Source organism: Vitis riparia, chromosome 17 (genome assembly GCF_004353265.1).
Source record: "Vitis riparia cultivar Riparia Gloire de Montpellier isolate 1030 chromosome 17, EGFV_Vit.rip_1.0, whole genome shotgun sequence".
Classification (NCBI taxonomy): domain Eukaryota; kingdom Viridiplantae; phylum Streptophyta; class Magnoliopsida; order Vitales; family Vitaceae; genus Vitis; species Vitis riparia.
In genome coordinates, this window is record NC_048447.1 from 8977552 (window position 1) to 9049640 (window position 72089).

General features: G+C 33.0%; 6 protein-coding genes across 7 annotated transcripts in view; 5 read left to right on the forward strand and 1 right to left on the reverse strand.

Moving 5' to 3' along the window:
* The first annotated feature begins 282 nt into the window (after window positions 1-282).
* LOC117934428 (DEAD-box ATP-dependent RNA helicase 20) lies at window positions 283-6564 on the forward strand. The gene is made up of 10 exons (XM_034856104.1): window positions 283-488; window positions 575-1422; window positions 1508-1687; window positions 1773-1934; window positions 2022-2176; window positions 4172-4264; window positions 4386-4471; window positions 4543-4769; window positions 5610-5843; window positions 5934-6564. Exons 1-10 carry the CDS (start codon window positions 433-435, stop codon window positions 6038-6040), a joined length of 2148 nt encoding a protein of 715 aa, XP_034711995.1. The 5' UTR covers window positions 283-432; the 3' UTR covers window positions 6041-6564.
* Window positions 6565-7172: 608 nt separating this feature from the next.
* On the forward strand, window positions 7173-7899 carry LOC117934429 (60S ribosomal protein L27a-3). The gene has a single exon (XM_034856105.1). The coding sequence runs from the start codon at window positions 7275-7277 to the stop codon at window positions 7713-7715; it is 441 nt and encodes a 146-aa protein (XP_034711996.1). The 5' UTR covers window positions 7173-7274; the 3' UTR covers window positions 7716-7899.
* An 18887-nt stretch (window positions 7900-26786) lies between these two features.
* LOC117934397 (copper methylamine oxidase-like) lies at window positions 26787-36549 on the forward strand. 2 transcript variants are annotated; one of them, XM_034856053.1, is made up of 12 exons: window positions 26787-27298; window positions 28308-28417; window positions 28527-28832; window positions 29942-30054; window positions 30161-30491; window positions 30588-30803; window positions 30919-31155; window positions 31599-31784; window positions 33332-33472; window positions 35181-35449; window positions 35777-35858; window positions 36165-36549. In XM_034856053.1, exons 1-12 carry the CDS (start codon window positions 27049-27051, stop codon window positions 36297-36299), a joined length of 2376 nt encoding a protein of 791 aa, XP_034711944.1. In that variant the 5' UTR covers window positions 26787-27048; the 3' UTR covers window positions 36300-36549. The 2 variants fall into 2 exon arrangements, with proteins under 2 accessions (XP_034711944.1, XP_034711945.1); XM_034856054.1 differs by lacking the exon at window positions 26787-27298 and adding an exon at window positions 28122-28208.
* A 755-nt stretch (window positions 36550-37304) lies between these two features.
* LOC117934398 (protein CELLULOSE SYNTHASE INTERACTIVE 1-like) lies at window positions 37305-39947 on the forward strand. The gene has a single exon (XM_034856055.1). The coding sequence runs from the start codon at window positions 37805-37807 to the stop codon at window positions 39656-39658; it is 1854 nt and encodes a 617-aa protein (XP_034711946.1). The 5' UTR covers window positions 37305-37804; the 3' UTR covers window positions 39659-39947.
* Window positions 39948-44884: 4937 nt separating this feature from the next.
* On the reverse strand, window positions 44885-46730 carry LOC117904280 (protein ODORANT1-like). The gene is made up of 3 exons (XM_034816807.1): window positions 46215-46730; window positions 46004-46133; window positions 44885-45911 (listed from the first exon to the last, which is right to left on the reverse strand). The coding sequence occupies exons 1-3, from the start codon at window positions 46345-46347 to the stop codon at window positions 45071-45073; spliced, it is 1104 nt and encodes a 367-aa protein (XP_034672698.1). The 5' UTR covers window positions 46348-46730; the 3' UTR covers window positions 44885-45070.
* Window positions 46731-66382: 19652 nt separating this feature from the next.
* LOC117904711 (histone deacetylase 6) overlaps window positions 66383-72089 on the forward strand; it is a 15652-nt gene continuing 9945 nt past the window's right edge. The window contains exons 1-3 of the mRNA XM_034817465.1: window positions 66383-67030; window positions 71148-71588; window positions 71756-71898. Of these exons, the coding sequence (XP_034673356.1) occupies window positions 66491-67030; window positions 71148-71588; window positions 71756-71898 (1124 nt within the window). The 5' untranslated portion in view covers window positions 66383-66490. The remainder of the gene's footprint in view (window positions 67031-71147; window positions 71589-71755; window positions 71899-72089) is intronic.

The window sequence follows — 72089 nt, forward strand, 5'->3', positions numbered from 1 at the left end:
AAGTAAAAACCAAGCGAGGACTTTTAAGTCATTTTACAAATATATTAACGGTCTTGAGTGGGACAATCTGGAGGTCGGTATAATTACAAAATAAGTGGATTTTTTTATGTAATTTTCAAATAATTAGGTGTAAATTACCATTAATTTTGTATTAATCTTCTAGCTTCATGTGGGGACCACGTGGAAGCCACGTGGAGGAGAAGAGTGCAACCACGTGCATGGAAGGCGCTTGGATAAGCCGCAGTGACCATTGGATATTTTCCCCGCAACTAAAATTTCTCAGGAGAATCCAAATACGCGTCTTGTGTGAGAATCTTCTCACCGCTCTGAAAGAAGAGACCTTTGCGCCTTCTGGTTCGGTTTGAAACCCTAATCCTATTCCAAACCCTAGGGGCAGCATTAAAGACCTTACACTTCTTCGTTGCGGCGACGATGAACCATTACGACCTCAGATTCTCCGATCCTCACTCCTACCGCGAACGTAGAAGGTACAGTTCAGTCCAATTCAGATCTAGTTTTTTTCTCTTTTGGAATGTTTTTTCAATTTCATGGGCGGTTTATCGTTGTATTGTAGCGACCTAATGGTGGCACCGCCTCCCGTAGCACCTCCGCCGATGATGGGCGGTGTAGTCGGTGGGCCCAGCCCGACCTACGGACGGGGTGGGCCGGCTTCCTACGGAGGACCTTCAGTTTCTTTCCCTAACGGCGGAAGAGGAGGTGGGGATGTTTCCGGATCTGTGCCTGGCGGAGGGGGTTTCAACGCTATCCCGCCTTTTCAGCCTGGTTCCGGAAGGTTTGAGATTGGCCGGGGTGGCGGTGGCGGAGTAGGAAGGGGGTTTAGTGGAGGGAAAGGTAGTGGTGGAGAGTTCGGTGGAAGAATGGCTAATGGTGATCTTGGAAATAGAAGAGGCGATGGAGATCGAGGTCGTGGTGGTGGTGGTGCTAGGGGCCGAGAAGGTGGGCGAGGTACAGGTGATGGAGGGAGGCGTGCTTATGACTCCGGTCGTGGCGGAGGTAGGACAGGCGGCAGCAGGAGTTCAGATGGTGGCAGAGGTGGTGGCGGCAGTAGGACTTTTGATGGAGGCCATGGTCGCGGCGGTATTAGAAGTTCTGACGCTGGCCGTGGTGGTAGGAGTTTTACCGGAGGCAGGGGTGGTGGAAGGAGTGGTTTTGACGGAGGCCGTGGTGGAAGGGGAGGTAGGCATGGGGGAGCATCGAGAGGGGACTTAGACAACATTGCTCTTCCCAAGCAAGATTTTGGAAGCTTGGTTCCCTTTGAGAAGAATTTTTACATTGAGAGCCCTTCTGTGCAAGCAATGTCGGAGCAAGAAGCAATGCTCTATCGTGCGAGGCGTGAAATCACAGTGGAAGGCTATGATGTCCCGAAGCCTATCCGACACTTTCAAGAGGCAAATTTCCCTGGTATTTCATCGTTAAATGGTATCGCGCTGTGAATCTCAATTTTGTACGTGTAACTTTTAGCTGATTGAGCTTGTTCACTTGACAGGGTATTGCCTTGAGGTGATTGCTAAATTGGGTTTTGTTGAGCCAACACCTATTCAGGCTCAAGGATGGCCAATGGCCTTAAAGGGTAGAGATTTAATTGGCATTGCCGAGACTGGCTCAGGGAAGACCTTGGCTTATTTGCTTCCAGCTTTGGTTCATGTTAGTGCACAGCCTCCATTAGGTTAGTATTGGTTAGCCTTTTTCCTTATAGGTTGCCCCCTTAGTTGTCTGATCTTTTTTTTTTTCGTTCTTTTATAATTATTCAGTTCGAGGTGAAGGTCCTATTGTGCTAGTGTTAGCACCTACAAGAGAATTGGCTGTTCAGATTCAAGAAGAAGCTCTAAAATTTGGATCATTTACAAAGATTAGGAGCACTTGCATTTATGGTGGTGCTCCAAAGGGACCACAGATTCGTGATCTTCAAAGAGGTACTTGTGTTTCTTCTATGGCTATTTGCTAAATCCCTATAAATTTAGGTTGGTGCACGAAAATCTTATCTATTGCCCTTATGCTAGGTGTTGAGATTGTCATTGCTACACCTGGACGATTAATAGATATGCTGGAGGCTCAACATACAAACCTGCGAAGAGTGACTTACCTTGTATTAGATGAGGCTGACCGAATGTTAGACATGGGATTTGAACCTCAGATCAGGAAAATTATTTCCCAAGTATGGTTTCCTTGCTTTGCTTCCTTTCTCATTTACTAGTCAGCTTAATTTGCATCAGGAATAACTTTTTGGAAATTATAAGCACTGTCCACTTCTATAGTCCAAGAGAATTCTAATATAGTTGCCATTAGGATGTACAGTTGATATATGTGTGCCCCTTTGTGTGCTTCCAGTGTATATGGGGTGCACCCCCTTTTTGGCTTGGCACTTGTTAATATATCTGCATTTGCCTATCAATTGTTTTCTGTGTTTTCCTTTGCTCTTTTGGTCTTTGGTGTCTTGTACACATCTTATATGCTTTCATTCACCCTTTTGGTAGGCACGTTTAATGCAAGTGATATTACCTAAATATATATATATATATATATATATATATAATGAAGAGTATGTATTATATTGTTGCAGTGGTTATTGTCTTTGTTATTTTTTTTTTCCCTGCTGGGCAAATAAAAATCTGATTAATAGAGTGCCTAATAAAAGGGGTTGCAACCCAATGTAGAATGCACGCCTCTAGAGAACCAGAAATGGCCAGACTAACACGAGGCCAAACTATCTACAATTTCCATCAAGGGATTTGCCCAAACTATCTACAATTTTCATCAGAGGATTTGCATTAGCTTCCTATGAATCTCAAGCCTATAAAAACAGCAAAGTAAGCAAGGAGCCAGCCCTTCACCATTAACTCTAAATGCTCTGCCCCTTCAAAATTTCTTTATTGTCCGACACAAACAAATGGGTACAGATCCCACACTTGCTTGCTATTGCCCAGGAAACCACATGCCATCCAAGCATAAAAAATCTTTGATCAACCAATGAAGCACCCAATGCTCTCCAAAGGAAAAAGCAAATTAGACTCCTGAAGCTAGGAAATCTATCCCAGTAGATCAAAAACATTATTATTGCGACGTGCCATTCAATCATCAAATCTTTGATTGAGCATGAAAGCACCCAAGACTCCAAATTGAAAGAAAATTAAGCTCCAAAAGCTAGAAGCCCTATGGTAGCGAATCAAACTCTATTACTACTATTGTTGTGGTTGTTGTTATTAATAGTAACAGTAGTAGAGCATCATATCATCATTTCTATTTGAATTATTTTTGGATAGTTTATCCAATTTATTCAAAATATGATGGTTATAATGCATAATGGTTTGCAATCTTGAAATAAATTTTGGTCATTTCAAATCAACTTCGATCTCCCAACTATGGGCTCTAAGGGGCTTCAAGTAACAATTTTTGAATCAAAAAATGCCTACACTTCTATTACTTTATGAGAATCCATGTTTAAAAAAATGTTACTTTCAATCTTGTCATATTCTAAGGAGTTCATATATGCTACCTTGAGGGAGGAATCTGTGAAAATGGTGAAAATTTCCATGTGAATTGGGAATTTGAAAGGCGATCCTCAATGAAACCTTCATACCTTTAGTGCCTAAGGAAGGTGGCAATGTGGATATCTAACACTTTTGTCCTATTAGCTTGAAGTCAATAACATAGTATCTTAATTCCATCCAGAAGAGGGAAAAAAAATTGTATGTAAACCTCTTTGTTAGGCACATTTGACAATGCTTTTGTTTGCCTAAGCTCATGCATACATACATACATATGCATATATGTATACTTTATCCCTTTAGTGCCTAAGGAAGGTGGGAAGATGGAAATCTAACACTTTTGCCCTGTTAGCTTGAAGTCAATAACATCGTATCTTAATTCCATCTAGAAGGGAAAAAAATGTATGCAACTTTTCAGCAGGTGCAGTTGATAATGTTTTTGTTTGCCTATGCCCATTGGCAAAACACCTTAAAGGATTGGATTCATTGGAGATCACTTTTGCAGAATCTTTTTGTTTCATGTTCATTGCATTAAGATTTACCAACATGTGATTCTTCTTTCTGTATCTTCTCAAGAACTGGGTGTACTGATGTTTTTAACATAAACATCCTTAAAAAAATGATGAGCTTTGGAGCTTAATACAGATGAGTTCTGTTAATTACAGATCCGACCAGATAGACAGACATTATACTGGAGTGCCACATGGCCAAGGGAGGTGGAAACTCTAGCGAGGCAGTTCTTACGTAATCCATACAAGGTTCGTGTTGTAGTTCCCTATTCCATATGTTATCCAGATGCAAGCAAAACCGTGTATGCATTAGATGTGCTGTAAAGCTTTAGAAAATGTGATGCTTATTCAGTGCTTTGTAAAATATTAGGTAATCATTGGATCCCAAGAGCTGAAAGCAAATCAATCTATTCAACAAGTTGTTGAGGTTGTGACAGAGACGGAGAAATATAACAGGTATTCATCTAGAAAAAGGTTGATGTCCTGATTTGATGGCTTTGATGTCTTACTGTATTTTGTTCATGCAGGTTGATCAGATTGCTCAAAGAAGTGATGGATGGAAGCCGAATCCTGATATTCATGGAGACAAAGAAGGGATGTGACCAAGTTACTAGGCAGATGAGAATGGATGGATGGCCAGCTCTATCTATCCATGGTGATAAAAACCAGGCTGAAAGGGACTGGGTCCTTGCAGAGTTTAAAAGTGGCAGAAGTCCTATAATGACTGCCACTGATGTAGCTGCCCGTGGTCTTGGTAGGATGACTGTGTGTTAGGAGTTATTAAGTTTCTTCATTTAGGTCTTGAAATTCTGAAGATAGGCGAGTCGGCCGGCTGCTGTCCAGTTTCCTAAGTATATAATTTGTGGTTTGGGTGTGAAAGGAGGGGCATCATGTCTAAAGACTAACTGCTCACTAATATTCACCATGAGCATGATCCTTACATTTGATCAAGGGATTACAAGTTGGATTGAGGGGCAATTTTGGTTTCTCGTATTCACTAGAATGTCCCATTAATGGACTCCACATGGCAACTACCTTAATCTTACAGCTCATGTTACATGGACACGGGGAGCACAGTTTCACAGATATGGATGGAACTTTAGTCTCTAAATTTATGGGGAGGTATGCCATTATCTAATGCAGGTCACAGTATACACTATAGGTTAGGAATGGTATTTTTATTTATTTTTTGTTATACATGGGGGGAAAGGTTATATAGAAAGCTGGCTTTCTATAAGATTGCATTATGCTCTAGAGGTTCCTGAAATGGAGTGGCTCCTGTCAAGTGTCTAAGTAACATGGTTGAAGTAATCGTCGCCCATCCACGGTTATGGAGCTGGTTGTTGTGGCAGCCCGGTTGACTCACACAAGCATATTCATTAATTTCAGTGATGGATTTGAAAGTGATGGTGATGGCGGTGCTCCTTATCCCTGGAAGGTTAGGGTGGGCATATTAATGTGATGAATCTCTTATTTTATATTTTGATCTTTCAGATCTTAGCTGTGCAGGGATAAGGGGGTGTTGCAATTTTCTCCATGCTTCAAACTGCTTTTTTGTTCGTTTTGCCTAATTTTTGCTTTCTGTTGATTGTAGATGTGAAGGACATAAAATGTGTGATCAATTATGATTTCCCATCAAGCCTCGAAGATTATGTCCACAGGATTGGCCGAACAGGTCGTGCAGGGGCCAAGGGAACTGCCATTACCTTTTTTACACATTCAAATGCAAAGTTTGCTAGAGATCTCATCAAGATTCTGCAAGAAGCAGGGCAGGTTGTGAGTCCTGCATTGTCTGCCATGGCCCGCTCAAGTGGTTCTGCATTTGGAGGTCTGTTTGCTTTCTTTTCCAGATCATAAGTGCAGAGTGTGTGATGGGATGGCTGGATCCCTAACATTTTTGGTTTTCATTGTTTTTCAGGTTCCGGAGGCAACTTCCGATCAAGGGGACGGGGAGGCAGCTTTGGCAACCGAGGTTTGATTTCAGGATCTAATATCATTCCTCTTGGTGCAAGGAGGCCTTGGTAGTTGCTGCTGCTGCTTTGGACCTTCTTGGATTTGAAAGAACAAGTTTAGACTGCCATCTATGCAATATAATGGCAGTCATGTTATCGATCACAGCAGCAATGACTTGAGAAGGTAGAAATTGGAAGCTCTGTTAGTTTTGCGACCAAGCCTGTTGCAGATGCTTCTTTAAGTAACGTCCATTTTTTGGATATAACTTTCTGATCTAGAAAATGCTTGCAAAAGCCCTGGCTTTTCATTGTCAGGACGAATATTCTCATTTTTTGGTGGGTTCAGGGAATGGGATAGTGTTGAGGTATAAAAGATAAAATGTTCCCATGGATCATGTATTAATAGAAAAAACAATAGCACATTGTTTCTCCAGTTTGATTTATAACCGAAGGTGTAGTAGGTTGGCTTTGTAAAACTATATTTTGGACTCAGGATACAGCAGACTCGATTCAATTTGATGTTTGAAGTGGGATAGCCAGTTTGTTATGGCTATAATCAAAATTAGCAATTGAATTCGTCCAGTAGCTGTTTGGAAAGTTGGATTTGTTTGGTTTCCAGATACTTACGTGATGTACTTGGCGATGAATCAATCAACCCCATGGAACTGGGTTTTTCTTTAAACCCCTGAAATCACGATGATGGGTAATATTCCGCTTATTCACGTCGTGGAGTGTGGATTAATAGAAAGGTCTATATCAATTAGAGACTTTAATATTTGGCGATAGCTAAGATGTATTTTAAATTTGAAGATTTATATATATTTTTCTTTTTGCCCTTTCAGAGTGTTACAATTTGAGTTTTAAACCACAAAATTGCATGGGAAGGTCACGGGGAAAGAAATTTGTTCAGAAAAATTAGGGTTTTGGGTCAAAATGGTCCTCTAAGCAAAACAAACATTTTTAAAACTTACGTTCGAAGCAGCCTACGAACTAGAGGTAAGGTCTTTTTTTTATAAAAAAGATTTTAAAAAAAGGGTTAAATTCTAGCTTTGGGAGTGTGGATTGAGACTACAGACTACAGAGAATGAAAAGAAAAAGGCCGGTTAAATAAAAGAGATCCCATGATAAATTTTGAGCCCTAATGGATGAATTAGAATGAATCGTAACAAAAGGGGCAAAATGGTCAAATCGGAATCCTCACCCTCCCAATAAATCCCCTCAAACCCTAGCTCCATCCTTCGCCGCATCTCCCATATACGCAGTAGCAGCACAGGAGGGAGAGAGAGGAGAGAGGAGAGAGGAGAGAGATGACGACTCGGTTCAAGAAGAACAGGAAGAAGCGCGGCCACGTCAGCGCCGGCCATGGCCGTATCGGAAAACATAGAAAGCATCCCGGTGGTCGCGGTAACGCCGGAGGTATGCACCATCACCGAATCCTCTTCGACAAGTACCATCCTGGTTACTTCGGCAAGGTCGGTATGCGATACTTCCACAAGCTTCGTAATAAGTTCTACTGCCCGATCGTCAACATCGACAAGCTCTGGTCCCTTATCCCCCAAGATGTCAAGGATAAGGCCTCTCCCGACAACGCCCCCTTGATCGACGTCACTCAGTTTGGCTATTTCAAGGTTTTGGGTAAAGGAGCTTTGCCGGAGTCGAAGCCGATTGTTGTGAAGGCCAAGCTGGTGTCGAAGATCGCCGAGAAGAAGATTAAGGAGGCCGGCGGTGCCGTTGTTCTCACTGCCTAGGTTTGCTTGCTCCTTTTTTTAAAAAATAACTTTTTGAGGATTATTACGGCTTCGTTATTGATTAGGTTTTTGGTGGATTTTGATTGTTTTCTTGTTGACTCTGAGATGTTGAACCTTTTGAGGTGTTATCTTATCCCTTTGTTATCAATCAATATGGAGTTATTTAGTATCTTAGTTTTAAAAATATGTGGATTTATGCTGCCCTATTGGAGCTTTTGAAGTATAGATTCTTGTTTCATCAAGCAATTTGACAGTGTGGCATTCTCGTTTAATAAAAAGAACGTTGTTGGATGCGTCTTCTGCCACTACTTTGATCCGAATCATACTTATGAACTAGCATTGGAGAGTGTTCTGAAACATTAGATGTTAGGTAGGAGACCATTGAACTAAGGAGCTTTCAGCATAAGAGATGCTCAGAGCTCCATGCCCTTTACATTGCCATTGTCTCCAAGTAAATGTATTTCCCACTAAACCGCAAATCCCATAAAGCTATCAGAAGCCTTGCTTCTCATCAATGAGAAACTCATTAGTGCTCTACTCGGTCAGCTGCTTAATCAACTCTGATGTCTTCCTCATTTTTCTTAGGAGCGGTAGTTAATTGGGCATCTGTTAATTGCCAACATGGAGCTCCTAATCTCCCTTGATTGACTGCTGCCTTAATATGTGTTTTGGTGCGCCTTTTGAAGAAATGTTTTGAGCACCTGTTAATTGCCACTATTTAGTTTTTGAACATTGTTTGTTAACCTATTTAGCTTTTACTCAACTAAGATTCAATTACATTTTGTGATTACTTGGACCCAAATTGGAACCTAAAACATACTTACCTAAGCCTTCAACTATAGAGTCTTCAACTCATTCTTGAGCCATATAAGTCTTGTTGAAAATTAATCTGTTTAATATTAGTGATTTTTGAAGCAAAATGATCAACTTAAGGGGTTCAAAGGGCCTTGGTAGCATTGGGGTACATTATTGTTAGATTTTGTTGACTTGTGGATCGTGGCCGGCGGCTTTATTGGGCTCATGAATGGTGTTTTTATTTGGAGAAAGCAGACCATCAGGATAAATGATCTTAGATTTGCCTTGTTCTTTGATACCCATTTCTAGTTTGTCTAAATAATAAACCCTGGCTTTTATACGCAATTGAGCCTGTTTAAGTGTACAAAATAACTGAAATCTTAGGCTTCTTTAAAATAAAATCTATTTTTAAGTTTCATATCTTCTAACTTTTTGTTGTTCATCTAAAAGTGAAGGAAGTCGTCAACAAAAAAAAATGATAGGTTCAAACTTCTTTTATTTTTCCGCTCTTTTATTTGCTTTTTTGCTTTCCTTATCCTGCTCTGCACTTCAAGGGGTTCAAATGGAGCCTCAGACAATTTTTCCAGAGTAATTGTCCTTGAAAACAACTTTGGACTGTGTCGATCTAGAAGAATATGAGAAAAAGAAGAATTGAAGGAAAGAAATTGATAAGAAAATGCAGATCTTTCAAATCTTTCTTTCATTTTGTTATCTTCCAAAAGGAAAGCAGGAAAAACTGTATTCTTTTCCCAATTGATCCTCCTCCATGCATGCATAAAGATGCCATGTGACAGTGATGTTCAGGATGCCATGCAATGGTTACCAGAAAGTTGTCTTGCTGATCAAATATTGTGCCAACCGGAACTTATTATGGGAACTGATCATGATTGATCTCTGGTAGACCATATGTGGATGGTATTGGAGAGGGGAGAGATCTATGTAAAAATTTAGCCTGGTTAGCTCCCTTAGCTTTTCCAATGGAATGATAGATTTAAAATTTGGTGTTTTCCCTCCTTGCATTCTGGGCATTTTCCTCAATTTTTTTCCCCTACCTACCAAATAATGGAACTGAAGATATGGGCTCGTTACAGACTTTACAATTCATGAATGCAACACTTGGATCAACCGTGTTCTCTGTGCACGTCTTTCTTAAATGGAAGCCCGAACTATCATTTGAAATAGCTCCGTAAAGTCTAGTTTTCCTTGCCAAATTCCTCCACCTGACTTGCCACAAAGTCTTACTCCAACTGCCTTAAGCTGAAGTCCTATTTGCAGGATTTTCTTCTTGGGCCAGGCTATCAAGTTCAACTAGATTGGGGCCCATCTAGGCCCATAAATCTCCACATCTCTCCTGATTCAAGACAATGCTTTGGCCCATGAAGCCTGCTGGGCTAATCTCACCTACTGTAACCATTTGGCAGCAACTGCTTAGGTTTCTTGTCTGAAGTTTCCTTCCTCAAGCAGTCTTGCCAACCATCTTTCTCAACACCTTTTACTAACAGATTATGACTGGAGCCATGTTTTCCTTTCTTTTTTTTGTTGTTTTGTCTTGTGTGTGTTGGGACTCTAAATCATTGTCCATTGGATGATTCATCATCACATGGATGTTGATAAAGCCTTGCCCCATGATCCCATAATAATTGCTAAAAAAATTGGCAATATCTATGGATTCTTTGTTGGAGGCTCTTATAACAGTTGCTGCAATTAGCTTTTATTTATGGTGATTTAGTGTCTGCATGAAACTTGAGAGTAGCTTTTAGGTTTGGGCCGCTTACATAACAAATATAAAGACTTAGAAATAGGTTTAGAAAGGAATTTAAGACCCATTTTGGATAATATCTACTTTGACTTAAATTACTAAACTTAAAAACATTTTCACAATTACCTTCCTTAAAAAGTACTGAATTGTACTCCTCCATAGGTTAGTCTATTAGACCTTCCATCTTCAATAAAATGAAAGATAAATAATTTCCAAGCAACGGAAGTGTGCTTTACAATAGGAGAAAATTTTCCCTTGTATTCAATTCCCTCTTTTTGCAAAAATCCTTTTGCTATCAATGGAGAGATAGCTTTCCCTTTTCCTATGGACCCATTTAGTTCCTATGGACCCATTTCATCCTCTTTTGGCATAACACCATACCATTAGTCCCTGTCATCTCTTTCAATTGCGTAGAGATCTCTACTTTTAGTAATAATGCAAAAGAAATCATATTTTCAAAATCATACTTTAGTAGGGCGACTTTCTCTTTGGCTTGCACTTGCTAACTTTCGTTTCTAGTCTTATCTATCATTTCTCTCTCAAATTCCATTTCAACAATTTGTTTTTGTGGTTAATTGATTCATTAATCATTTGGTCTCAATCTTTCTTTTAGCATAAGCTTTTCATTAAATGCCACATCAATACCCACCACTTTTTACCTTATTTATTTGATTCCAACTCATCTATAGCCAAGGATAAAGTTGTGAATATTTTGACTTTGCACATAAACATGGGTAGAATGAACAAATATTTTGCAAATTGAAAAATCAAGTGATTTATTCAACCATTCTTTTATAATCTTGAAATTAATTCTAGAACATGGAGATCCATTAGTCAACTTCATTTTGCAAAAATTCTTAAATAACCCAACATTCCACTTCATACATCTTGTTCCAATAGTGTTCTATTCACCTTTTCAATCACTCCATTTCATGGCGAAGTTTCTTTACATCTAAAGTGACATTATAATTCCTATCGTATTTTGTAAACTTCTTTTTTTATAGGCAAAGATTAATTATACTAACGAGGATTAACATAAGGACTCTCGAAAGTATAGACTATGGATACAAGGGCATCAAAATTCAAAAATTTTAAAATAAAAATAAATAAATAAATAAAATAAAATAAATAAAAAACCACACACACACACTGCTATGCCATATTTTAACTACTCAACAAAATCCATCATAAACTCAATCTAAAAAATTATCTATCAAAGATTGTTTAATTGTTTGGTGTACTTTTCCAGCGCTATCAAACATTGTCCTATTTTACTTTCAAATAGTCTAGAATAAGTGCAAAGGAACAACTCTCCAAGCTTTTTGTTTTTCTTTCTAATAAAAGATTCATGCCAACTCAAAAGGGTATATTTCATTATGGAGTGCACCACTCACACTATTTTAAAAAGAGTGTAAATTAGCTACCACAAAGCAAGTAATTTGAATTTGTGAAGGAGGATGTGGTCAATTGTTTCTTCTTCTTTGCACAAATAACATTTGTTTGGTATCCGTCACCTTCTCCTTTTGGGTTGATCCAATGTCCATAATCCATCAACTTAACTTCCCATGTGAAAAGACTAACTATTGATGGTATCTAAGAATTCCAAATGATATTTTTGCATGATAAAGATGAATAAAGAGACTTAACTGAAAAAATGCAACTCTCTTTGTTGAGTACCATATTATCCTCTATGCTTGCAACCTATTACCTCAAACTCCTAACCATGAGTTTGTATTGTAAACCAAGGGTTCCAACAACTCTCCTTCCCCTCTTATTCCCATACTTTAGCTACCATCTTTGACAGGGCTACTGTCAATACCTATAAAAAGCTTACCTCATAGAAACATCATCACACTACCTATCCTTCTAAAGCTCACCCTATGGTCACTTCTATTGTTAAAGTCTTCCCACTTTCTTCTAATTGTCTTCCATACTCCTCCCCTGTACTTTTCACTCACTCCTTTATAGCATCGAACCCCTCTTCCTTGAAATTATCCATTTCCAAAAGGATTTTCTCTTAATCCTAGATCTCCATGACTATTTTCCTAGAAGGGCCTTATTATGAGTGGACAAATTTCAAATTCTTAGACCTTCACTCCTTTTATGCATGTAAATTATAGACCAATTCACTAAGTGCAACTTCCTCTTTAAAGCCTGCCCCCTCCCTTGCTTTCCCCTCCCTCCACCCAAAATAAAAAAAGAAAGGAAACCTTCATACAAACTATAGATTAATTCACCAAATGTGACTTTCTCTCCAAATTCCTTCTTGTTGTACTCAAGTCCATCATATGACTTAAAATATCTTATTTTCTCTTTTTGTTTGGTTTTGGACTTCTTTTCTTTCATTCTTTAAATATCCCAATCACCTTTGGTTTATGCTTCATGAAACAGGCACATAAGTTTATTTTGAATAGTTGTCACTAAAACAAATAAAATAATATGCACCACTGATAAAAAGAACTAAAATAGGATCTAAAACATTATAATAAGCATAATAAAAAATGTCTAAGCTCATCACTCATGTGAGGTGCTAACTTGAAACCGCCTATACATTATTTCCTAAACACACAAAAATTCCAATGAAGTCTAATTTGCATGATTTCACACCTCTAACAAATTTCTCTTATGTAATTACATCATGCTTCATTCACTTAAATATTTGAGACCAATGTGCCATAACTTCATATCATATGAATTCAATTATGATGTTATGGAGAGTACAAACTCCACTTACAGTAGTGTTGGTTATCAAACTACATAAATTTCCAATTTTCTCACCTTTCATGATCACCAATTCTCCTTTAGTTACTTTCAACTTTCTTTTTCCAATTATGTAGCTACATCCCAATACATCTAATGCTCCAAGGAAATCAATTTTTTTCTTCACTTCAAGAATGTGTCTTACTCTGATGAGAGTTCTAACCTCTATATGACATTTTGAATTTAATCGTTCATATTTGATAAGTCTTACATAATGCGTCATTGCCTATTAAAATAGTCTAACAATAATGTAATTCATGCACTTCTAACTAGTCCCTACGAGGACACATATGGTAAGAGTAAACAAAGTTCATAATTCAAGGATTTTGAAGAAGATTTTTTACTTGTCAAAATTATTAAACATATTTGCTTTATCTTTACAACACTAGTTGCATCAATGACTTTTTATCCTCTCTTTAAATCCTTTTTCAAAATTATGCAATATTTCGTAATAGGTGTCTTGGCACGACTGTGACTATAATTTGGAATTATTTTTATTCGATAATCTTTCTCTCTTACAACATCTTCCTTTTTCTCTTGTGACTTTGTCCCCAAGTGGTCTCCTTGTCATTCTCTATAAGAAGTCTTATTCTTTTTGTCATATGATGGCAATGCTTCAATAACCGGATCAAACTCCTAAGCCTCCTTTCCCATACGATAAGATTGTTATTAAATTATCATATGATGAAAGAAGTGATGCAAACAACAAAATTGCTTAATCCTTTTATTCAAACACTGCCTCAAAGTGCAACAATTACAAAGTTAATCGATTTAAAAAATGCAAACAGTATAGTAGATATGCATTTTCTGCAATATATAGATTATACAACTCCTTCACTTATAACTTCTTTGACAAGTTTTTCAATATGTATAATCATTTCAAACTATTATAGATATATTTTATTATTGCTTTATCAATCAAGTTCAAATTATACATTACCTCGTTAAAAAGATTTAGATGGATTGCACTAGCAACCTTTTCATTCGTCTCTTCAAACATCTTATTTATCATATATTCATGTTTCTTTAACTCACCATGTAACATGTTGTGAACTCCTTGTTGATTGAGTATATCCTTCATTTGTTATTGTCATAGGAAAAAATTATTTCGAGAAAATTTTTACCATCCCATACATGGCCTTACACATTGTATTAGTTTTGATACCACTTGTTATGTAGAAACAAGTGAACAATAAACAATAACATTTAAAAAAAGAGAAAAAAAAGAGATAAAGATAAAACAATCACATGAGAATACAAGATTTAATGTGATTTAACAATGTGCATATACCTATGGGGAGAAAGGAAATCAATTCATTATAATCAAGGGAATAATAGTAATCCCTAAAAAAGGTTTCAAAACCCAAAAACTCTAAGTACATAGTCATTATTTTAATTAAAAAAATCTATCATTACAAAAATCTATTTTGTAACAAATTTTCACTATAAGGCAATTCCTTTCTAATAATAAAAATATATATAAAATATTGTCTAAATAAGAAAATATAAAAACTTAGAAATATATTTTTTAAAAAAATTGAAACACTTTTGACTTTCCTATATAGGGCTTTGGTATAAACTCAATTGAAAGGTATTCATTTCACAAGTGAATTCAAAAATCATTTTGGAAGAAAGTTAGAATGTATCATAATAAGGGAGGAGATTTTTGTTTGGTTATTAGGTGATAAAATCATGGATCACTTGGAACCCTAAATCATGTTCTTGGAGTTAGAAAGTTGAGAAATGGATAATTAGATTCCTGAAATGAAGTTTATAATGTATTTTTAGGTTTTCGATCATTTGGTATAGGAAGACTTATGAGCCTGTTTGGTAAATTTCTTTAATGCAATTCTTGAAAATCAATTTTTAAGAATTATTTTTAAAACTTGTTCTTAATTGTTTTTAAGAACATTAAATGTTTTCAAGAATAAAATTTTGTTGAGAACTCAAATATAAGAGGTAACTTTTTTATCCCACTTTATGTAAAGCTATTATGCACTTACGTATAGTTAAGTGATTCATTAATCCTTTGGTCCCAATCTTTCTTTTAGCATAAGCTTTTCATTAAATACCACATCAATGCTAACCACTTTTTTTCTTTAATTATTTGATTCCAACAAATCTATAGCCAAGGAATATACACTTCTTCAAATTTGGATAAAGTGGTGAATTTTTTCACTTTACACACTAACATAGGTATGACGAACAAATATTTTACAAATGAAAAAATCAATTGATTTATTCAATCATTCTTTCTTTTATAAGCTTGAAATTACTTGTAGAACATGGAGATCAATTAGTCAACCCAAAAATTCTTAGATAACCCAACATTACCCTTCATATCTCTTGTTCCAATAGTGTTCTATTCACCTTTTCAATTACTCCATTTTGCTGTCAAGTTTCTTTAATAATTCTTATCATATTTTGTAAACTCCTTTTTTATAGGCAAAGATTAAGTATACTAACGAGGATTAACATAAGGGCTATAGACTATGGATACAAGGGCATCAAAATTCAAAAAAAAAAAAAAGCAAAACACACACACACTACACTGTCTCATTTTGAGCTAATCTAATGTTCATAATCCATTCATACTTAACTTCCCATGTGAAAAGACTAACTATCGATGGTATCTAAAAATTCCAAACAATATTTTTGCATGATAAAGAGGAATAGAGAAACTTAACCGAAAAAATGCAACCCCCTTTGTTGAGTACCATATTATCCTCTATATCCCCATCTACAGTCTATGCTTGCAACCTATTAAAAAAGGTTTCCGCCTCAAACTCCTAACCATGAGTTTGTCTTATAAACCAAGGGTTCCAACAACTCTTCTTCCCTTCCTACTCCCATACTTTAGCTACCCATGCATCTTTGATAGTGGTTATTGTAAATAACTATAAAAAGTCTACCTTAAGGAAACATCATCACACTACCTATTCTTATAAAATTTCAACATCTTCTTATTGGTCACCTTGAAGTTGCTTCTATTGTTAAAGTCTTTCATACACCTAAATTGTACTCTTCCCTCACTCCTCTAGAGCATTGGCCCCCCTCTTCCTCCCTATACTTCCTTGAAATTACTTGTTTCCTAAAGGATTCTTTCTTAGTCCCAAATCTCCATGACTATTTTCCCATAAGGGTCTTACTAAGAGTGGATGAATTTCTAATTCCTAGACCTTCGTTCCTCTTATCCATGTAAATTATAGGTCAATTCACTAATTGTGGCTTCATCTTTAAAGCCCACCTTCTCTTGTCTTTCCTCCCCCGCCCACCCAAAAAAAAAAAAAAAAAAAAATCATACAAACTATAAATTGATTCACTAAATGTGACTTTCTCTCCAAAATTCTTGTTCTTGTTTGCAAGTCCATCATATGATCTGAAATATTTTATTCTCTTTTTTGTTTGGTTTCGGACTTCTTTTCTTTTATTTCTTAAATATCTTGAACAACTTTGGTTTATGCCTCATGAAATAGGTGTATAAGTTTATTTTGAATAATTATGAATAAAACAAATAAAATAATATGCACTACCAATAAAAAGAACTAAAATATTATAATAAGCATAATAAAAAATGTTCAAGCTCATCACTTATGTGAGATGACTTGAAACTGACTATGCATTATTTCCTAAATCACACAAAATTTCAATAAAGTCTAATTTGCCTGATTTCACACCTCTAACAAATTTCTCTTATGTAAATACATCATACTCCATTCACTTAAATATTCAAGAACCCTATGCCATAACTTCATATCATACAAATTTTATTATGATATTATGGGGAGTGTAAACTCCACTTACAATAGCGTTGCTTATCAAACTATATAAATTTCCAATTTTCTCACCTTTCATGATCACCAATGCTCCTTTAATTACTTTCAACTTTCTTTTTCTCCAATTATGTAGCTACACCTCAATACATCTAATGCTCCAAGGAAACCAAAATTTTCTTCACTAGAGGAATGTGTCTAACTCCGATGAAAGTTCCAACCACTTTATGTAACATTTTGAATTTAGTTGTTCATATTTGATAAGTCTTACATAGTGCATCATTGCCTATTAAAATAGTCTAACAATAATGTAATTCATACAAGTCAAAACAGTGTCTTTGAGAACACATATGGTAAAAGTAGACAAAGTCCATAATTCAAGCATACAAGGTGCATATTGACTTCTTCAATCAATCTTGGTGATGATTGTAGCTTTTTTGCTAGATTCAAAATTAGAAATCATGAGTCTTGTCAATATGAACATCCTAGTGATTAAATGGGGATCCAAGGAGGTACCTCCCTCGAATGATACATTGGGTTGTCTCTCTTTGAGATATAGGTTTGGAATTGACTACTTCCTCCAAAGGGCACCTGGTTGGCAGGTACCTATTTTTGGTATTACTAGCGGGGATAAAAAATTATTTGAATAAACGGGTTAGGGTTGAAATGGGGGCAACCCGTCCCAAACCCATCCTATTGTCATGTCTTCTTGTAGCATAGAAGTTTTCACTCTTATTTCTATAATCCCAATTATTTATAAGAATATGTTACAAAAAAAAAACACTAGAAATATTTGAAATTTGTTCTAAAAACTCATCCAAATTTAAGAAGAAATTTTTTAAAAAAAAAATTACCTTCAAAAATCTATTAAACTTGAAGTTTTCAAAGATATCCTTCATTAGAAACCTAAATTCAAAAGTGGAACAGAAAATAATGAAAGAAAGTCAAGAAAAGTAAAACATGAGCTGAATGACAATTTTAATAAACTATTTGAGATTCAAAATGAGGTATATCCTTTTCAAGCTCTGCAAACAATAGCAACAGATGAGGTGACAACTGGGGCCAAGGAACAAGAAGGAACAAAAGGAGTGGGTCATCCCCCTGGAATGTTCACCGTCAGGCTTCAGACCTCTGCTGGGAGTATTAGAGCTAATTTTACAAAGGTGGGGGGGAAGTGGGATAGAGATAGGATCACGGGCCCACCCACCCAACAACACAATAAATGGGACCCATGCACCATAAAGTATCACTCTCCATATTCATAATAGTTTACTCCTCTGGACTCTGGTTTCAAGTCAAACACAATAGTTGGCTCTTAGTCCACCCGCAGCTTTGGAGGACCATTACATCTCACCATCCTCCTCCCACTTACCTTCCACCATGCAAATACTGCTTCCTTCTTTTCCTTGCACTTCATGATTGACCACTTCTTTTCAACTTTTTTATTTTTTCCTCCTTTTCGAGACTAAGATAGCTAAAATGGCTTTTGCTTGAGAATAAAAATTAAAACAGAAAAAGTATGTTTCAAGTACTCGTTTAAAAATATATATAAAATATGAATTTATTTGTAATAATTTTTATATTACAACATAAAACAAATTAAATCTCACATCCGAGTTAAAGATTTATAACGATTCCGATACTACATATTCAGACATAATCTCGTATCGAAGTCAAATATAGAATCTAATATCATTTACAATAATCCACTTACTCCCATGTAAATATTATTCGAGCCAATGAACCCTCAAGACTAAAAAAAAAAATGCAACTTATATGGTTAAGATGAATCCACGGGAAAAAAAAATGGATATGGGTAAATGAGAGATGCTACATTTAACCTTATTGGTACTATATTTTATCAAGAATATATGAAATTTTAATTATATTGAGAGGGTTTCTCTCTCTCCCTCTTTTCGTTTTTTTTTTAATGGTAAGACCAAACTACACTTCTCTCAGATTAAAAATGGAGATGGTCCAAAACTTGGAGAAGGAAAAGTGGGTGATTGGAAGGGAATCAAATCGGAGGTGGGCAAAAATTTTGTGCTGCTGTGTTGGAGTACTTGGCAATAGTATTTTGGCCTTTGCTTTATGCAACAAGGTCAGCTGAGGTGACCTTCGATGGCTAGCTATCAACCCCACGGCCCCCACCTTTGCTTTTTGTATCATTTGGAACATCATTTATAAATTTAAAATTAATTAACCTTTTATTTTAATTTAAAATAATCGCCTAAAGAAAATCTTTAACTTTATTATTTTCAAATATAATAAAAAAATAAAAAATAAAAAATAAAAGAATCTGACGTCAAAAGTGGAAATTGTTCATATGAATAAACGACTCTCCCTTGTCTTCATGGGATGCCTATGGTGAGCCATCACCTGGGTCACTTTCTTCTACCTCCTTTTCTTTTGAAGCAGACTTTTACTTTCCTTTCTTCTTTTTTTTCACCTTTTTTGTGAAATTACATGTGATTTGACTTACACTATCAACCTTTTATCACTAATGGATTTGAACATGTCTTCCATATATTGCATAGTGGTTATCATTTATCAATGTTTGGACCGTCCAATTCATTTGTTGATGATTAGGCATTAGAAAAACAACTTTTGTGATATCTCACATAGAAGATAAGAGAAAATTCTCGACACAATGCATATATAGGTTTTCCTTCATTTTGAAGACACGTTTTAAAGTCATAAGACCCCTTTATGTTCATAGTTGACAATATTTATATTGTTAGGTGTAAATTGTTGCAAATTGTATTAAAATCAATCATCGACGTTGATGCAAGGGTTTATTTGACTTCATAGGGGGTGTTTGTCTGTTTAACCTCACAATCTCATGAAACATAACGAGAACATTGTATCTATATGAAAATATTTATGATATCTCACATTAAAAAGAAAAAAAAAAGTTTTTTATGCTATATAAGTATAAATTTTTTTTAATCATGTAAATATATTTTAAAACCATAAAAATCTTTTTAGACCCAAAATAGATAATATTTAGCTAATTATTACACCTTTTTTATTATTATTACTATTATTATTGCATTCTTGAAAAGAAAAAAAAAATTCCACTTGTACGGATTATGATTTGTTAGTGGAATTGGGCACCCCACTTTGGGATTTTTTTTTTCCTTTTTTTTATAAGTAAAATAAATATTAAAAGGGACTGCACTTTGAGCTTGTCTTCTAGTGTTCTCAGAAGATTATTATAATTTGATTGCGTTACTAACTAAATGGATAGTGATTATATTTTTTTTTTTGTGATATTAGTAAGAAAAAACTTTATAATAAAGGGAAGGTGATATAGAATTGGAGATGAAAAACCATAGTGGAAAACAGCAAAAGAAATGAAAAAGAATATAATATATAGTTAATAAGTAAATATTAAAAATGCATTATGAGAGGGTAGGTGGGAAGGTGAAGCAGCTTTAATTAAAGTTAAGCATCATTCTCAAAGTGGAGTGGATGTCTATTAGGTTCCACCTCTCTCCAGTCTCCATCTTCATCCGTGCTGACATTGATAGCAGGGTCAACAATTATAACCCAATCACATAAACAAACTTTTAAATTATTCTCCCTCCACACTACACTCAACTTCCAATTTATTTATTTATTTATTTATTATTATTATTATTTTTGTTTTTATCTCTACTTCTTCCTTATCTCAATACCTATGAGTATATTCTTTGTATTGGGACATGGTAACTGTCCATTTCATTTCATGCCATTCTTGAATGTAAAGGAAATTAATTCTATGGGATTATGCTTAAGATCATATTTTGGTTACTGAAAATTTTGAAAAAAAAAAGAGGAAAAATAAATTGAAGAAAATAATAAAAAATAAATTTAAATTTAAATTTAAAAAATTGTTTTTGTATATTCCTGTAAACCAATTTCAATTATTTTAATTCTTTTATATAAAAAATAAATATTTTTTTTCATATTTTTCATAATAAAACCGAACAGGGTAATTTTTCATAATAAATTAATAGATTTAAATTTAATAAATTATTTTTATTTATTTTTTTAAACTCATTTTACTTATTTCTCTCAATTAAATAATTTAAAAATAATTCATTTTAATTATATTTGATTTTATTTTATATTTTTTTATAATAAAACCAAATATAAGAAAATTATTTTCCTTCAACACTTCTTTCTTTTTCTAGCATTTTTGGGAAATCAAATATAATTTCAAATTTTCCTTCTTTCTCTAAAATCTATAATTAATTTTTAATACACCAAAAATTATTAATATCTATAATTAATAATGTGAAAAATAAGAAATTAATATTAATGAATTTTCATATTTTATTTAATTCAAAAAAATTATGATTTTATCTTTTGACTACATTAATAATTTAAATGTAATAATAACAGTTGTCATCAACTCTCTCTTAAATTAATAATAATAATGATAGATAATACAATCTTATAATATACACATACAGTGAGGACCACTATCCAGGATTCATCTCATCATCCTAAGCACAGAGTTGTCCATCATCCCACCATATATATATAAAGATAGTGGTAATGATAATATATTTTTAATTAACTTATATTTAAATTATAAGTACATGTTTGGTTCCGGAAAGTATTAAAAAAAAAAAAATATTAAAGAAAATGGTTTTCTCATATTTGTTTCGTTATGAAAAATATGATAGAAAATAAAATATAATTAAAATTAGTTATAAATTTATGTATTTTAAAATTATTTATTATTTAAAGCTATGTTTGGTTCTTAAAAAAAAATTGAGGGAAAATGTAAAGAAAAAAAAATACAAAGAAAAAATAAAAGGAAAGAAAAAGTGAAGGAAAATAAAAAGAATAGATTAAAAGTCAATAAATTATTTTTATTTGTTACTTTAAACTCATTTTATTTATGGTAAATAGAGCGATGATCTCTTTTTACAAATTTAAACTATGTGAATGTAAGAGACAAATATAAAGTAAAGGAGTAGGAAAGAGAAAATGCAAATACAAGATTTTTATAGTGGTTCGATGCAACCCGACCTACATCCACTCTCCTCTAGTTTCAATCCCAAACATGAGGTTCCACTAATTGAAGGCTTCAAAACCAAGTCTTCAAACAATACAATTGAATTATGGTTCCAATCCACCCTCTTAGACTTTTGACTCCAAGAACTTTTTACACTTCTCAAGAGATACCCCACTCTTGAACAACCCTTCAAGTGATACTCCACGCTTGAGAATCCCTAAGTGATACCTCACACTTAGATTATTCCTCTCAAAGATATATAAATAATTTCATAAACTCCTAATACAAAACTTAGGCTTAAATGATATAAGTAAACTAAGATTGAATGGTGCACTAATAATATGCAAATTTTAGAACAATGGTATACTCAAAACACTTTCTCAAGACTCAAATATATTCAAAAAAATGTTTAGGAAGATTAAGTTCTTGAAACAATGAAGATTGAAACCTTTTTATAGAGGAAAAAAACCAAACTAGCCGTTGGAGGTTCGACTGGTCGAGCTGGGGGTCGATCGGTTGACTAGTTGTTAGCATTTAATGTTTGGCAGGTGACCGTTGGACCTCGACCACCTCTTGATTGGACCTTGACCACCCCTTGATTGGACCTCGACCGATTGAGGTGGGGGTCAATCGGTTGAATAACCGTTTTGGAAGAGAGAAAATATTTTTTGTACCTCTCAACCAGTTGAGTTGGGGGTTGACCGGTTTAGCTGGGGAGTTGATCGGTTCCTCATCAACAATCAACTTTTTCAACTTAAAATCTTTTAAACAAGTTTAGAGAACATTTGACACAAGGTTTTAGTTGAAACCATGAAATCATCAAATTTTAAAAATATTTAAAACAAAATAATTTTTGGATGATTTTGGTGCATAAGTAAAAAATGTAATGCATGAAAATCCTAGTACACCAATATCCTTACAAAGAGATTTTATAAAGCTTGGGTCTTGAAAACCATTTCTCTTTGAGGTCTTCTTCTTCTTAATGATTTCTCTTTAACTTGATTTGTCTTTGTGATTACTACTTTGGAAATCGTCTTACCTAAAAACACTTGAAATATAATCATTAGTTCTAAACCTTATTTTATTATCATCAAAATCGAGATTAACCAAACCTTGGTTTCATAGGTATATTTGGTTCCAAAAAGTTATGAGGAAAATGCAAATGAAAAAAAATAGAAAAGAAAATTATAAGAAAAGAAAAAGTGAAAAAATTAAATAAAATATAGATTTAAAATCAATAAATTATTTTTTTATACCACTTCAAACTTTTTTCACTTATTTAACTTTTATATAAATATTAAATAATTTTAAAATACATAAAATTTTTAATGATTTTATTTATATTTGACTTCCTTTAATATTTTTTATAATAAAACCAAACTCGGAAAAGTTATTTTCCTTCATATCTTTTTCTTTTCTTGATATTTTCTAAAAATCAGACATAGCCTTATATTTTTTTTTCTAACTTTCTTTTGTATTTATTTTTTCCCTTGTTTTCATTTTTCTAGTTATTTTCAATTTTTTTTCTTATTAAAATTTTCTTTTTATAATTTTTTATTATTTCTTTTTACAATTTTTTCTATATAAGTAAGCATGAAATTAACAACATAATTGTAAAAACAAAGATGAAATAGTGCATAAAATTTGAAGTGATAAATTATGTACATAAAATATAGAAAATAATCATCTATGTTGAGTTTCCCGAAAATTTGAAGGAAAATATGAGGGAAAAAAAAAGAGGAAAAATGGAAGGAAATAAAAAAAAAAAAGGAAAATAAAAAATAGATTCAAAATCAATTAACTTATTTTCCTCCATTTTATAAAGATTAAATAATTTTAAAATATATAAATTTCTAATTATGGTGAAACCAAATATGAGAAATTCATTTTCTTTAGACTATATTTGGTTCTCGAAAAATTTAAAGGAAAAAAAATAAAGAGGAAAATGAGAAGGAAAAAAATTAAAGAAAAATAAAAAATAGAGTTAATGTCCATAAATTATTTTTATTTACTACTTCAAACTCATTTTATTTATTTTAACTCATATTAAATAATTTAAAAATAAATAAATTTCTAACTAATTTTAGTTATATTTAACTTTTTTTAGAATTTTTCATAGGATAATCAAACATGAGAAAATCATTTTTCTTAACATTTTTTTCCCTAATATTTTCCAAGAACCAACCATAATAACATTTTTTTTTTATTCTTTTCTTAACCCAAAACGCACAATATCTACACAGATGGACATTACAAATGATATTAAAGTCGATCTTCAATCCTAATATGAGGATTTGTTTGGTTTCGTAATCCCATGAGACATAACGAGAACGTTGTGTTTGTATGTGGGGGATTTGTGATATCTTATATCGGTTATGAGAGAGTTTTTGGTTCCATATAAGTATGAATTCTTCTTAACCATATACACATGTTTTAAAGTCTTGAGGTTGCCTTTGGGTTCAAAATGAATAATATCTACATAGTTCGAGGCAAATCATTATAAATAATATCAGAGCTGAATAAGAATAAAATAAAACGAAAAAAAAAAAAACTTTACATATATATATAGAAAGAGAAAATAGCACAGTCAAAGGGGAAATTATGTTTAATAAAGAAGTTTTTTTCCCTTTTAACTTCAAAACAACGCACTTTCAAATATGCGTACCAATAAAAAATACCTTCTATTTATAGATAACCTCAATTTGTTATGTGTCATACTCATGAATATGACATGTCATATCATTTTAAAAACCCAACATATTATTTCCAAATAATTTAAAACAATAAATAAAATATTTTCAAATTTTGAAAATTCTCATATTCCTAATTAAGAATTTCAAATTCAACCAAATAAACAAATAGTAATATTTTATAACTAAGTTACAAAAGTATGTAACACATGTAATATAATTTAAGTAAAAACAAATTATTTCAAATTTCAAATTAAGAAATTAAGGCTATGTTGGTTCCGAAATGTAATAAAGAAATGAAAAAAATGTAAGGAAAATAATTTTCTCACTTTTTGGTTTTATTATAAAAAAAATATGAAAGAAAATAAAATATAATTAAAATTTTATGTACTTTAAAATTATTTATGCTATGTTTGGTTCTCGGGAAAGTAATAAAGAAAGAAAAAAAATATTAAAGAAAATTATTTTCCCATATTTGGTTTTAACATAAAAAAAAATCAAATATAATTAAAATTAGTTATAAATTTACATATTTTTAAATTATTTAAGTTGTATTTGGTTCCATAAAATTTGAGAGAAAATGTAAAGGAAAGAAAAGTGAAAATAAAAAAATAGATAAAAAATAAAATAAATTATTTTTATATATTTATTTAAACTTGTTTAATTTATTTTTCCTCCATTGCATTAAGATTAAATAATTTCAATTTGCATAAATTTTTAATTAATTTTAATGATATATAATTTTTTTTTTTCATATTTTTCATTGTAAAACCAAACATGAGAAAACTATTTTCCTTATTATTTTTTTTCTTTAATATTTTCTAGGAATCAAACATAACTTTAATCTTTATATACACGAAGAAAAATAAAGTGAAATAAGTTTGAAATAATATATGAAATCATTTATTAATTTTAAATCTATTTTTTATTTATTTTTATTTTTTATTTCCTTTTTTTTTCTCTATTTTTTTTTCTTTGCATTTTTCTTCACATTTTTTGAGAACCAAATATAGTCTTAATCTTTTATATAATAGATGAAAAAAGGTCAAATGAGTTTCACAAAACATTTTGAAACAATTTATTAACCTTAAATCTATTTTATATTTTTCTTCACTTTTTCTTTTATTTTATATTTTTCTCTATTTTCTTTTATTTTTGGAACCAAATATAACCTAAAGATTTTAAATTACAAAAATTTTAATATTTCTAATTAAGATTAGCTATATTAGGTAGATTTAATCAACAATTACTAGATTTAGTTGAGGTTTGGCATCAATATCTATATTTAAAATAGAAATTAAGATTTATATGGTTGTAATGAATCAAAAATAGGATCTTTTTAGGGGTCTTGAAGGAATGCATACATGGACAAATATTGCCAGATGGGCTTCCACTTCTTATGCGGATAGGGTTGTCCAAATTTGCTTCACTCCAACAATGTCCATGTCTATCCTTCTTTTTCAGCCATGATGCTGTCCTTTTCCTATTCTTCCCCCACATTTATTTATTTATTTTTAGTTTGAATTTGTGTGATTAAAAAAAAACCAAAAGTTGTTTCCTTTTAGGTAAAATATTTAAACATAAAATTTGACTTAGAAAAAATACCAATAATATTACTTCAATATTTATGGAAAAATATTATCAATCAGAAAATGCCAAATATGAAATTCGGATTTTATTATTTTATATCAACTTATTTACATGTACGTTCTTAATAGGCTAATATGTTGGTATCGAGAGATATCCCACCTAACCTTCCTTCCCTTCTTCTTTTATTATTAGTCTAATCTTATTTATAAAATAAGTAATAGAGACAGATCTAAGACATGTACCCATCTTATCTCTTTAATTAAAAAAAATTAGTAATAATAAAAAGATGTATGAAAAAAAAAATAAAGGAAAGAAAGAGGGTGGAGGGTGGGGGGTGTCTGATGAGATATACAAAAAGCCAAGTCCTTATAAAAAAGAAAGATGAAAGAAATTAGTACTTATCATGGTAAGATGGAAAAGTACTTTTGGGGACCTTAATAGTGTATGGGTCCATGAGGCACAAGTAGATGCTCCTATCACCTCCTTGCTTATCTCATTGGTCCCTCTTATAAGCTGCTTCTGGGGCTTATCCTTCATGCAAAGTTAAAACCAGAGAAAGGAAAAAAAAGAAAAAAGAAAAAGAAAAAGAAAAAAAAAAAAAGGAAATATAAGGAAAATCGAAATTTATTTTATTTTATTGAAAAAACGCCCCCAAGTTGTAGCAGTGCACGTGGTACGGTGCTGTCGGACTTACGCACAGGGGGAGGGGGAGTCTTAACCCATGCCTTTTAGGTTCTATAAATACTAGTGGATTGAAGGGGGGAGGATTCTCAATTCTGTGTTGGATGAAGCAACCCTAGGGAGGGTGGATTTGTGGAGAGGAAAGGTGTGAGTGAGACTCGTGGTGGAGGTGGTGGTGCGTGTGTGTGTGAAGAGAGATTTGCTGTATGTCAGTGGGTTGTAGTGAGAGCTATTGGTACTACGGTGGATTTGGAGTGTTTGCGAACCCATTGCAATGGCCACAGCTTCGAAAAAAGCGACGTCTTGCTGCATTGGAGATGATTCCCGTTCCATTCGACGGGAGGCCGTGGCGGCTGCCGCTGCGGCGCCATCAGTCGCTGCCGCCGCCGCCGCCGCTGTTGCCGATGTGGAGCAGGATTGGAGCGGCGTTGGTGTGGTCGGGGACGGGAAGAAGGCTGCCCTTGCGTCGTTGATTCGGCCGGTTGAACCGATTGCTGGAGCTTCTGCAAATGCCTCCGTCAAAGGTGTTTTCCGCTTTTCTATCTTTTCTAGCTCTTCTTTTATTTCTTTTCATGGTTTTCGTTTTGTATGTGGATCGTGGAGATGATTTGATCAGCATCGCTAGGGAAGCACTGGAAGGAACTCAACTGAGGATTTTTGTTTTTTTTGTTTTCCCTACTTTTCATGTCTACTTTTTTCCTTGCATTTTGCCAGCAACAAAATGGAGCCAATTTTTTTTTTGGTTTTAATTCTGTTTGTGAGATTTTTCATCGTTAATCGCCTCTTGAAATGCAGATGCTGTTTCTCGATCAACTAAATATATTTTAATTATTTCGATAGATTTTATAGATGATGTACACGTGAGGTATTGATGTGGAATTCCAGAAAAACACCGGAAGGAGAAAAATTACTAGAAGGATGACGCAGAATTGACAAAGCTTTCATGAATTTTTAGTTAATCATCTAAATTTGATTTTGTCTGTTTGATTTTTGATGCTTTATTGATCATGGAAATGTAGTTAAATATATGCTTTGCTTATACAATGTATGATTGGCTTATCTCTGAAGTATCAGAGCAAAATTACAATCATGATATCACGTTGGATTTCATTGATATAAATGATTTTTTTTCTCGTTTCTCTGCTTTGTGGCGTTGGTTCATTTTGAACTTTTTTTTTTAATTATTATTATTATTTGTTGGCAAGCAAAGAAATATATAATATTGCCTAGCGGAAGGATTTTTCTTTTCTTTTTTTTTGGTTCATTTTGATGATATCCTGAGCTTTTCTCCTCCTTTTGATCCAGAGTTCATTTTGATTAATTTTTATCTTACCTGTTGTTTCTGGATGTTTGGCTGATTAATATGAATAAATTCTATTGTTTAGTGAGGATCCAAACATTTCTTGTGTTTTTCCAGAAACTTTCAGATTGAAGGTTGACTGGCCTTTCCCTTTCTGCACTGTTGCAGATATTGAATAGTTTGTGCCCTTTTGCATTGTTGATGAATTGGTTTTGTTGCTATGCTTTTTGCAGGGATCCAGATCATGACAAGGGCTCAAACCTGCCATCCGTTGGACCCATTATCTGCAACTGAAATCTCAGTGGCTGTGGCAACTGTCAGAGCTGCTGGAGCCACTCCTGAGGTCTGTAATTAGATTTGTTGATTGGAAATTATGTTTGTTTGACACTTCTGTAACCGTATGCGATTGCACTTGCTTATGCGGTAGTGATCTAATCCTTTTTCCATTTCAGGTCAGAGATGGCATGCGATTTGTTGAAGTGGTTCTGTATGAACCTGATAAACATGTTGTTGCATTAGCAGATGCATATTTCTTCCCCCCTTTCCAACCATCATTGCTTCCCAGGACCAAAGGTGGACCTGTAATTCCTAGCAAGCTCCCTCCTAGGAAGGCTAGACTTGTTGTCTACAATAAAAAATCAAATGAGACAAGCATTTGGATTGTGGAGCTCTCAGAAGTACATGCAGCAACTCGAGGTGGTCATCATAGGGGAAAAGCCATTACAACACAAGTTGTCCCTGATATTCAGCCTCCAATGGTATACTCTTTGATTTGGCATTTGTCTTCTTGGTTCCCAAGTGCTTCATTTTCTTTTTGTGTTTTCTATATGGTTAAATGCTTGGGAAGTGAGTCTGATTTAATGAATAAGATCTGAAATGATTGATTGCCAGAGCTATCCACCAAAGTATCATCTATCCAAAAAAAAATGCAAAAACTTTACTTTTTTAGATGGCATTATATTTCTGTTGAAATGGTGGTTCTTGGAAGAACTTTTTGATTGATTTTTACATGAATGTTAACATTTTTTACCTTATCTTTGCCTGTCAAAAAAACATGAATTTATCATTCTGATTAAGGAATCAATTTCTTTATAGCCTCAGCCATGTAACTTTTGTGTCATTCTCAAGGATCAAGACATGAGAAGAAACAATGCCACTGATTGCTAGGTGTGTGCACCTCTGCGCATATTCTGATTCAACAGGTCCTCATAATAATAATAATACCTTTGCTCATAAGAACTTGGATAGCATGTCTTGGTTTCTTTTGACATTTATTTATTTATTTATTTTTATGTAGAGTTCTTCTAGCACCAAGAAAGTTTTCCATTCTTCTTTAGTGAATTTTATGTATATATGTGAGCTGATATGTGTATCCATATTATACCCTATCCATTTTTGAATGGTTATCAGAACCCTATAGTGTATCCTTCAACCTTTTCCTCTCAAATATTATGAAACCATTACTAATTTTAGTTTAAAATGGCAATTTATTTTATGTACTATATCCACATATTGACGGTTGCCTAGAGCTTTGCTACAAATAGAGGGTCAAAGTTACTAAATATCAATTCCATTAACAGTTCCAATTGAAAAGGATTTGAGATTTCTTTATCACAAATTCCCACTGTACCTAGGAAATAAGAGCTTTATGATTTCCTTTTTTCTTCTTCAAATGTGATGCATGTCCCATTCTTAAATCCAAAACTAAACCATTTATATATGGGTTATGTTTTCCCAACCCAAATGGCTGTGTTGCAGATATCTTTCCCATCTTAGGCAGCTGGTATTTTTTTACCTTGTTACTTTGACGTATCACTTATATTTTCATGAGTTGTCATTGTTCAAATTTACTGTCTTCCAAATGTAGGATGCTGTGGAATATGCTGAATGTGAAGCTGTTGTCAAAGACTGTCCTCTGTTTCGAGAGGCAATGAAGAAGAGGGGTGTGGAGGATATGGACCTTGTGATGGTTGATGCCTGGTTAGTTAGATCTACGTTCCAATTCTTTCTACAGATACTTATTGTAGATGAATTTCAAATTTAGGCAATGTTTTAATCATAAGTTGGCCCCACATACATTTACTAGGTGTGTTGGTTACCATGGTGAAGCTGATGCTCCTAGCCGTAGACTTGCCAAACCACTCATATTCTGTAGAACAGAGAGTGATTGCCCTATGGAAAATGGTTACGCACGCCCAGTTGAAGGCATCTATGTAGTTGTTGATATGCAAAATATGGTTGTTATTGAGTTTGAAGACCGTAAACTTGTTCCATTGCCTCCAGCTGATCCGTTGAGGAACTATTCTCCTGGTGAGACAAGAGGAGGTGTTGATCGAAGTGATGTGAAGCCGCTACAGATTGTTCAGCCAGAAGGTCCAAGCTTTCGTGTACATGGGCACTATGTAGAATGGCAGAAGGTACTTTTGGTTTCTTGAGCTGGCTTGTTAATAAATGTAATTAAAGTTAGAGATGCATACTAAACACTATCAATGTTTTATCTTTTTGGTTGGCAGTGGAATTTCCGTATTGGTTTCACTCCCAGAGAGGGTTTGGTTATCCATTCTGTTGCATATGTTGATGGTAGTCGGGGTCGAAGACCTGTAGCTCATAGGTTGAGTTTTGTGGAGATGGTTGTACCTTATGGAGACCCGAACGAACCCCATTACAGGAAGAATGCATTTGATGCTGGTGAAGATGGCCTGGGAAAAAATGCAAACTCTCTTAAAAAGGTCTATAAAACTATTTCTTCATGTAATTGTCCTTAAATTTGATTTTACCTTGTGGAGCTTTACTATTGTTTGAATCTAAAAGATCTTCTGCTTTAAAATGAAATTATGACAACAGGGATGTGATTGTCTAGGGTTTATCAAATACTTTGATGCCCACTTTACAAACTTCACTGGAGGTGTTGAAACGATTGAAAATTGTGTTTGTTTGCATGAAGAGGATCATGGTATCCTTTGGAAGCATCAAGACTGGAGGACAGGCTTAGCAGAAGTTCGTAGGTCTAGGAGGCTAACAGCTTCTTTCATATGTACTGTGGCTAATTATGAGTATGGATTCTTCTGGCACTTTTATCAGGCAAGTGGAAATTTACATTGTTTGCATTAATTGCCCAGAAAATTTGGTGTTCTTTGTTGCTTTTCTTGCTTGATAACCCAGATTTAGTGCTCTAGCCAGTTAATTTTTAGATTGAACTTAATTATGTACCTCTTATCAGTTTTAACTTTTTAAACTGTAGAAATTTGTGTCTATCTACAACATGTTTTTGAATACTTAATTTGTAAGATTAGGAATTGCTTGTAGAGTATTTCTGTTACATATGCTCATCATCAAACTGAATAATTTTTCTATGTTCTTCATTCTAGTGTAATCCTGGTTTTTTTTAATGATTAGTCTCCTTGTTGCTCCCATTCTATGGGCTGTTTACACTACTCTTGTCAGTTTTGTTGCTGCAACTTTCTTGGTTGAATTATGTATGCTTCTGAGGACTTGAGACAGTACGTAATTCCTTCTTGTTACAGGATGGGAGAATTGAGGCGGAAGTTAAACTTACAGGTATTCTCAGCTTAGGAGCGCTGCAACCAGGAGAATCTCGAAAATATGGCACAACCATTGCTCCAGGGCTATATGCACCAGTTCATCAACACTTCTTTATTGCTCGTATGGACATGGCTGTTGATTGTAAACCTGGAGAAGCATTTAACCAGGTGTTTTGTGCTATGATCTCTTATTTTAAAATTTTGTCTTCTCATTATTCTGCAATTATTCTTTACCATAGGTTTGGGAACTAAATTTCAACTAAAGCAAATTTTGAGCATTCAAGACATAAGATGGTGTAGGCATGACAGTTTCTTTAATGCAATATTTTGGAGCAAAACAAAGTTTACAGAATGTTCTGGCTAGTCAACACGTCAGATGAATTTGATGGAGTTTTATGACCTTACTGATGTTGATTATTTCACACACAAATTTTAGGGCTCTTATACTCATGTGGTGTCAAAGTCCAAGATATATATAGCATGGGTACTTAAATTCATTTTTAAGTGCAAGGTGACAGTTTTTTTTTGGTTTGGGCTTAAAGATATTAATTTATAGGCAAAAAGAAAATATATTAATAGTGCCTAGTAAATAGTGCACTAAAATATACATGGCCTATATAAAGACACCAAAGGGCAAACAAAAAAAGGAGAAAAACAAAAAACAACTCCTTCCCCTTGCTTAGAGATCAACCAGTCAACAAAGTCTACCATGGAGTTCTATTGAGTTGAAAATTTATGGGTTTCAGAAAAGACACACAATTGTACTGAAAATAGTTCCAAGAAAGTTTCAAGTTTGGGCCAAATGATCTTTTTCACATATACAGAAGTTTGAGATGTAAAGAACTGAGAAAACTAGAGACAATGCAGCACTAGAACATCTGAATGATTACCATATGGATTCCTACGCACTCCCTCCATATAAACCATAGGATACATGAAGAAAACTCTTCCAAAAGAGCAAGACTTGACTACCCTACCTTTAGAGATCCAACTTCTGACATGCTAATGAACATCTTCAGGTTTCGTTAGCTCCTTGCCAGTGTAGGAAGGAGACAGGACCAACTATGAGTGAGCATATCTGACACCTTGTGTATATAACATGGGCTCTCTTTTTGCTACATGCTGCTTAATATATCATCTGTTTGACTATCAAAAAAAATATGTGTATATATTGTTAACTGCTATCTTATTCTAAAAAGGTTTCTATATAATCTAATGCAGCAATCTTCTAATCAATCATATCTGAAAGACATTGGGGAATTGATTAAAGACCGGTAGAATGAATTCATTGATGATCTCCTCGACTTTTGATAGAAACTCCTTAGCTATATAAATCTCTAAGTGGCTTTCTAGTGAACATATCCCCAAGCATTGTAAATTTCTATTGATGGTGACAAACCACTGCCAACTCTAGTCTGATGAAAACAAGTGATTATTAGCATACACTTTTTTCAGCATTTGTCTAGCATTTGTCTTAAAATTACCTGGAAAAACTAGATGCAACGACAGCCATGTTAAACTTACTTTGGGCCATATGGTAAAAGCAGACGTACGCAACATAAAAAGTCTATACTAATAAAATTTAGTGTTCCATCTATTTATGCGGTGGATGGTTCTATGTTTATAAGGGGTGTCAGCTTTTCTGCATTACATGGATCATGAATACAACATTCTACACCTTGATGAAATCTTGAGTAATGTATTCGTTTTTCTAGGTTGTTGAAGTGAACATGAAAGTTGAAAACCCTGGGAAGGATAATGTGCACAATAATGCATTTTATGCTGAAGAAAAACTGCTCAGATCTGAAATGCAAGCTATGCGTGATTGTGATCCATTGTCTGCCCGCCATTGGATTGTAAGTCATCCTTGCCCTGCTTCTATAATTTATAAAATGGATCTATATTTTGTTTTGCTTGTATCACATGTTTTGTGAGTGGGCTTATAAATGCTTGCAATGTGTGATTGTGCTCCACTGTCTGCCTCCCATTGGATTGTAAGGCATTCCTGCATAGCTGTATAACTTTTAAGATGGATCTCATTTCCTTTCCTCTCCTCTCCCCTTTTCTATTGCATTAATGGGCTAAGTCAACCATTTGTGTGCTAGTGTAGTAAGAAATCCGTCCAACTGCAACCTGTTTCCTTATGCATCAGGTGCTAAGCTTGGATTGGAGGGTTTTCACACTCAGTTTGGCTTGAGCTAAGTTTGATTCTAGGGGTTTGTGGTTTAGTTTGAGCTTGGACTGACCTTAGTTTTGCTCAACTTGGATCCTTGATGGATCTTTGCATATCATATTGGAGGGGTGCTTTTCCAAAACAATGTCCCAAATGCAGTTTAGTTCATTAGACTGTTATCATACATTGACTCTATTTTTCAATTACCCCATATGAGCACACACGGAGAGCACAAAATTCAAACAAAAGAAGTGCTAGAGTAACAATTGATAACAGTCTAATAAGCAAAAAAATTAATTTTAAACTAGGATTATTAAGATTTTATTTAAACTATCAGTTGAAGCTTATCTTTATTTTTTCCTGTATTGGTAAAAAAGAAATGAAATATGTTCTTAAACATACCTGATTTGTATCTAAAGTTAATAGTTCAAGGTATTAAGAGTGCATTTGGTAGTGATTATAGGAAACATTTCTAGCATTTTTAATGCTTGAAAAATTTTATCTTTTAAATGTTAGAAGGGTTAAAAACGCTTCCTATAATCACTGCCAAATAGTCCCTCTGGCATTACCATTGCTTCTTGTGAAGTACTTCTCCCAAAAAAAAAAAAGCACATGTAAAGATGTTAGTATTTAATATGAAAAAGAATTAAAATTTGAACGACTTCTTCAGCTAAGTAGGGGGCTCTATTCTTAATGTCCTCTGCAGGATCTTTTAGCACCTGCACCTATAGTAAATATGTTCTTAAACATACCTGATTTGTATCTAAAGTTAATAATTCAAGGTATTAAGAGTGCATTTGGTAGTGATTATAGGAAACATTTCTAGCATTTTTAATGCTTGAAAAATTTTATCTTTTAAATGTTAGAAGGGTTAAAAACGCTTCCTATAATCACTGCCAAATAGACCCTCTGGCATTACCATTGCTTCTTGTGAAGTACTTCTCCCAAAAAAAAAAGCACATGTAAAGATGTTAGTATTTAATATGAAAAAGAATTAAATTTTGAACGACTTCTTCAGCTAAGTAGGGGGCTCTATTCTTAATGTCCTCTGCAGGATCTTTTAGCACCTGCACCTATAGTATATTCTTTAGATTTCTTGTGTTTTTCTTTCTTTGCCTACATTTGATTGGAAGTTATTTTCCTTCTGAAAGGACAGCTCATCTTCTTATACTGTTATATTCATTTTGTATCAAATGAATTGTTTGTTTCTGATCAAATCGAAGGGGGAAAAAAACTCCTTTAAAGTGTAATGTACAGAAAAATAAGCTTTAAAACACTATTAACAGTTAGAATGAGCATTAAAATTGTGCTAAACTGGGTCTTAATTAGGCTCATATTAAGTTATCTTTTGGACTGTTTTTACTGACTCTGGATACCATTTCATATTCCAGGTTAGGAACACAAGAACTGTCAACAGGACTGGACAGCTAACAGGCTACAAGTTAGTACCTGGTTCAAACTGCTTGCCATTAGCTGGTTCTGAGGCCAAGTTTTTGAGAAGAGCTGCTTTCTTGAAGCATAATCTTTGGGTTACCCCATATGCGCGAGATGAGATGTTTCCTGGTGGGGAGTTTCCTAATCAGAATCCACGTGTTGGTGAGGGATTGGCTACATGGGTTAAGCAGAATCGTCCTCTGGAGGAAACTGATATAGTTCTCTGGTTGGTTAAAACTATCATCATATTCAATCTATCATGATGCTGAATTTCTCATACCCAGAAATTTTATTTCTTCCTAAAAAAGTGACATTTTCTACTTGACTAATATCTTTTGCTTTCTTGGATTTGTTCACAATTTAATTGAAGTTTCGTATCCTTCTGCATTTAAGATATTTGTCATTAGCAAATTTCGAGTTATTATTTAAAAGTTAGGTTCTCCAAGATTTAAGATTCTCTTGCCCATTCTTGATTTGCCTCAGTGCAATTTACCATTTACTGAGAGCTTAACTGGATTACTTTTCCATTAATGGCTATTGTGTTGAATTTCAGGTATGTTTTTGGACTTGTACATGTGCCTCGCTTGGAAGACTGGCCTGTTATGCCAGTGGAACGCATCGGTTTTATGCTTCAGGTATTAGCATAGTTAATTTATTTGCAATCTTTGCCAGAACGGTACTTAGACTCTCATGCTGTTGGGTTGCATGTGGTTGAATATGTTTTCTTTCCCTTCAACGGAATTACGATGAGTTCAATCCAATCCTAATATGGATGGACAGATCCTGGAATTCAAGATAGATATTGCATAACTTGTTTGTCTCATTTTGTGACTTACATATTTTGTATGTAGTGATTCCAGAGGCTCAGTTTGTCTGGTAGAATATGCTTCCGTGCTTGAAATAATGTATTGACCCAGTGTTTTTGATGGTTGTGGGTGCAGCCACATGGGTTCTTCAACTGCTCACCTGCGGTGGACGTCCCCCCGAACGCTTGTGAATTGGATGGGAAGGACAATGATGTGAAGGACAATGGGGTAGCGAAGCCAATTCAGACCGGATTGCTCTCAAAGATCTGAGTGCCCCACACTTTGGTGGTTCTTTATTGTTTGTTAGCATGCAAGAATCTTGAATGGAGCTTTCCCTCTCGTACCCTTTTCTTAGTTTCATGTTTCCCAATAAGCCGAGTACCTGGATTTGGTGGTCTGGCCATCCCACTTCATGGATTGTGGGTTTAGTTGATCAAAAATAACATTTTAGCACCCATTTCAAGTAGTGAATCGTCAGATAATGCTGGTTTGATCCTAATGATGTTAGTTTGTTTCCTTACATATGTTGCATGGTAGTAGGACACTGCATTTGGGTTTCAGGGATTCGACCGGGCTTCATCTCAGTCATTAACAGCTCCAAAATTTTGATCTACAACAGTGAAGGATACGAAAACAGAAAATATAAATCAAAACCCTAAATTTGACACCTAAAAATTTGTGCACTGCATCCATAATGGGACAATCGTGTTGAGGTGGAAAGTGGAAAATCCATGGTGTTTGGGTAAAAGGATGGCTAAAGGTAATTCTTTCAGTTTTAAGGATCAACTTTCATTTTGTCGTTTTCGCCTTTCCCTTATTATTTTTTATTTTCTAGTATCAATATTATTGTTAAAAGCTTCTTCAAAAATAAAAATTAATTAAGCATTTATGCATTTATAAATTATTTCATTTATATATATAAAGATAAAATAAAATGAGTTGAAAGAAACCATTAAAATGAATTAAAACTAATTTTTATATAAAAATTAAATATAATTAAAACTAAAATAAAATAATGTTAAAAAACAATTCCTTTTCAAGTTTAAAGGGTTAGATTTAGAAAGCAGCGGATGTGAAGAAGTGAAATATCTTCCACAGCAAACTTTCCACCAGTCATGGTGCTTGTAGTAGCCGGTGGGCCAGTGCCGGTGGGCCAGTGCCTAAACTGCAACAAGCCTTTTCTGCTTCACATTATGATATTACAATATATATCTTTGGAAAGCAAAAGCAAAAGGAAAAGGAAAAGGAAACCCAATACTAAAAGCATCCATTTATCCCTCAACAGCACTCTCCTTTCTGGATCACTTCCCAAACCTCACGCATGGTTCGGCTTCGGCACCCTTGACTTTTAGTCTTTTCCTACTCCACAATCCACACACGCTTCCCCGCCTGGCCCCATTCCTTGCCTCCCAATCACCCATCTCCACCGTTCCTTCTTTGGGGTTGGAATTATAGGCCGTCATACTTCCTCCATTGCCCCCGCATTTCTGGTAATCTAAATTATGTCCACAACACTTTCTTTTGTCCTTTTTTTTTTTTTTTCTTTTCTATCTTTTTCTTTTTTTTTTTATCCAAGAAAAGTAGTCCTCACCGCATAAAGTGGTCCTAGTGATCCATCACTAAGAGCCTTCAAGTGGGCATTGCCGTTAAAAAGTTTCACTGTAACTGGTTTCTGGGCTGCTGTTTGGGTTTTGGGAATTTGAGCCAATTAGGAAAAGAAAGTTCATTGTGAGTGATTTCTGGGCTATTTGGGTGTTGGGAAAGTTGCAGCAATTATGGGTGAAGTCGAAGAGAAGACGATTCAAGATGAACTGACTATTACGATTCAACTCGCCGACCGAGTCATCAAATCGGCGGAGGAGGCGGAGTCGTCCAAAGCGGAGTGCTCCGAGATTGCGCGTCAAGTGGAGAGGCTGTCCAAGATGCTGCGGTCTGCGGCGCGCCTCGCCACCTCCACGCAGTGGCTGTACGAGCGGCCAGTGCGCCGTATCGCCGCCGACGTGACGAAGAACCTGGACAGAGCGCTGACGCTGGTGCGGAAGTGCAAGCACAGCGGCGTTCTCCGCCAGGTGTTCTCGATAACCACCGCTGCTGATTTCCGGAAGGTATTGGCGCTTCTGGAGTCTTCGATCGGCGACTTGAAGTGGCTTGTGACCATCGTCGACCCGGATGACATCAACCTCACTCTCCCTCCCATAGCCAACAACGACCCCACTCTCGCCTGGGTCTGGTCCTATATAGCTACCATTCAAATGGGTCAGCTTCGGGACCGCGTTGAAGCCGCAAACGCCCTAGTTCTTTTGGCTCACAAGAACGACCGCACCAAGAAGATTGTGGTGGACGAAGGTGGGATCGTGCCGTTGCTCAAGCTCCTGAAAGAAGGCGCTTCCGCCGACGCCCAAATTGCCGCAGCTAATGCTCTTTTCCACATCGGCAACGATGAAGAAAGAGTACGATCGATAGCGGACGCGGCCGGAGTTCCAATTATTGTTCAGGTTCTTGGGGAATCGGTGATGAGGGTTCAGGTTAGTGTGGCTAATTTGGTGGCGAGAATGGCGGAAATGGACTCTGCTGTGCGTGAGGCCTTCGCGAGAGAGAACGTGACAAGGCCATTGGTGTCGCTGCTGTCTGTGGATACGGTTTTGGTTCTGGATGATCCTAAGCTCAAACCGAGTAAGCCTAGTATTTCATCTCTTGTTCAATTTAATAAGGAGTTAGCGGGAAAGTCTGCGGGCCATAACAGTTACAACCCTAGCTTGAATTCTGTATCTTCATTCACTTCTTCTGGTGGGCATTCGTCTTTGTCTGTTCATTCCTCTTCAGAAGGTAGTAGTAGGGGTGGGCATTATAGAAAGGACAGGGAGGTTGAGACGCCTGAGTTGAAATTGAAGCTCAAGGTTAGTTGTGCAGAGGCTCTGTGGAAACTGTCCAAAGATAGTGTGTTAAACAGTAGGAAGATCACTGAGACTAAGGGGTTGATTTGTTTGGCAAAGATCATTGAGAAGGAGAAAGGGGTGTTGCAGTATAATTGCTTGATGGCTGTAATGGAGATAGCTATGGTGGCAGAGCAAGATGCTGACCTTCGACGGGCAGCTTTCAAGACTAGTTCTCCTGCTGCCAAAGCAGTCCTGGATCAACTTTTAAGAGTGATTCAAGAAGAGAGCAGCTCAACAATGAAAATTCCTGCTATAAAATCAATTGGGTCCTTGGCACGAACTTTTCCTGCAAGGGAAACCCGAATAATTGGCCCCTTGGTGGCACAGCTTAGCAATAGTGATAATGAGGTAGCTATAGAAGCTACTATCGCCCTGGGCAAATTTGTTCATCCAGATAATTTCAATCGTGTTGAGCATGCAAAGGCAATTATCGAGTTTGATGGGGTTCCCCCCCTTTTGAGATTGTTGAGGACCAGTGAACGGGCTAACATTTATGGACTTATATTACTATCTTATCTTGCATTGCATGTTGGCAACAGCAAAGCGCTTGAACAAACTCAGGCCTTGAGCGTTCTTGACTTGGCAATTCGTTCTGGAGTGCCTCAAGATTATAAAGAGTTGTTTGCCAGAGCTATACATAACCTTAATCTTTATCAAGCTGGAGTTCATACCCACAGACCATATCCTCCATAGAAGTGAGTTGAGATGAGCATGTTCAGGATTGTAAATCCACGGAACAGATAGGTGGATTGTGGACAGTAGAAAACCATGGGTCAATTATATGAGCTATGGTTGTTCACAATATCCATTTACTGATCCAAAAAAAAAAAAACAAAAAAGGTTGTTCACAATATCAATAGACCATCCAAGCAATTCTGTTGATCGACCATCTTTTATGTATGTTTTGAAATGTACTATTGGTTGCACATAATGCAATGGGTTATCCCAATAGTAATGTTGAAGAATGTTCTGAGTTCTTGCCTGTCCTTTGCTTTCTGCATCCACCATGTGCATATCTGTTCCCTTGAACTTCGCTTTTTTGTTTTCTTTTTCAACAGATATTTTTCTTTTACAGCTGAAGAAGAGAACCCTGCAAGGTTGCAAATAACAGAGGTTGTGTTGTAGCTGGAAACTTATTGAGAACAAGGCAGTAAGTACTTCTCAACCAGCTTGACCAAATTATATGAAGTCCTATTATCTCATCTTTAAGTTATGTAAATGGTTTGAATCTAATATTTTTGTTATACTGGAGTTATATAAAAAATAGCTGATGGATTTGTTATCAGTTTTTGCTGTATATGAGGATGGCACTAGGAGAAATACTGCCCACTTGATTAGATAAATTATATCAGTTTTGGTCTATAACTTTTTCTATTATCTGAATAACTTTGTAATCTGGAAAATGTATCTGGATTATTGAGCCACATAGATATGGGTGACAAAGTTGTGAAGCAAATTTTGCCTTTTTTCTTTTACAGTTTTTATTTTTATTTGTGGACATGTACTTGTAATAGATAGCATGATTGATTAGGAGCTTAAAATATGTTAGATTAACCATTTATCTATACAGCCCTAGAGAGGTAATGGTGGTGATTCTAGAATGTAAAGCACTATCAACTAAATGTTTGGTTGATCAAGCATACATAAGGTGGAGCATTTGAGGGGAGACCAGTGACTCTAAGCGTATGTAGGGCAGAGCATCCAAGGAGAGACCAGTAAGTCTCTTATCACAATGGGCTTTTATACCAAAGCAGATACTGCCTCATTATTTTTGCAATGGGTATAGGCAACTTGGATGTTTATGTCCCAATTCTAATGATGTGTGTTGTTTGTTGATAACGGTGATTTTGTCAACAGAACACTGGTATGGTCTATGCAATGTATGAGTCTTTTGACCATAAAGAAATACATTATAATCTGAAGGTTTTTAGTATGAGTTGGATAATAGAGCATATGAAATGTAGTAACTAGGTGTAGAATTTAAGGCACAGTGAAATCAATGGGCAAGATATGCCAACTTTTCATTGTCTTGTACTCATAACCATGAGGAGGAGATTGAAGAGGATGTTTCACATTGAAGCAGAAGCGATGAATTAAGTGGAATGTGCTTCTACTGTGTTATGTAATTTTGACTCTTTTTTCCTGTATACAGGGAATTGAGTTCTTTGTATCCTCATTGTGAAAATCACTGGAGCATTGAGTGAGAGCATCAGAGTAGGAAAGAATGAAATTTTCTGAAAGCAGGAGTGGCAGAAGTACATGTACTTCATTGTCATATCATCATTATGCAGGAATTGTCATAGTGAGTGACTGAGTGAGAGACAGAGAGAGGAAGAAAGAATCAGTTTTCTGATTGAATTCTCATCCGATTGAATTGGCATATTGAACTAGCCAATGTATTCTGGAATGGTGTATATTCAATTTGATGATTATTGTAATTTTTGAATGTTAGAATATAGACAACTCACTGAGTTCTAGGATCAGATTCAGTTTATAATCCTATTGGCTGCTTTTTACTCTCTTTGGAGTGCCTTGGATTCTCTCCTCTTCGGTTAAGGAGACACTCCTTGGATGGCATGGGTCCTTTTTGGGTAAAGCCAGCAAAAAGTCTTGGAAGGCAGCCCCATTATGTATCTTTTGGACGTTGTGGAAGGAAAGGAACATGCTAGTGTTTGATAATGCAGAGTTTTTGGTCCAAATGATGAAAAATTCTTTTATTTGTAATTTGTGGTCTTAGTCTAGGGTGTTTGTAGATGTGGACCTGTTTCTCTTTTTAGCTTTATTGGTTGGCTAGGTTCTAAGTGAGAGGAGTTGATGTTTTTTGTTTCTCTCCCTCTCCCACTTGGGTGAGCCTCTAGGCAGCTGGTGTATACTTTGGGATGTTGTTTTGACGTTTCCTTTTTTATGTATATATTATCTGTTCTTACTTATCAAAATAAATAAAAATAACCCTATTGGCCAACGGGCATATGCTAGTTTGGGGCACAATGTTAAGAGATGCAAGCAGACATGTTTAGCCTCTAACTAGCCACGAATCTCAATCCCAGAGTATAATCCCACTAGTCAACAGGCATATGATAGTTCTGGGTACGGTATAAGTGATGCAAACAAATTTGAGTTTAGCCACTAAAGTAGTGTTGAATCTCATTCTCGGACTCCAGTCCTTCTAGCCTAGGGACATATTCTTGTCTGGGCAAAATGTTACTGATGCAAGCAAAAATTATTGGAACCTCTAACTAGGCTTGAATCTCACTGCAGGAAGCAAGTTTTTCTCTCCCTCTTGCATGTGTGTTGGATATTGTTTCAATATCTACGATGAACAAATTCATTATCTGCATTTCGTTTTGATCAATTTAATAAGTGATCCTCCTCTTCTTCCGGGTAGCACTGAAAAGACTGTAGTTCAATGAGAACATTTGGCGAGGCACAGTTTTGGAGGGTCTTCAGATTTCATGGAAGGCACAGAAGCCATTAGAGGTTTGCTATTCTGGCTGCTACTCCATTAGCTTTTCATTGGAATGACCTGTCATAGCTGATCCTGAAAGATTCGACTTAAATTTTTTTTTTATATGTAAATTTTTGTCCTCACTGGGATTTGAACCTGGAACATCCCACAAACTCTCCCCATCCCTTTACCACTTGAACTAGGCCTCAAGGGCTTGGACTTACAATTGACCTCTTACAGCCGAAACTACATAATTTATAGGAGGCTCCATCTTGTTTCCTACATTCACAGACTAAATACTTCAATATGAACATCTTTTATGTTGTTTCACCTTCTGCTGCAAGTATCTTGATATAATCATCTGGAACTTTATTTTTCCTTGGCTAATTGGAAGCATTGCAGTGCTTTGCCCTGTTGATTTGCCGGGTTACATGCAACTTCATATAAGATTTGTTGGAAGTCCTAGGGATGCATCCTATAAATGTGCTGGTTCCATTATCTTGCTAATCCATCAAACCGAGTTTTCGTGTTCAGAAGGCGTGTCATCTTGTTGCTCTGCTTGGCACCATCTTGGCTCAAACCTAGGGACAAAATTCTAGTTAGGAATATTTGTATTGTTTTGTTGATTTTTCAATTATAAGGGATCGAAAGTGGAATACACTAGGATAATTTGGATTTCATCATTTCAACTTGGACTCGAGATATAAACTAGAAGTCCGATGGCGTGTAAGCTCTTCATAACCGTTATACAAATGCTTTTATAAGACAGACTATACCTGATTATGATTTCTTGGTTTAAATTATGAAAGGGGGCAATCAATAGGGACGTTAAAACGGTTTTGAAGAGTTGTCTCATTGATAGCTTATCTTTGATGAGAAGCTATAAGAAACTTTTAACTTAAGGAAGGACTTAAATTTTCTGTGCGATTCAAGATTCTTCCATCTTTTGCTTATACACTCATTATTACTAATTTAGCCAAACTACAAATTTGGTGGAGCATCAGCCATTTTAAGTTCCACTTTTTAGATTCTTGTCTGTAACTTTGGAAACAATCTAGTTGTGAGGTGATTCCATTTCCCTTCCAAAAGTTGACCACATTTTATTTCCCATGACCCATCTAACTCTCTTAGAAGCAAGCTCCCATGTTTTTCTAGAACCCTTTGAGGCCCTTGAAGTGCCATTGCATTCTATCTTGTAGTCATTCTTCACCCTTTGATGAATTTGAAAGATAACCCCCTTTCATTAACTCTTTGAAAAACGAAAATACCCTATCCAAGGCAAGTTTCATGTTCCATTTGCTGACTAATCTGAAGCTTGATAATTCCTGGGTGGAACCATATCTGGTTTGGATCTACATTTGATATGCAAACCTCCAGAATTGACACCTCCTGTCCTAGTTAAGTTCTGTTCTAAATTGGGGGCAAGCATGTTAGGGTGTTGGCTACAACTGTATGATAATGAAATCTGGTCAGTAACGATGTGTCAGGTGGGCTAAATTGAGTTGATAATGCCCTTAAATAGTCTCTGTCTCAGATCAATTCTGGGAACATTGGAGTAAAGGCCCTGTACTACATCATGGGAGAGGGAGCGTTTAAAGACTCTTCCACAATGTGTGGTTAGATCCTATAGTTGTTTGACAAATTGCCAATCATAACCTTGGTATTCCAAGCCCAGAGGAACAGGGACTTTGTAGCTGAAGTACATGCATCTGTTTCATCCTCTAATCACCTACCATTAGATAGTGTAATGGAAAGGGCAAGTAGATGGTAACCATGTCTGTAACCCCACACTCCAAAAGAAGTAAAAAACATGGAAATAAAGATAAAAACTTGTAAATAAAACTGTATAGATAGTAACCATGTCTGTAAACCCCACACCCCAAAAGAAGGAAACAACATGGAAATAGAGATCAAAACTTGAAACTCAAAACTGTAGTCTACTGAAGAGCGGAAAGGATGAGGACAGCATTGAGGCCATTCCTGGTCACAGCTCGCTCCCTCCCTCCCTCTCTCCAATAATGGATAGGAGAGCCAAGGTCAGCCTTTTCCTGGAATTGACACCTGATGAGTCCACAGCTGGATAGATGCTAGGAGATTGCTTATTAAAATTCTGCCAGCAGTCCCAAGATATCACAATCTGAACCCCACCCACCAATTTGATTACACTTGCATTAAATACATCAGAAGAATCTGCAAAAGAAAGTTTGAAGACCCACCTCAAATGGGTCTGGAGCCAAATCAAATTCCTATAGAAATGGCAGGAGTGGGTAGAATTTTCGGGTTTGGATGTAGGAAAAGTCTGGAAAATGACAGCAATGAAAATGGTGCTGTGACTGTATAGTGTATACAATGATGTTAAATTTGTTAAAACACCACGGAAGATTAGGACCACAAAATTCAGTTTCATTCATACAACTGTGGGAACATTATTTCAACTCTCCCGAAAACAAATACAGATTGGGAAAATACAGAACTTGAAAACTCAGAAACCCCAGCTAAATTTATTCAGTTACCTGGTTTAAAAAGAAAAGAAAAGAAAAGAAAAATCCTCATCTCAAACCTTTCAGTAGGAATTCCCTGTACTATCAACATCTGTGTGTATTTGTTTAGACAGAGAGGGGGGAGGAGGAGATGTAAAAAAAAAAAATTGAATTTACAGTTCACATCTGCTGGAAGACGTCAAAGCTTGCTCCGGTTAGATCTTCTGATAGCGACGTCAATGGATAGTTACTGAAATCTTCTGAATTTTGACTATGAACCTGATCCCCATACCATGAACTTGGCTTCAATTCTTCGGATTTGATACCGCTAATCTGATATTGAAACAAAGCTTCCAACTTATTCTCTGCATCCCATGAGAAAGCCACATTTTCCCCCATATTGTTAATCTGGAATCCAGCAGTGTGACTAGTTATATTTGAACTGTTACTTGAACTTTCCTTGGCTTCATTGAAGAAAAATGAACCCATTCTTGAAGCTGAATTATCAGAAAAATCCGTCTCCGTCAAGTTTCCCTGATCAAAATTGGTTAAACCAGGCAATGAAGCGAAACCCACATTGGAATTCGCCTCCAACTGGTTTTGATCAAATGGTCTAATAGTTTGATGATATTGAGATAACAAATTGGAACTATACCCCATTGGATCAACGCCTGCCTGGAATTCAAAGAAGGACATAGGATCAAAGCCTGGCTTGTTCATAAACTGCACTCTTGACCCTTCTGTTAGTCCACCATCATAGCAACTCGAATTGTTCACCATAAATGGCTGCTCAAATTCAGCTGCAGATGATGGTGCTGCAGGAAGTCCTTTTGGCTGCAATACTTGCAGAGATGCTTTCTCTGTACAATTCTTGCCATCTCCTACTTCGGTTTCATTCAGTGGCTTGTGGGTGTTGGGATCCATGCCTTGCTTCATTAGCTTCTTCTTCAAGCACGAGTTCCAAAAGTTCTTAATCTCATTGTCAGTTCTGCCTGGCAATTGTGCTGCAATCTGAGCCCACCTGCAATTCCCAAAGAATCCATGAATACCCATTTCAATTTTTCATACCAAAAATTGGAAATCCTGAGAGGGTTCTGGGGTGTTTTTCCATACCTGTTGCCTAGAACCTGATGCAGGCTTATTATGAGATCCTCCTCTTGCTGAGAGAACATTCCCCTCTTAAGGTCGGGTCTCAAATAGTTAATCCATCTCAATCTGCAACTCTTTCCGCACCTCTGCAAACCTACAAAGATCACCATCAAAACAATTTACCAACTACCATGAAAGATGAAAATGTGGAAGGCGAAGAAGAGAAATTAATTACCAGCCAGCTTGGGAACTGAACTCCAACACCCAACACCAAATCTGGTTATGTAATTGTACAGTTTCTCATCCTCCTCTGGAGACCACAGACCCTTCCTCAACTTCTGCTTTAAACAACAGGAATGACGTCCCATTTTCCCAATATTGATTACTGTGAGGAGGACTAAGGACAATGTTATCAATGAAATTTTTTTCTTTTCAGTGTGATGACTGGAATGATTCTGGCATGGTCTGTGAGATACAAAGAGGTGGAGGTGGTGGTAAGACTAATATATGGATTATGATGTATGAGAGGAAAATTCAGGAATAATTTTTGATGATTTAAAGGGAGTGCGAGTAAATCATACTTAGAATTCAAGTTATAGAGAGAGAGAGAGAGAGAGAGAGAGAGAGAGAGAGAGAGAGAGAGAGAAAGAGCCTGGGAAGGTGAAGCAATCAAGTGGGTTTTACGCAAATCTGGTGCTGCTTTTGCATTGGACTGGATTGGGTTTTAAGAAATCTCTCCCCCCTCTCTCTAATATCAAAGGTATAAATGTATGATAAACAAGAACAACTCCATAAACCTGTACTTTTGAATAACACCCCAAGTTGTATGTATAACATCTCTTTGTATCCAATACTTCTACTTCCCCGTTGAATTTTCAAAATTAAGAATATTTATATAATGTTTGACAATAAAATTTAATATCGAGAATGATTTAAACTATCAGATAGTAACATATCAATAACATATATCAAACTAATTCATTACAAGCGGTTTTTACAGCTTCAATGGTTTTGCATATATTTTTAACAAAAACACGTCTATACTAGCAAATAATACATGTGATTATGATTCAAAATCATTTAAGCTATCGGGTAACAATAGAGCATAATACTCATACGTGGGCTTAAATCAAGTTCATGATCCTAAAACCCTAAATTATTAAGCAATAATGGGTGAATAATACATAGGAAACCAAAGTGCTTAACACTTAATTAACATCTTAGAGAACTTAATTGTAGATTAGTATAATAGTGGTGTGAATGAAAAATTGCTTGCAATTTACATTTGGAGAGTGTAATGTGAAAGGAGGTCCAAGTACAAATACACTATACCATTCCTAGAGAGAATTGAATGAGATTATAATACTCAGCCGACACCAATGAGTCAAGGTAGTGTAGGGTCCAGCCTCAGGCATATATTTTGACCCTTAAGATAAGAGTGTAGAAAATTTGATGACTTCAAAGTGAGACAAACAAAAAGCAACATTTTTGTGTTTGCCCTTTTTGAATACTCATAATTAATCATTATTTTATTTTTTATATTTTTTTTTGGGCATGGAGAAATGGTCATTTTTAATTGTTCTTAAGCCTGTGTGCCATACCCCCCATTTGAAAAACAATTAGTAATCTTGTGTCGGAGGGCAATATCTTACCTTTTTCCACCATTGTGCATGTGTTTATTTCTTTATTTATTTTTTAATTTAAGAAAATATTAATTTATTCTTAGAATCATGTATTCATGTACTAAGACAAGACAATAATCCACCAAACTATAGGCAAAGCAATCTTTTAAGTACTAGTTCAATTTTGTTAGGTTTTCGAAGGACTTCTCGATGTTTCAAGTAAACAAAAATAATTATATAGAAAAATAAACTTTATAATTTTAATTTATAAAATAATTAATAAAAACCATAGTAAAACGGGCTATTAAACATCTTAATAATGGATCTGGTTTTATTAGGGTTTTCATCCATTGCATTTATTTATTTATTTATTTTTTTGGAAATTTAATTTAAAAATAATTAAAAGTAAAATTTTCATATTAAATTTGAATTTAAGGAAGCAAATTAAAGACAAGATAGGAATATTATTAGAGCGTCAAGTACAAAATGAGAAGCATATTGTAATGAGCCCACTTCATTAAATGAAAGTATAAATGATTGGGGGTGTATGATAAGTATTACCGTCACCGACACTTACACGTGGGATGATTTAAATGCAGCAATCGCAGCCAGCGCGACACACCCAATCACTTCCATACTCCTTCCAATGAAGCCAATCACCAGGGTCAGGGTTTTCCCTTTGTTTATTCCATCATCCCATGCTCCGCAGCATCGCCCATCAGTGTGGACCCTCCAGGCCGGTGGGTCCGACCTCGATCAGACGGCTGAGACGGTCCCCCATTTTTTATTAAGGTATAATTGGTATTTATTTATGAAGATCAGGGATCGCACGTGAACGTAGGCTTGTCGGGACACGAGGGAAAAGGTCACATCATTGGCTCCAAAGTATGATATTTATCTTTTACGTGTCATGGACTTGACGGTATGCGGGATATGAAAAAATAATAATAATAATAATAATAAAAAACTATAGAAAACTTCAAGTGGGAAAAAGAAAAATGTGGGAAGAAAATTTGGGAAAAATAATCATATCGGGAGTAGACAAGATTGGAAAACTTTTCATTTTTCCTCTTTATGTATGTAGAAATTACCCTACATTTGTCTCAATGTTTGACAGCATGGAATTGATAGGGGTTGAGCAAAATCTATATGAAATCTCATTTTCGTATCTTTTTGAAAAAGAGGATTCCAATTTTATTTTTCTTTTTAAGTAATCATTCATAATTCAACCTTTTAAATGTTTTTTTTATATTTTTTTACGTGAAATTAGGAAAAAATTAATGAGTAGAGGCACCAATAATTGTAAACAACCGATTTCCCTTTTAGTTCTTATTTTTCCTTTAATCTCTAGATCTAATTTAGGATTTTTTTTTTCTTTTGAAAACAAATAACCTTAAAAATGATGAACAACAATAAATTTAAAATTAAAATTAAAACTAAAATACTTAAAAATTAAATATAATTAAAACAAAAAAAAAACCTTAAATTTTTTAAAAAATAATAATAAAATATTGACTTTCTTTGTATTTCTAACTCTTTCATGGTATATGTATTTTCAATTAGCATGTTTCACGAGAAACGTGAAAGTCAATATTTTTTTTTTGTAAATTTTTAAATTTTTTTATATAATATAAGAAGATGAGAGGATTTATATAATATAAAATATAAAGTCATTATTAACCAAACAATTAGAAAAGATTTTATTTATTAGATGAGGATTTGAAAAAAAAAATTATAATAATTTATAATTCATATTATATAATAAAATTTTATAATATATTTATTTATAAGATACTTTTATCAACTTAAAATCATTAATTAATTTTTTTAATAATTTTATTTAATATTATTAAGGAAAAGGATCCATTCAAAAAATAATTATTTAGCATGTAAAAAAATATATGTATTTTAAAATCGTTTTAAATAAATAAATATAAAAATCTATTATTTTTTATTACTTTAATAATTGTGTTGAGACTTATTAGTTTTGATTTTAAATTGAACAATATTTTTATTTTTTAAATTCAAATTTACTTAGAGACGATCTAAATCGAACCAAATCGAACTTAATCAAAATTGATTTAGTTCAAATTTACATTATTAAAGGTCCATTTGATTTAGATCTAAGTACAAACCGACAAGGTTTGTTGGATTAATTATTTTCTTAAATTCGACTCCAATGATACCTTTTTAAGAATCCTAATCAAAACTCTATTTAAAAAGAAAAGAAAAATCATAATATAGAAGGGAGTTGCCGAGTTGGTGATGGAAGAAGCGTATAAAATGTCGAATCAGAAGTTACATCAGCAATGACGCTCCCCGACACACAGCGTCTCCCTGACTCACCCCCCCATCCTCTCCTTTCTATATTGACACACGCCCTCCTCATTTTTCACTATTACCACATGGAATTCTTTCTACTTTACCAAAAAAAAAAACACTCCATTTAAAAAGGTTTGATAGATGTACTTATTTTTTGAGAATTTATTTTAAAAATAAATTTTAAATATTTATAAAAATAATTGAAAATATAAAAAAATACTTTAACACTAGGAATAACAAACCAATGGAATATATGAATATATTCTCTAACAAAATTGAGAACTATTATTAAATGTTATATTTAAAAATTATTTTTGAAAACATTATCAAATTTATGCAGGCAATTTGTTAATGAGAAAAAAAAAAAAGTTAAAATGGATAAACATGTTTGATAATTTAAAAATAGAAAATAATTTTTTGTTTTTAAAAACATATTTGAGTTATTTTTTAACAATTGTTTAAAAAAAATAATATAACAGATATAAAGAATAATTGAAAATAAAGCAATATATATATAATTTATTTTAAAAGGTAAAAATATGTTTTTTAAAATTGAATTTTATTTTTTAATATTATTTGTTACTTTTATGAAAAATAAATAAATAAATTTGAAATCCCGAGGATTAAACAAATTCACATTTGGTTAAACTTCAAAGAAAAACCTAATCCTCACCTAGCTTGATAATATTGAAAGCTAATTTGGATATAATTAAGAGATAATTTGATCTCTTACATTGTAAAATTGATGATTTGAAAGTACTTATACTCAAAGTGATTTTAATGAAAGTGTTTTCAAGAGAATCACTCTTCAAATGTTTTTTCAAAAAACATTATAAACAATTTTTTAATATTATAAATGATTTTTTAAATTAAAAAAAAAAAAAGCTCTTTAAATTTTATCAAACATCTAATGTTTTTTCAAAAATGTTTTTTAGCCTAAAAGAGTTTCATAAAAGACGGACTCTTGACTTTCATACTCATTTCGTAAATAATTTGTTTTGAGGTTAAAGTGGTTAACTCAAATTTTATCCAAATTATCTTATTTAATAATTATACAAATTAATTGTTTTGTAACGGTAACCTATTTAACATATATTTGACTTATTTAAAATTAATTTTAAATAAATAAGTCATTTAAATTACAAACATATCTTATTGGAATATGAATCATATGTAACTTTATCAGATTATTAAATGAGTTATATAATATGCTATATATTTAATAATTAAATATGATACATATTTAACAATTAAATTTGTTTAGATTTATATTTTTAATCTGATTAATGTTCTTAATATATTTAGGTTGAATTACCTAATTGGTGTGAGGAACTTTACCTTCTCGACATGAAAATGCAAGCCCAAGAAAAAGGGTTCAAGAACTATTTCAATCGAATATCTGAATTTTGACATGACACTAATTAAACTAATCACCTTCGATGATCCACATTGCATTTGTGTTAACAATTAACAATAAATTATGAATTAGATAAAATCATAAAATCTCATTGCTAAAAATTGAACTATTTTTCTAAAGAAGATTTTTAGAGTTTTGGAAAATATATAAATAAATAAAAATAGGGGGATTTAACAATGAATGTAAAAAGGAAAATAAGGGGGTGTGGATTTGGGGGTTGGTTGGAAATTGAACCTTCTTGTATGGGGTCAATTACAAAATGTGCTCTTAAATTGATACCAAAGGCAACTTTCTTTTAAGGCTTGAATATGTCGTTGAAAATCAAAATCATATCTTCCCGATGACCAAAAAACAAAAAAAGAAGGTTATTGCAAGATCAATTCCAACCCATTCCACTCTTTTTATGGAATTTGAATTCAAACACTCACATTTAAAAAAAAAATCTCTCTAATACTCAATAGCATAGATTAATTTTTCTCATGTATATGATGCTTCAAATAAAATCACTTTATGGGTGGTCGCATGCATGAACTTAGCATGATGATGGTTACATTTTTTTGACTAGCCAATTTCATGATATCATCATATGATGATGCCATGGAATTTGATGAGGAAGGTACGGATGCTACCTGTATTTTCTTTTTTTCTTTTTTTAATTTTTAATTTTCCCTATAAAAGGTATGGTCCTTTTCAAGGGATGTCTCAATCCTCCAACAATAAAGCTTCCTTTTCAAGAGATGATGATCACAAAATGATGATGAAATTAATGCCTTGATACCCATTTCTTTCTCTCCTTCCAAACATTTTTCTTCTCTCCATGGAAAGAGAGGAAAAGTCCATTATTTTGTCTTGAATTTTTGTTGATTTTGATGGGTATTCAATGCATCGAAGTTTATGTTTTTTTTTGTGCCATAGATTGATTTTATTATGTTTGAAATTATTCTCAAAAAAAGACAAATGTACTAAAATTATAAGAAAAAAAGAGAGAGAAAAGATTTATAAAAATGTTTAATATTTTCTATTGAGTAATCATAATTAGACGTCCTTATACATAAAGATAATCACTTTAATCATTCCCAATTGAGGTTATGTTTGATATCCGAAAAATATTATATATATAAAAAAAAATAATAAGAAAAATGATTTTCTTATATTTAACTCTCTTATAAAAAATATTAAAAAAATCAAATATAATTAACAATTTATATATTTTAAAGTTATTAAACCTTTATAACCATAAATTAAAATAAATAAAATGAGGTTAAAGTAGAAAATAAAAATAATTTATTAAGTTTTAATCTATTTTTTATTTTACTTTCGATACATTTTTCAGAACCAAATATAGCCTAAATTTAACCACTAATATTTTCCATCATCTTTGCTTAAATGGTATTTTTTTTTTTTCTTCCATAAATTCCAAATTAAAAAATTGATGCAATATTTTAGAAAAAGAGTGCCCACTCCTTTTGTCCCCCATGGGTTGCATGCAAAACCTATGCACCCAATGGGCCATGGTACGACCAACCTTCTCTCTTATGCTAGGTGGCTTTTAATGGGCATATGTCTTGTCACATAATTACATTAACTTAACTTCAATTTAGGGTTATTAGCTTTGTTAATTTCAACTCCCCTAATAAAAATGTTATAGTTCCAAGATTCCATGGCCCCTCTTGACTTCACCATGTACCCAATCCACTAGCCCACAAAGTCAAAAGTTGCAATTAGAGTGCCTTAAGAATTAAAACCCCTTCCATGTCTAATCACAACTCTAAAGGGATAAAGCTTAATTTAATTTTCATGTTCCCAATTGATACCCAAACTTTTATGATTTGACCCCATTGCAAACCCTAATCAACATGTTACTTGTACATCCATAGATGGTCCACAAATCCATCTAATGCAGCCCTAAATTCCATGAATTTGAAGCCCATAATACAATGCCGACATGCATTCACATAGAGGGGGAAAAAAGGTTGGGGGCTTTGTAAATTCATAGGTTAGTCTAAGATATGACCCATGAAAGACTGACGGTCCAACAAAATTCCATTTGACAAACTGTAAACCTAGTGTAGAGCACTAATGTTAATACCTAGACTTTGTGGGAAAATTTTCCTTAGGGTTATCATTTATGTTACTACAAATTTGAGACTATTAGACATCTTAACTAAGTATTTTTGACTTAACACATTTCAATGGCGAATGTGAGTTGCCGACAATTCAGGGTTTTTTTTTTTTAGTCTCATACAACTAATTTTAAAAATAATATTTTGAAAACTATTTTTCAAATACGGGAGTCACTAAAGTCGTATCTTCAAAATATGACTTTACTTAAATATGACATAGATAAAATTATGTTTTGAAGATTCTCAAAGATATGATTTTTAAAATTAGAAATGTTTTGAGGATGGTTTGTAAGTATATATAAAATTGCTTTTCATGCTTTGAAACAAAAAGAGATTTAAGTATATTTGGAAGGTGTTTATTTTTTTTAGTTTTTTTGTGAAAGTAAAATACTTTTAGACTTTAAATTCTTTATTTTTCTATTTTTTATAACTTATTATAAATTTTTTGTTGAATATAAAAAGTTAAAATATTTTATTTTTTTGTAAATAGAAAAAATAAGGGATAAGTGAGTTTTAATTCATTGATTTGAAAAAATATAGAAAATGGAACTTTAACTTTTATAAATCAATTTTATCTTCATTCATTTAGAAAATATTTTAAAATACATGTATCATAATTCGGATAATTCCTTAAATGAATTTTTACTTGTTAGGTTTATCACACTAATGGACAATATTTCATGACAACTGATATGAGATCAATAAAATAAGAAATTTTAAAACTTTAAAATACAGTTAAAGATATAAAAATAAAATCTTAACTTTCACTTAGCTAAATCATACTAATATAAAATATAGATTTTTAATTTTTGTGGTTTTAATTGTATTTAATTTTTAAGTATTTGAGTTTTAATTGTATTTTTAATTTTTAAAATTTCTTATTTTATTGTTGATGTCAACTAATAAAATTTTTATTCAATTTTATTTAAAAAAATGAGTGAATTTTAAAAAAAAAATTAGTGTGGGGAATCCAAAAATTGTTGTAAGAATTGTAAAGTTTGATACGATTTGCTAACATAACACGAACACAAAACGCTTTTTATAAGTTTGAATTGAGTATAAATGAGTTTGGATCAAATTTATGCTGATTTGCATAACCTATTTAATAAATAGATAATTTTTGGGTCAACCCATATAACATGAATTTGACTTACCTATCTAATGATTAACCTGATTATATTTTTAAACTATTTAACTCATTTTAAAATTATTTTTTTAAATAAATAGATTAAATGAGTGATAAACATATCTAATTGAGACCTGACTCAACCTAATTATTAAATAGAAAAACTTGATTATTAAATGAGTTAAATAGGTTACACAAGATGTTACTTATTTAATAATTAATTAATATTTGAGTTTATATTTTTTACACGATTATTATTCATATCAAGTTTGAGTTGAGTTATGCGGTAGAATACCTAGACTTTGACACGACATGAACACCACCCACCCACATGAAGTGCCACCCCTACTTATATGGCTCTTGATTGATCGTTACTAACCATGGTTAGTAGCTAGAATCATGGTTAACCAGAGGTTAGCCCTTGAGTATTAGACAAGAACCCAGGTGATTGTTTCCTCTTGTGGGTGTCAGAATGGGCCAACTCCCTTTTATTGGACGTCCTCCACTCTGGAAGGAAAGTATGCCTTATGAGCCGGGCTCATTCGGCATCTACATTAATAGGCCAGACTGAACCAGCCCATTATGTATCTTACTGAGCCCACCCTGGGATGCACCTCATTGGGCCGGGCCACTCACCTTCATGCACTGTGGACCTATGCCTCTTTCCAGGTTTCCAACGTGAGTAGGGTTGTGTGTTGCGTACTTGGAATGAGGGTTCTTCTGCACAAGTGTCTTTTGCACAAGGTTTCTATTGTGTTGTTTTTAAAAAAATAATAGTATTAACATTTTTTTAAACTGTTTTTGTTTAAATAATATTATTTAAAGAAAAATCCATTAACGTGAATTTGAAATAAACCCAATAAATTTAAAGACCGAGGACCTCTTTGATAACTGTTTTTTAAAACAATTCTGAAAAATTGTTTTCTAATTTTTGTAAAACAAAAGTTTATTTTGAAAAGCTAAAATATTTTTAACATATTTTTAATATTTTAAAAATAATTTTTTATATCTAGTATTTTATTTTTAATCATTCTACATATTTATATAATTATTTTTTAAAATAGTTTTCAGAAAACAAGTAAAAATAATATAAAACAATTAAAAGATGTTCTCTAAAAATATTTTATTTTATACTCTTAAGAACATAAAATAAAAAATAGTTTTTAGTTATCAAATATGTTTTCTATGTTTTTTTATTTGAAGAATAAAAAATTATTTTGAAAAATAGTTCCCTAACAAGCCCAAGAAACTTGTATTAAATTCATAATAATTTTTAAGAATTTAAGAAATTCAACTTTTGTCAACCCCAAATATGATATAATAATTTATATTACTTACACAAAGTTCCCATAAATACTTTTCTATTCTCATTTTAGTTGAAATAAATTTCGTGAATGTTATTTTAATTTTGATAAGCTTCTTAATCTAACTACTAAATAAAATATTCTTTTGTTTCTATTTTAAATTTTATTTAAAATCTATAAAATTAGTTTTTATTTAAATCTTAATACACATCATAAACTAAATTTTAATAAATTAGTAGTTTTTGTGATTTTCTATTTGATATTTTATTAAATATTCTTTTAGAAGTATGTTGTGTTTAGTTTGATGTTGAGATTTAGTAGAGTAATTATTGATTTATAACTAAATACATAATTATTTAAATTATATATTATTTAATTATCGATAAAAATTAATTTTGTTTAATATTTTTATGTGGAGATTATGTTTAATTTTTTTTATAAGAGATCACATAACTCAATGTCACCAACACAATTTTCCTTCATAATTTTATTTTTTTCATGTCTATGGGTTGCTTAGATGGTCTCTAAGTCATCTTTAAAGAGGCTACATGAAATTAGAATAAAGAAAATCCACAAAACACATGAGACTCCCTAGCTTGTGTATTAGTTTCTTTATAAAATACAAGGGAACCTTTCTGCTTGGTGAGTTCAATTGCTTTGAGAAGGCTCCCTAGCCCTCTTTAATAGGTCAGTGGCACCAACTACTCCCACCTATAAACAAACAAAACATTTTCAAAAGTCTTCCAACTTGATGCTTCAACCCTTTGAAATTGTTCCCCCCCACTCCTACTAGTACCATGTGTCTAAGCTCACTAGACTCCACAATGCACATCCAAGATTTTTCTGCTCCACTTGCTGATTTGGTTGAGAGAAGTGCTCAGTTAGAGTTAAGTGTCCTTTTGACTTAGTCATGCTTCTACTAAGTCCGTCCTTCATGACTCAGCACACTTGTTGTTAGGTGTACATGACTTAGTCCACATGTTGTGAAGCATGCTAGCTCTTAACTTAGTCCATGTTTTGGCCAAGTGTCCCTCCTTATGACTCGGTTTACACCTTAGCCAACCAAGCATCAGCCTTAGATTATATAAAACTACCTTATGCATCTTATAAGGTCGTTGCATGTGTTTCTACGCAATTTGTGTGCATGCTAAGCCTCCTCTTGACCCACACACTTAGCATCATTCCTTGGCACCAAGCCTGCCCTTGGCCCATGTTGCCCTCTATTAGCCCTTAGACGTGCCAACCTTAGACGTCCCATCTTTAAATCGAGTCCAAGTTTAGTTAGCTAGCTTATATTTGTTTCGTGCTCACACTTCATTGTTGAGAACCATAGATTATTTTGTTCCCATGTTTTGGATCTTGTAGGGTGCATACATCTATTCCTAGGGATCTCTAGATTTAATACAACAAAAAATAATATATTCAAAACCATTTTAGAATAAATATCTAGAGATTTGAAACTCATACCTATGATTTGGATGTTTCCAGATCAATGTATGAATAGTCTAGAGGTCTCGTACACCTAAGATTTTTTGCCCAATAACTCAAATCACGATCTTGGCACTCCAAAGTGTGGGCAATGGAAAGGAGGAAGCTTTAGCTCTCTATCTCTTTTTCCAAAAGTAGAAGACGACTAACTAAAGTCATTATTAAACCCTAACCAATTAAGGGGGTATTCATAGGGTTGCCCATTAGGCTTAAGTGACTTGAGTCCATGAAAACATGGATAACTTAATTTAACCCAAAATAGGTCTTAATGGAATAATTAACCACATAGGGTCATCTAATTAATCAATTAACACAATATAAAGATATTGTTTATTATTATCTATGCAATCTTGCGTAATTACCAAAGCGCCCTGATGCACAGGAATAAACCTAAAATCAATCCAACTCTCATAAACTATGTCATCATGGTATATAAGCTTAGAGTGGGAACCATTAGGACCCATAGGAGTACTAGCTCCCTCAGAATCTAATTCTAAAGTTGATTCAACATTCAACTAAAAAGAATTAACTACACTTCAATACCCTATGTAAATAACAACGAGACAAAGTTCAGGTCCATGACCTATTATTCACTATATGTAGACTCCTCATGAATTAATGTTCATAATCTAACAAGATAGTATTATCACCTATCAAGATTACCTCTCAAATCCTTGAGTTATAGATTCCACTTATTATATGATCTACTGACATACTCTAGTTCCAAGGAGCATATGTCAATTTCCATTAAAGGAATTACTATGGGCATAGGTTTCATGATCACATGTCCTTTGGATCACCCAAGAGGACACACTATCTCAAGCTCATATGATATCATGGTGCCTCTATTGAGAATACATATTGTCATCAATCTCCATCAACAGTGACCTAATTCATAGGAATATATGACCACTTTAGAGTTTTACCCATAAGTTAAAGTCTCTTATTGATTTTAACACAGGTTCAATATCATTTTAAGGTTGAGAGTCCATGCAGTATAGTAGCTTGGTGAATCATGATAATTGATAGTCTTATGTCATGATTCACCATAAGTCATGTCCAGTACGCATCACATACACTAGTGCACTCACCATGGGAAACTCATCTCAACAGTCAAAACAAGTTATCCCTCCAATTATGAGGTAATGCACTACAATATTTATTGGATTTCCCAAATCCATGAACTGACTATGGGCAACTTATCTACTTACAAAGAACTCATGACTTGTATCTTTTTTGGAACTCTTAATGCACACAAATCATGTACAATGTAAGAGACATGGGTTGAATACTCAAATCAATGTCAATACATCAAAATGATAGCAAAGAGATAGTTAAGTCTAACTTTGTTACATCATGTCTTATTTTTAGATGCCTAATCCCAACATTTATGTCATTGTGCCCATGGGTTCACCACACACCATGGTCTACATGCCTATGGCTACATGCTTGGCAAGAGTTGCTATCACCCCTTGCCCATGCCTAAAGTCCTCACATTGCACAATAATGTTGCTACAAGGGCATCATGTCATATCTAAGCCCTTTTTTAATGCAACATCGAGTCATAGCATTGCACCCCTTCATTTCCATGCATAAGGTATTATGCCCTTGTGCTAAACATTTGACATCACATCTAAGTCTGCTTAATTACTACAATATCACTATGCCTTATCTAAGCTCATCTTGGTGTAACAATAGACCATGACATTGCCCATGACTTATTAAGTTGTCGCTTATATAAGGCATTATGCCCTTGTGCCATTGTCAAGAGGGGAGATTACATCATACCTTGTGTTTTTGTAGTCATAGGTTCCACACTACATATCATGGAGCCCATATATGGGTGCTAACTAGGTTTAATCCATTGATTTGCTCATGCTTGAGGCCTTGAATTGAAGCCCCTATGTGTGGCCATCATGCCACCTTGTCTCCTTTGAGTCACCTACCCCCCTCCTTTCCTTAAAAACATTTTAAGTTATTTTAGAAAGTTTTGGAAGAGACACAACTATGCTAGAGGAGGCATAAGGGATTTATTAATTCATTAAATCCCAAAAAAAATCAACTTCAACTTGGATCCTTTCTTTTAAAGGTTCCTCTTTAAAGGGAAAACACATTTATCTCAAAATTCAACACTTGAATTTTGTCCAAGTCAAGGTCATGTTGCATGCTGCTATTACAATAGGGCCCTTAAAAACATGACATGATGTAATATGTTTAGAATTCATTATTAATTTAATGATATTTTGACTTCATTTTTATCTATTCTTATTTCATTCATTACACTTTATGAGCATTTTAGTTTAACATCTTTTGCATTGTACATTATTTGGGTGCATTAGAAGTTGCATGGAAGATCCAAGTTATGAGTTTCTTACAAGTAGACGATTTGTTCACATTCGGTTTATGAATTTAGGCAATCTATTTGAGGTTGTAATGCACCACCTCTTAATTTGAGAGATGACTAGTCTTGACCATTAGGATGAGGTTCCCAAGGTGAGTGCACTAGTGTGTACGGTTATACATGTGACAAGATCTATGGTAAGTCATGATATAAGGCTATCAGGATAGTCACGACTTCGTCATGCTGCTACAGTATTGTCTCTTAACTTTGAGAAAATATTAAATTTGTGCAAAAATTAGCAATGACTTTGACATACGGGTGAGATTTTAAATTGATCATATATTCCTAATGGATTGAGTCACTATTGATGGAAGCGGTATGAACATACATTCTTAATAGAGACACCATGATATCTCATAGACCTTGAGACAATGTGTTTCTTAGGTGACTGTAAGAATGTGTGATTATGAAATTTGTGGGTTCTTAATAATTTTTAAATGGAATTTGACATATGCTCTTAGTAAATTAGAATATGTTAGTTGATCACATAATAGAAGGATATATAACTTAAGGGTGTTAAAGGTAATCTTGAAAGGTTGACAGTTTTCACCTTATTAAACTAAGGATGATCAGTTCATGGGGAAATTGTATATAGTGATAGCAAGTCACAAATCTAAGCACTTGGTGTTAGTGGCGAAGCTAGAAAGTTTAAGAGGGCCAAATTTATTTATTAATAAATTGTTAATAAATTTAAAATATATATATATCAAAAGAATTTTAAAATGATTAGAAAATTTTCAATACTTTTCATAAAAAAAATCTTTTAAAAACTTTTTCAATAAAGTTTATAATTTTTCACTAAAATTTGAGATTTTTTTTTCAAATAAATATAAAATCAATTGAAAGCAATGAAATATTTTACTTAGAAATTATCTATTATATAATAATATCTCTAACATATTAAGTATCTTGATATTTAAACTTTTAATGAATTCATATATCAGCTTAAATCAAGTATAAGTAGTTATTAAGAGTTTGACATTTATTATTTACATTATCTTTAATGACTAAGACTAAATATAAATCCAATTCATGTGAATAAATTTAAAATTCTCAAATGATGGAAGAGTATATACCATGAAAAAAAATTAGATTTTATAAAATATTCTATTTTTTTTTTAATTTTATTTAACTTAATAAAGTAAAGGTTAATTTCACTTATTTGGATTAAATATAGTAAGTTTTGTGCAGTTTGGATAAACATACTTAGTTATTATTAACTTGAAATTTCAGTGAATAACTCCTTTATTTTGAGTGAAAAGTAAAATAAATAGGATAAGGGATGGTATTTGATGAAATTTTAAATTAATAATGGTTAGGTATATTCAATTCAAACCTTAAGAGAGATGAGTGAAATTAAATCTACAAAGTAATTTTTTGATTTATTTAAAATTTATAATATTATTTTTATTTAATTTTTTATGGTATCTGAAATGCAATTATTTTTTAAATTTTAAAAATTCAAAATTAAATTGATATTTATAAGGGTTCATTTTGATTTTTTAAAATCTCTAACTATATATAAGATTTTTTTGGGGGGGAATAATAAATAAGAATTTTTTGGAAATTTGAAATGGGGAAGGGAAGATATGCCTTCTTGGGCCTTCACTAGATCCAACCTTACTTGGTGTCTTGTTGTAATATACAAAGGTACTTGAGTACAATTAACTATTTATGTAACGCCCAAGTTTTTCTTAAAAGGTTAATTTAGGAAATTCATAATAATGATTTAAATTAATTAATTTAATAAAATGGAAGAGGGGTGAAAAGGTAATTTTACGAATAATACCTAGGTATAAATAGAAAATTATCTTCTTCCTGTTCTTTTCTGAATCGAGTTTCCAGAGAACGTGAAGTTGAGGTCAGATTTCAAGGTTTGAAGAACAAACCTCTACAGGTAAGATTCTAACCCCTAAATTATTTTTTTACATTCATTAGTTAATTTCAAGCACATTAGATATATATTTTTTTGGAAAAACCTCAAATCTAGATTAGGGTTAGTTTATTTTTTTTAATTTATTTAAATATCAAAATAGTGAAAATTTAAGATTTTAATTTATTGTTGGAAATTGGAAATTCTTAAGTTTTTAGGGAAAAAAAAAAAAAAACTAAAAGACTCGTGTGCACACTGTGGAATTGGAGAATGACTTAAGGATTAAAAAAATAAAAATAAAAAAGGAGGACGCGTGTACACCGGTGGAATTGGAGAATGAAAAATATATATACACGTGAGTGTGTGTATGGATGGAGGATGTTGTTAGTTTATATATATGAGAGAGAGAGAATAGAAGTTTTAAATAAAAAGGAAGTAAAGTTTTTTTTATATTATAATTATGAGCGTAAGATAATAAATAACATAGAAATTAATTATTGAAATAAATTATAGTTTAATTAAGTTGTGTCCTAAGAAATAAATTTTAAAATAAATAAATAAATAAATTCAATTTTATATGAATTAGAAATTTATTAATTTTTAAAATATGAATAAATTAAATTACCTTTCATAAATAAATAAAAAAAATATTAATCTGAATACCTAAAATTTTAGGATTGTCAAACCTATAATTTTAGATAAATAGTAATAAGTATTCCTCTTATATTTTGTTAGGTGAAGAGTATATTTTCAAGATTTTTCTCTCCAAAGTTTTTGAGGATTTCTTTTGAAGTAAGGGAAAGTAATGCAGTTGTTAAATTTTTTTTTAAATAATTATATATATATATATATATATATATATATAGTATTTGAAAACGTTTGAGTTATATTCCGTTTTATGCATGGATCAAACTTGTTTTGCATGAAAAATATGTTAGAATTTTATATTTTGTTTTTGACAAATAAATGTGGAGATATTATATGTTGTAAATTTGAATAAATGAAATAAATATTTGACTTTGGTTTGTTTGGCCCTTGTCAACGGGATATAATAGTTGACTTTTGACCCTTGTTAATAGGATATAATAGTTAACCTTTACATTTCTTGATGAGGAATGTAATTGATTTGAACCCAAGCTTTTAGGAGTTTCGGTTAGAGGTTACTAGTACTAGTAGTGTTTGGTTCCGTTCACCTTAAAGGAACAATTTGTGGCTAGCCACCCATTTGAAAAGTCCCACATAACCGGACACCCTTTGATGTTTGATGACCAAAGTAAATAAATTATTGGAATTTTGACTGAATTTGATATGAAATTGTTTGAATCAGAAATAAATGCATACAGTTAGAAATTTTGAATGTATTGGCAAAAAAAAAAAAAAAAAAAAATTTACTCACAGCTTTATGAAAATGATTGATTACAATATCTCATATTTTGCAAGTGAGTTTGAAATATTTGATCCATGAACTGCATTAATGTTCCTTATTGGGCTATGAGTTCATTCCCATTTGTTGACTACTTTTTAGGTACTCTTAGTTCGGGTGAGGAGTGAGGGCTAGGCTGATGAATGGTCATCATTAGGATTTGACTTAGGAGTTTATGTTGGATTTTGTTTAACTGTTAGTTGTGTTCACTTGGATCTTTTGGTATTTGGAAGTTATTTGGATATTGATTCTTCAAATTTTATATTAGATCAAAGTTGAGTTTTGGAGATTTTGAAATTTGTTCTAGTACTTGAATTGTTTAAGTTTGCAAATATTTGGACAATGGATTTTGGATAGTGGATGTTTTAGTTTTGAAATTGAATTTTGAGGATTTTAGATTTTGTTCTGCTACTTTGAACAGGTATTTGGTAATTGGTAACTTCCGATTACAAGATAATTGTTTGTATCAGGTTACATTATAAGCTTTCGGGTTTGAAATGTGAAACGACCGTCACACCCTTGAAGTGGGTCTTGGGGCGTGACAATTTACATTGAGATGTTAATTCGATTTCAGAATTGGATTCTAAGAAGGTTGATTCTATCCTATGTGTCCTAATGATCCCCACTTGAATTCATATTATTTGATGACATGATTTACGATGATTTAATAGGTTTTTACATGCAAACTAATGATCTAGGGTCTCGAAATGGAGGAATCAAGAGTTTCCGAACAATTGCCCCTTACCAACCCCCATCTCTGTTTGCCTAGATCATAGGCCGCTCATGGAGTCTAAGGGCTGCCCCATGAGGCCCCATGAGTCACGGTGCTACAATTGCTCAGCCGTTGTTATTTGCATTCATTTTGTAAATTATTATTTACTTGTTTGTTTCAATTTTTTTTAGTATACTTGGTTATATAGCATGGATGAATAATATAAGGCGGTCTCCTCCATTTATTCATATCATGTTAATTTTATTTATTTCATTTGCATTTATTTGAATATTCTGCACATTTACATTTTGTTTTTATTTTTCGACTTTTCAAGTCTATAAATAAAATAAAACTTGAAATATTTCTTTAATAAATTGAAACATTTTGTTCTTTTTTTTTTTTTTAAGTTGTAAAATCCTTTTTCTTAAAATGAAACTGCAAAGTTTATTTTTTCTAATAAACTGTAAAACCATTTTCTTTGAAATAAACTATTTTTTAAAATAGTTTTTAAAAAATAACTGACAATAACTAAAAACACTTAAAAGATGTTTTTTTTTTAAATATTTTATTTTATATTTTTAAAAATATAAAATATAAAACATAAAAAGATTTTTTGATTGTCTAACATGTTTTTCCATTTTTTTTATTTTAAAAAACAAAAAACCATCCTAAAAAACAATTTCCAAACAAACCGTTTTCATATTTGAATTGAATTGTTTTCAAAACTCTTGTAAATATCATAAAACAAGCCGTTTCATGACCAACATTGAAAATTTTATCATGAGTCATGATGTATTTCAATTTAAGCAATACCCGAGAAATGGCTTCATTTCAATTCTTCAAAATATTTTATTCCAAGAGGTCAACGGTCAACCCTTCAATAGTATTATTCTAAAACATGATCCTAATGTCCATAGCCTTTGAAAGGGGCAATATGAACTTTATGGGCGGCTAGTGGTGGAGACCAAAAATAAGAAAAAATGGTTAGTAAATGTTTTTGAAAACTATCCAGTATTTTATTTTTAATTATTCTAGATATTTATATAATTATTTCTTTAAATATTTTTTATAAAATAAATGAAAGTAACAAAAATAACTTAAATATGTTTTCTAAAAATATGATTTTTTTAAAATAAAAAATAGTTTTTTATTGTCAAAAGTGTTTTCTCTATTTTTTATTTTAAAGAATAAAAATTTATTCTAAAAAACAATTCACAAACCCATAGTTTTTTAAACTTATTTTTTATAAGATTATCATAGTTATACTTTTTTCGAAGCAAATAAAAAAAAATTTGTTTTTTACCGAAAGTTTGTTTAATTTGTTTTATAAATTATAAAATTATTTTCAATTTGTAAGAATAATTATTTAATAAGTTATATCTTTTTCTTATTTTCTTTATTTTCCAAATGTTTATATAGAAATAAACCGTATAATCCGTAATGCTTTGTAAACATGTGACGTTACCAAGATGTCAAACCTATACCATAAACAAAGACATTTTTTTTTTCTTTTGGGATAATATTAGGACGATAAATTTATTTATATTTAGGATACAAAACGATTGGACAAAAATAATTCCATTAGATTCTCAAACGATTTTTTAATAGAACCAAAATTTAAAACTCATATTTTTAACATTTAAAAATGCAACGTAAACAACTATGAGTTTATTTCACAGTAATTTTAGGAAACGTTTTTTTATTTAAAAAATGTTATTTCTTTTAAAAAAAGTTAAGTGTTTAACAAAATTTTAAAAACACTTTAAAAAAATTGAAAATCACTTATACAGTGAAAACATTGTCAAATGCATTCTTAAAAAATAATTATTCAAAAACATTTAAAAATAATAATTTCATTAAAGACATTTTGAATAAAAACACATTTAAATATATCTTAAAAAGCATATTATATCATGTATCGAGTCTAATTGACCGATTCTTGAACTTCACTATAAAATATTAAGAATGACCAGATTTGAGATTTGGAACTCCCAGTAACTTATGTACACATTTTAGTTTTAATTTAAAACAAGGATTTATTATTTTTTTGAAAAAAGTATTGTATTAATTTTAAGAATGGATAAAAACAAAATTTTAAATACATGAAAATGATCTAAATTTAATTTCACTAATCAAATGTCATCTTACAATTAATCTTATATCACTTAATTCTTTAAGAATTCAAAGTCTTTATGATATTAATCTTTTTCAATTGTTATCGAGTTTTCTTTAAATTTTTGGAAGTAAACTTATAAAACTTAACTTAATTTAAATTATTAATAACATTAATCTTATTTTATAATCAAGATCCGATTACAAGAACTTTTGAATAAATAATTGAAAATAGTATTATGATCAACTAAACATAATATTTTTGTTTTAATCGAAATATGTTTGATAATTTTTTAAAAATATTTTTAAAAATCTAGATTTTTTTTTTTCCTTTCAAAAATCACTTTGAAATTACAGCCTAAAATAAAAATGCTTTAATCAAAATCACCCCAAAATTTGGGTCCAAATAGTTGATAATAGGGCTAATGAGACCGCGCCATTATAAGGACCCAAAGGAGTATTTAGAGAGAAAAGTAGGAAAGAGACTCGTTTTGTTGTTTCAAACACAAAGCTGTGAAGAGTGTTTGGAAAGGGAGAAAACAAGGCAGAAAGAGAGAGAGAAAATTTGCACAGAGGGAAGGAGGTGGAATGGAGGACGGGATAGGGGGTGCGTCGCTCCCGTCAGGGCCTGATGCTAAGAAGCGCCGGGTGTGTTACTTCTATGAGCCCACCATCGGCGACTACTACTACGGCCAAGGGCACCCGATGAAACCTCACCGCATCAGGATGGCGCATAACTTGGTTGTTCATTATGCGCTTCATCGCCGGATGGAGATCAACCGCCCTTTTCCTGCTGGCCCAGATGATATCCGACGGTTTCACTCGGACGACTATGTGGACTTCCTGGCCTCAGTCACACCCGATTCGCTCCATGACCACGCTCACTCTAGATACTTGAAGCGCTTCAATGTCGGCGAGGACTGCCCCGTTTTCGACGGCCTATTCGGCTTCTGCCAGGCCTCCGCCGGCGGCTCCATCGGCGCGGCCGTCAAGCTCAACCGCCGTGACGCTGATATTGCTCTGAATTGGGCGGGTGGGTTGCATCACGCCAAGAAGTCCGAAGCTTCCGGCTTTTGTTATGTCAACGACATCGTTCTGGGTATTCTCGAGCTGCTCAAGGTCCACAGGGTAATGCATTTATTTATTTGTTGGATCTTAAAGCTTAGATTTATCTTGTGTTCGAGTGTTGGGAAAAGCAAGAATTGAGAAGAAGCTGGAGTTTGGAAATCATCATTCGTTTTTATTTTTGTTCTTTTATCTTTTTTAGATTTATGTTACACCCGTAATTTTCTTTTGCCTTTTTTTATTTTTTTATTTTTTATTTTTAAAATTTTAAATCTGTTTTAGATTTATGATCTGTTTGGTTGTTGAGAAAATGGAGGGCATTCAAATAAGAGGAAAATATTGGCTTATATTGTCATGTAGTTTTAGTTTCAGAAAATGGAATTTGGCTCGGATTAAGCGGTATTTTTATATGTCTTTGGTCATAATTAAAGATATATAGGATTTAAGGGTCCATTCTCTTATATTTTAACATTTTATTGTCCTCCTATTGGTTATTTGTGTTTGACTTATGAGCTTAGTTTATTCTGAACAGTAGTTTTTGTTTTAGTCAAAGAATGCGGGTCATGTAAATCGAATGAAATTCTCTTTATCAAACCGATTTTGTTCTTAAATGCATATTGGAAGTATGGTTATTGATGTCATGTTACATGATATGGTTTGTTTTGTAGAGTGCCTTTGGGTGGGTTTCTATTCAAAGTGCTTTTAGTGAGTTATTTTTTCTGAAAGTGTTTTTGGGAGAATCACCTATTAAGGGTGTGTTTGACAGTGTTTCTACTCAAAGTGTTTTTAGTGAAAGTGTTTTTACGAGAATCACTTATCAAGTGTTTCTCCAGAAAACACTATAAATGATTTTATCACTAGGAAGCGCTTTTAGTCTAAAAAGTGTTTTTGAAAAAAAAAAAGAAGGTATTTGGCAAAATTTAAGAAATACTTTTAAAAATCTAAAAGATCACTTATAGTGTTAGAAAATCACTTATAATGTTTTCTGAAGAAACATTTTATAGGCAATTCTCCTAAAAATACTTCCACAAAACACTTTCACTAAAAACACTTCAAGTAGAAATATTGCCAATGCAGTCTGAGTGTTTCTCTAGGAAGAACTACAAGTGATTTTTCAACTTTTTAATGGTGTTTTTTAAATTTTGTCAAACACTTTTTTTTTTTCCCTTTAAAAACACTTTTTATGCTAAAAGTTATATCTAAAAGCACTGTTAAATAGACTTTCAATGGGAAATATGATTTTCTAAGAGTGCGTTTGGTAGTGATTTTAAGAAGTGTTTCTAACCTTTAAATACTTACAAATTAAAAATTTTCAAGTATTAAAAAAACTAAAAACACTTCCTAGAATCAATACCAAACGTGCTCTAAGTATGTCTGCAACCTATTAGTAGAGATTAGACAACAGGATATAAAATTGATTCTTACATGTTATAATTCTTTTAGGTTATGTTTGGTTCCCAAAAAGTTTGAAGAAAAGTGTTACGGAACGAAAATAGAAGAGAAAAGTAAAAGGAAAGAAAAAAATCGAGGAAAATAAAAAATATATTTGAAGTCAATAAATTATTTTTATATGTTACTTCAAACTTATATAACTTATTCTAACTCTTCTATATAAAAATGAAATAATTTAAAAATGCATAGGTTTTTAACGAAATTTAATCATATTGGATTTTCTTTTGTATTTTCCATAATAAAACCAAATATGACAAAATAATTTTTCTTAGCATTTTTTCATGTAATTGGTTATGACCATTCAATGGGGAGTATGATTTTCTAAGTATGTCCACAACTTCCCAGTAGAGATTAGACAACATGATTTAAAATTGATTCTTAAATGTTGTAATTCTTTTAGGCTATGCTTGGTTCCCAAAAACTTTGATAAGAATGCATGGATTTTTAACTAATGTTAATCATATTTGATTTTCTTTTGTATTTTCCATAATAAAACCAAACATGAGAAAATAATTTTTTTAAACATTTTTTTTTTCTTTTCCTTGGTATTTTCTAGGAACCAAACATAACTTTAGTAAACATTATGAATATTTACAAGATGATGTGTGTTGAATTGGATTACCATTGAGACTTTTGGATATCCACTAGCTATATATAAAAAGAGTGTTATTTGTAGTTTATAGGATAGTTCTTATGATCTGAGGGTTTTACTCCATCTTATGTATTGATTAACGTGATTTTAACATTGTCAGATGATGCTGCCTTATTGGAACCTATTTGAACCTGTTGGATCATATAGATCAAAGAATGAAGATTTATAAATTGTTCATATTAAACAGTTTATTTTTTCTACGTGTTCATGTCCTTGTTATTTTGCTTCTGGTTTTAAATTATGAGGTAAATTGATGGGATATTATATTCTAATGTTAATATGCTTATGTTCGATACTGGTGGTTGTACAGTTTTTTGACATGCATTTTCCTCATTGGAGTTTTCTTCATTGTCATTGTTATTGATATTGGTACTTATCATAGTTGTTAACTCGTAATATGTATTGTGTGTTGTTTTTCTATTTTTTTAGTATTACGTGTTGCGCTTTTTATTTTTTATTTTTTTATTTTTTTTATGTATCAAAAAATAAATAGAAAAGAATATAAATACATGTACTTACATATTGGAAGAATGAAATATAGAGTAAAATAAAACTAATTTCATGAAAGATAGTAGGATTTAAATAGTTAAATTATATTATAACATATGAAAATATTGAATACTAGAGTCTTAAATTTTTTTTAATAAGAAAATGATAATATATTAAAAGCGCCAATAAAAAAGAGGAACACATAGTGCATGAGAAGTATACATCTAAGAAAAAAGAAACTATCAATAATTACAATCCCAATCTAGTATTCAGTGCTCAACCACTCAATGAAATCTATCAAGGATGAGGAGCCAACTTGAACATCATCCTTAAGAGATCCATGGGACTGCATGCATATATTAGAAATTAGGAAGTGGTTGGTCTTGAAAAGTTAAGTTTAGCACAATATGAGTTTCATCACAAAATCCACAAAAATGAACTTTTTCAATTTTTAGATATGATTTTTAGTTTCAATTTCTAATTTGACATATATACTTATATGTGTTGTTGATATATAGGTCTTTATGTATTATCTTCAAAATTTTAACTTTTCATGTTTGTCATCATTCCTTCCCCACCAAAAAAAAAACCGAATTACGTAAAAGTTTTTATTCACCAATCACCATTGTCAACATTCAAATAGAACTTTTCCAATATTCATTGTGAGAATAAATTTACTTTAACTTCCAATACTTTGATGACAAGAACGTAACTTTTCATGCAAGATTATTTTATGATCAATTCCTAACCTTTCTATATATTTTAAATAATTAATATAATAGTTCTTTTAATAATTTTTTTTTTGAATTTGATTTTTCTTAAAAATTATGAAAAATAGTTGAGGGAGTATGTATCGTTGTATCATGTATCGTATGGTGTATCATATACGAGTCATTAGATATGCTGAAGAAAAAAAACAAATTGTGATATATATTAATTTTCATAAAAAATGTATCATATCGTGTGTCGTAAGTTTTTAACAACTATGGTACTTATCATGAAATTAATCAAGCTAAACTTTTTATTGTAATGATCTGTTTTTAATAGTTATTTAGATGTATTATTTTCTTTTGTTCCCTTGTTTGAAGTTCTTCCATCATGGAAATATTCTAGCTCACAACTTGTTGGGTTCTTTTTTGTTGTTTTGTGGAAGTAAGGAAGTTGGAAAAAAAATAAAATAAAAATTAAACCAGCCATATCTGAAGTAAAACAGGGGTAGTTTATAAGGATCCCATAGCCACACATCTATCTTGTATAATGTGGACACGGGTGCCCTATGTGAAGTTAAAGAGTCTAGGTATCAAAGGATATATCCCTATTAAATTGTAGTGTGCAGAAAACTTTGGATTTTTGGGCAAAATGCTAATTTTGTTGTGCAATCTCATTCTCTTTTATTTCTGCTTCAGTTTGGTGTAAATATTTCTAACTGCAGAAGCATAAATTACACTCTTGTACATCTTTTCATTCTCCTGTTATTCTGATTTTCAGTTTCTAGATTTTATTTCATTTTTTAATATTGCCATCCTGAAATTTTTTGGTTATCCTATAGATTCTTTGGTTATCTGATCTGCTCAATTGCATTGGCAGCGTGTATTATATGTAGATATTGACATCCACCACGGAGATGGTGTTGAGGAGGCATTTTTCACCACTGACAGAGTCATGACTGTGTCTTTCCACAAATTTGGGGATTTCTTTCCAGGGACCGGGCACATTAGAGACATAGGGGTGGGGCCTGGGAAGTACTATGCCCTGAATGTTCCTTTAAATGATGGAATGGACGATGAGAGTTTTCGTGGTCTATTTCGGCCCATTATTCAAAAAGTCATGGAGGTTTATCAGCCAGATGCAGTTGTTCTCCAATGTGGAGCTGATTCTTTGTCTGGTGATAGATTGGGATGCTTCAATTTGTCTGTGAATGGTCATGCAGATTGCCTTCGTTTTCTTAGATCTTTCAATGTTCCTCTTATGGTCTTGGGAGGTGGAGGGTATACAATCCGGAATGTTGCCCGTTGCTGGTGCTATGAGGTCTCTCTCTCTCTCCCTCTCCCCCCCCACCCTCTCCTTCTCTCAGGTGTCATGTGTGTGGGAATGCATGCTTATATGTCTAAATCACTTTTCCTTCTGAATCCTGACATAGCATCACATATTTGTGTTGAATTTCATTCAGTTAAAACCTGTTACGTTTTTTGCAGACGGCAGTAGCAGTTGGGGTGGAACCTGATAATAAATTGCCTTATAATGAATATTATGAGTATTTTGGACCAGATTATACTCTACATATTGAACCATGCAACATGGAGAACCAAAACTCGCCAAAAGATTTGGAGAAAATAAGGTGATTTCTAGTGCTGACATTGCTACTTTGTGTGCTAACTCCATTAATGATAGTGATTGTACTTTGGAATAATTTTAAATAAATTCTTGAATGGTGGTATTATTGTTCTGAACCTAAATTTGTAAATTTTATCTGAAAAATTCTTACAATAGTGTTATATGGAAAATTTATCTTCTGGTTTCAGACCATCC

Coding starts and splice junctions, on each gene's coding strand:
- LOC117934428 (XM_034856104.1), top strand. CDS start 433: ATGAACCATTACGACCTCAGATTCTCCGATCCTCACTCCTACCGCGAA. Junction 1,935..2,021: donor GATTCGTGATCTTCAAAGAG/GTACTTGTGTTT, acceptor CCCTTATGCTAG/GTGTTGAGATTGTCATTGCT. Junction 2,177..4,171: donor TCAGGAAAATTATTTCCCAA/GTATGGTTTCCT, acceptor TGTTAATTACAG/ATCCGACCAGATAGACAGAC.
- LOC117934429 (XM_034856105.1), top strand. CDS start 7,275: ATGACGACTCGGTTCAAGAAGAACAGGAAGAAGCGCGGCCACGTCAGC.
- LOC117934397 (XM_034856053.1), top strand. CDS start 27,049: ATGGCCACAGCTTCGAAAAAAGCGACGTCTTGCTGCATTGGAGATGAT. Junction 28,833..29,941: donor CTGATATTCAGCCTCCAATG/GTATACTCTTTG, acceptor TTCCAAATGTAG/GATGCTGTGGAATATGCTGA. Junction 35,859..36,164: donor GCATCGGTTTTATGCTTCAG/GTATTAGCATAG, acceptor TTGTGGGTGCAG/CCACATGGGTTCTTCAACTG.
- LOC117934398 (XM_034856055.1), top strand. CDS start 37,805: ATGGGTGAAGTCGAAGAGAAGACGATTCAAGATGAACTGACTATTACG.
- LOC117904280 (XM_034816807.1), bottom strand. CDS start 46,347: ATGGGACGTCATTCCTGTTGTTTAAAGCAGAAGTTGAGGAAGGGTCTG. Junction 46,134..46,214: donor TTCAGTTCCCAAGCTGGCTG/GTAATTAATTTC, acceptor TGATCTTTGTAG/GTTTGCAGAGGTGCGGAAAG. Junction 45,912..46,003: donor CATCAGGTTCTAGGCAACAG/GTATGGAAAAAC, acceptor TGGGAATTGCAG/GTGGGCTCAGATTGCAGCAC.